Source organism: Centruroides vittatus, unplaced genomic scaffold, assembly GCF_030686945.1.
Source record: "Centruroides vittatus isolate TY-2023 unplaced genomic scaffold, ASM3068694v2 contig_2604, whole genome shotgun sequence".
NCBI lineage: Eukaryota > Metazoa > Arthropoda > Arachnida > Scorpiones > Buthidae > Centruroides > Centruroides vittatus.
In genome coordinates, this window is record NW_027121655.1 from 429,021 (window position 1) to 501,109 (window position 72,089).

General features: G+C 30.3%; 2 protein-coding genes across 2 annotated transcripts in view; one reads left to right on the top strand and one right to left on the bottom strand.

Annotated features, from left to right (window-relative positions):
- Nucleotides 1-3,249: 3,249 nt before the first annotated feature.
- LOC136971575 (putative uncharacterized protein DDB_G0282499) lies at nt 3,250-40,701 on the bottom strand. The gene is made up of 9 exons (XM_067266040.1): nt 40,431-40,701; nt 22,371-22,434; nt 14,682-14,715; nt 14,510-14,599; nt 14,278-14,409; nt 12,340-12,495; nt 10,084-10,248; nt 3,724-5,211; nt 3,250-3,647 (listed from the first exon to the last, which is right to left on the bottom strand). Exons 1-9 carry the CDS (start codon nt 40,489-40,491, stop codon nt 3,582-3,584), a joined length of 2,256 nt encoding a protein of 751 aa, XP_067122141.1. The 5' UTR covers nt 40,492-40,701; the 3' UTR covers nt 3,250-3,581.
- Nucleotides 40,702-45,152: 4,451 nt separating this feature from the next.
- Rpt1 (26S proteasome regulatory subunit Rpt1) overlaps nt 45,153-72,089 on the top strand; it is a 32,604-nt gene continuing 5,667 nt past the window's right edge. The window contains exons 1-6 of the mRNA XM_067266037.1: nt 45,153-45,332; nt 55,397-55,434; nt 55,524-55,605; nt 63,581-63,812; nt 64,256-64,424; nt 64,499-64,663. Coding sequence (XP_067122138.1) covers nt 45,254-45,332; nt 55,397-55,434; nt 55,524-55,605; nt 63,581-63,812; nt 64,256-64,424; nt 64,499-64,663 — 765 coding nt within the window. The 5' untranslated portion in view covers nt 45,153-45,253. The remainder of the gene's footprint in view (nt 45,333-55,396; nt 55,435-55,523; nt 55,606-63,580; nt 63,813-64,255; nt 64,425-64,498; nt 64,664-72,089) is intronic.

Below are 72,089 nucleotides of genomic sequence, written 5' to 3' on the forward strand. Positions count from 1 at the left end.
TTAAAAAGATAATGTACTTCTGAGCCAAAATTACTGGGAAAACTTCATAATAAAAAAATATTTAAAAAATACACAACAGAGGAGGATGCTATTCTGTTGTAAATAGCCATATCCCGAGACTAGCAAACAATACATCGGTTCTACTTATCAAATGTAAGTTTACTTTATTGATTAAACCGAATTTACTTGTCATCCATTTATTGCTGATAAAATACAAAACCGCCACCAACATTTTTCAGTTCAAATTTTATAATTTAAATAAAAAGTGAACTAGAAAATAATATGAACCTATTTATCATTTTTATTTTACATTGTCTATTCTAAAACTTTTCCAATTAAGAAACTTTTGATGGTTCAATTTATGCCACAGTTTACAGAACAAAGTTTTTATACTTTAAGTTAAAAAAAATCAGTTGTTGCTTTTTTCTTTAATATAAAAATGCAACAAGAAATAACCTAAATATGGAAATGAGAAGGAAATACACATTTCAGTTAGTCATTGACATCCCCTGAAACTTGGGTGCTATAAGATGCCTACTTTGCCCTGTGCTTTGAAAACAGGACGCTCTATCAAATAGTGAACATCGCAAGATCAAGACAATATAATTCTAGAAGAATGTATTATTTCTAAGACATGAGCTAGTAGAAAACATTGCTTGTGATAAAGAATTTCAGTCTATGAATGCATCGATTACTTTGAGCGATAGCATTTGTGCACAAAGATTTAATGCATTCAGAGTTGTTCCCAAAATTGGAATAAAATTAAGAAAACAGCAAATGTTAACCCAAAATATGAATGCAAACACTAGTACTAATGAATAAAACCAGTAAGTGTACAGTGCAGATTTATTATACTTGAAAATATAAAAATTAATAGAATGGTACTCGAGTGATGACGCTGAAAATCAAAGAATCTTGAGAATACAAAGAATATAATTTGAAATGACAAAATACGTCTGAAAATAAATTAGAATGTATCCAAAGTACATGGAAAATTCTTGTATTTGAGATAAGATCTTTCATAATATTTGATGTAGTAATTTTAATATGGTAAAAACATACCCAGAAAAAATAAAAACTTCATCTTTTATTTGCAATTTATAAAATGCAATTAAATTATTTTTTAAATACCACTTTTATATTAAAGCACTGATACTTTAAAACTCAATTTGTATCTTAAAGTTGAATATCATTAAGATTACATTTAAAAGTAGACATGATTTTTTCCTTTTCTATTCTTAGTTTCCCAGAATAGAGGGGGGCCTTTATCCACACAGTGGGAAGAGACCAGATGGTGGGCCCACCACATCCAGGAGATTATCTAAGAAAAATTCTTCCGGTTTTTGCCCAATCTGTATTCAATTCTGGGTCTTCCGAGCCGTATGCTGACACCTTAACCATCTTGGCAGTCCGTGTTTTCATACTATACTCATTCATTTTAATTAAGTACTGAAATCCCAGTTTCAGATTAACTATTAGTGTTCCAAGATAAATGGTTAACATTCATAATCTCTTTCCATTATTAATAGTGTAAAAAAAAATGAAATTCTGTATTTTGAGAATTACTGTTAAGCATGTTCGTGACTTATCCATAAGAGCTAAGTAAAACTCAACTTTAAAAGGAGAACCAATTGTATGAGAGAATTCATAGTGAAAACTGCAGAAAAGACTTAACTAAAACGGAAAGGCTTCATACTTCGAGAACAAGATACGAAAAAGGAGAATTTCCTTTCTTCACACTTACACGAAACGAGTTTCAGAATGACAAGTTAATGGTTCAAAACTGTTATATAAAAACACTACAGGAAAATTTAATTACAATCTAATAACAATTTATCATTAAATACTACTGATATTTGAAACTAAACAGCTCTATTGATAATGAACAGAAATTAAATTATCAATTTTTATTTTTACATTAATACTATATGCAATGTAAATTTCTACAATAATTCATTAGCTGATCAGCCAAATAGATATTTAACAAAGTGAAATTTCGAATTAACAATTGGCAAAATCATTATTGTACGTACCATTAATTCAAAACACAAACTGAAAAAATATCATCATCAAAGATAAGTTGTTTTTTTGTATTTTAACCCATTATTTAATCTGTCAATTACAGAAGAAAGATATTTAATTTAAAATGTAAATTATAACAACATTGCTATTTGTTATTTCAATTAAAAATAGAATTTTCGGTTACTTAAGCACACGATTTATCAGAAAATGGAGAGATCTTTATAATTTAAAAAACCTTAATTATTCCAAAAGTATAAAAAGGGTTTGATATTTGTTAGTTGCATAATAAATAAAACACAATGTCATAATTTATCATTGTATATTGGTGATATTAAATATATCATTCTTTAAAAACTCATGCAATTTATTTGGACATTAGTTTTACAAAGTTTTTAATATTTCTTCTTTACAGTTGGTGTTTTTAATGAATAATTTCTTTTGTTTAATAAAAACTGATATTAATAAACTATCAAAAAACACTTAGCAGCAAATGAATCATTGATTAATTTTCCTTGTCATTTCACAAGTGATGTAATTATATAAAAGCTATAGCCTTATAAAATATTTTCTTCTCGAAGTTTAATTTTTATTATATATGTAAAGTTTTTCTAACAATTTTGCTAAGCAAAATTAATGTTTTCGACATAGAAAAACAGTAGACGGCTTATCTAGAGATTTCTACTAGAAAATTAACCTAAAATCTTTTGTCTAGGATATATGTTACCTATGGTTCCAAGATGGCAACTCGTCTCCAATCCCAGCAATCAGAAGACAGGGAACAGTGGGGACACATGTTCTAACCTAACCTATTCTAAATATTTTGTTGGTAATAATTATGGTAATCTATTAGAATAGGTTAGGTTAGAATGTGCGTCCCCACTGTTCCGTCTTCTGATTGTTGGGATCGGAGACGAGTCGCCATCTTGGAACCATAGGTAACATTAACCGATCTTAGAAACTAACATGGCAATAACTTTTCATTTCTCAATTTAGAGCTTCAATTAGATTCAAAAATTCAACTGAATAAAAACTACTCTAACAGAATATTAAGCGATTCTATATAAACTTATGTAAAAATCAGTTAATGTATAATAAAATTTCAAATAATTTTCTTTGAGCATTTTTTTTCTTTTTATTAAATCACTTACTTTAAACAAATCCAGTTTTTTTTTCTGTACAAATACATGAAACAAATATATATATAATATATATATAATGTTATTCAAATTTGTATTTTTGTTTTTTTTTGTTTTATTTATGACAAAAATAAGTTAAAGAGATATAAATAAATAGACTGTTCTCAAAACAGCCATTCTTAGCTGTTAAAAATTAAAAAATAACAGTTGAACTATATGCAGAATGTTTCTTTCCTCATGAGTTTTATATAGCGGAAAGAATTATTTTTTTTGTTTTGTTTTTGTATTGAAAAAAAGCAAACAGCATATTATAAATTTAAATTCTACAGTAACTGACCTTTATACAACTATATATATATATATATGTATATATACATATATATATAAAATTTTTTAAACAAAGTTTAAATTACATGCAACAATTCATGCTAATACTGTTGCTTCAGATGGAGTGTCACTGGCACCAACATCTTCACACGAAGTAACAGCCTAAACAAAAGAAAATAAACAAGTCAATGATCCAGTTTAACAAAGTATAAAAAAATTATATAATTTCAATTCCAACCTTTTCTCCAAAGGAATTAACTGTGGAAATAACTGGTTTATGAACTGATAAAGGAGGAGTAGTAGTATTTGGATCTCCACTAGCACAAGCATTTGTTTGATTTTCTTCTACTGTGCTTTTTTCAGAGAGTTCGTCGGTTAGTGTTTCTGGACTGTCAGAGGCAGTTACTCCATCTCCAGAAGCAGGAGATACACATTCGGAAACACTGCTTGAAACGAGTTCTTTATCAGATGGACAAATACTTGTGTCACTTGCTCCATTGTTTGCTTCAGAAATAGGAAGTTCATTAGTGGATGCACTTTGTAATGTATCACCTGCTCCATTATTCTCTTCAGAAATACTAAGTTCTTTATCAGATAGATTTACAGATTTATCCTCTGTTTTAGCAGTTTCTTTGGAAATGCATACTTCTTGAGGAGATGCACACACGGGCGTGTCAATTGGTTCACTGGAAACAGATGTTTCTTGACTATCTGAATTTACAATAGTATCTTTACTTTCATTATCAACAACATTATCAAGCACCGCTGCTGAAATTTTTTCTTCACAGTTTTCATCTTTTTCTAATTTATTTTCAGTCTGCTTTTGAGATACGTCATTTATTAAAACATTTGTATCTTCAGTAGATTCATTTGAAGGACCATTTTCATTACTTGTTACTTTCGGAATTTCTTCTGAGGAAGTTTTGTTTTCCTTTTCTTCAATGTTACATTTAACAACTTCCGAATTTATTAATTCCGATTCTGTGTGGCACTTTTCAACTACTTCATTTTGAACTAAATCTTCATTTTCAGATTTAGTGCTTTCAACAGCCTTCAAACCATTACTTTCTACTTCAACTTGATAGAATTCTTTCGATGCAATTTCTTTTTCAGAATTATCATCTTGGATTTCTATTTTATTGTTTGAACATTCATAATTCTGCATTTCTTCAGAATTGACTGTAATAGGAGAAACAGAGTCATTGGAATTTTCTGTTTTCATTTGCTGTGAATTAAAAGCTTCATTCTCTCTTGAAGAATTATTGATTGTAATATCACTTAGGGCAGATGTAACATATTCTTTATGTGATAACGATTCTATCATCATATCTGATTTATTATACGAATTTCCTTGAATAAAAATATCGTTATCGTCGTTTGTAACATCATCTTTTGCTTCTTCAGATGATTCTTTGGATGAAGATTTTAAGTTTGGATTATTGGATCGCTTGCTGTAATATTTTTTCTTTGCTATCTTGTTTTTATACGATGGTCTACGAGGTTTAGAAATTCTTGAATTCAAATCTCTTTCTGAATGCTGAGATGAAAAATTCATCCCATAATTATCACTTAGATCTTTAGATTTTGGATCTACAGAATTCATATTTTCTTTAGAGAATCTTCGAATTCTACCTCCTCTATCTAAAGTCAAATTTCTGCGTGTGCGTCGAGGACGAGAATTTCCAGACAAATGGTTCTGATGACTTTGAGATTTTTCTTTAATTTCCTAATAAAATTACATTAAAAAGGGTTATTATAATAATACAAATTTAATAATACTAATAATGATGATAACATTTGCAAATAAATTATCATCACTTGAAAAATAAGTAAGATAAAAATGTTCATAGAAAACCAAGTCAGTGAATCAAGTTCTCTTCTGAAAATACTGATTTCCAGAAATGCAAACACATTTTATCAATAAAATTTATAGCTTAGTAGCAATATATGACAGCAAATTAAATCAAGAATTTCAGTAATATTTATGCTTTCTATCATAAAGAACCATTAGAATTAAGAACTTATCAACTATCTTGTATCTTATAGAATGCACACATGCAAGTTGAAAAATTGAAAAGGATCCTGCAATCAATTTAGTTGCCATTGCTGTCAGATCTAGGGGCTGTTTACAGGAAAGACAATGCTTGGACACAGACAGATGAACAGTAAATACATATCCTGGAAGTATCTACAGTAGAGCATCGATTATCCGACTCAATTGGGAACTGGGGTTGGTCGGATAACTGAAAAAACGGATAACCGAAAAGTATGAAAAAAATACATTATTAGTATCAGTCGTAAAGAAACTGTGTTGTGCCTGATTGCTTATTCGAAAATTCTATTTAAAGAAAAAGACATGTAATAGAAAATTCAAAGAAAGCTTAGCAATAATAAACTCAAAAAAATTGCATAAACAAAAATTAAGTATAAATATAAATAAAAACTAGTTGAATATATTATAGTTTAATTTTTCTATCAAAATACCACCAGAGGGCTTTGATTCATCTCAAAACCACTCTACATGATTATGCAAATGTTGAGTATAACAAACAATAAGAAATATCAATTTATTCCGCAATGTCCAATTATACCAAACAGATGAGAAGAAATTTACCCGGAAGAACTTTATAGTGAACTGAACGAGCCTAGAAAATACACATTCATTGTCTCTGATAAGAGAATAGAATACAACCAACTGTAAGTTTTTGTTCTGCTTTGTGTATTTTGATACCTCGTTTTACCGTTTTAAACAGATATAAAAGAATTTTATAATAGTTCTATAACCACCTTATTCTTCAGGTTTGTGATGTACAGACTTAAGCGTGTACAAGTGCCATATCGGGGGGCAAAAAACCTGGTATGTGTAACATATATATGTGTATTTTAAATTATTTATGCAATTTATTTGTAAAAGTAATTTTAATGTTGTATATCCTATTCTTGTTTTTAGTTGACTGATGAGGGGCAAAAGCCCGAAACGTGTAAAATTAGTTACCGTATCAACTAAACAAAGGTGGAGTCAAAAGCCAAGTGATTGAGTTAATAACACGATCTTGTGTTTAACAATTCGAATAAACATTATTAGTATAGTATATTAGTATATACCATGTAATTAGTATATTGCTATTAACCTATTTCGCATTGAATTTTCATCGATGCTAAGCCTAACAAAATTTTTTTTTTAAATAATAATCATCGCTATTGTATTGTTAAAAATTATTTCTTTATTTTGCACAAAATAAACACAGTACAAAACAAAAAAAATATAAATAAATAAATAAATATATATATTTTCGGGTTACATAAAATAGGCCTATACATTAGAAAAAGAAGTCCAAAATTTTCTTTTGCTTCAAAGCTGACTCTTGTTTTTTTGCCGCTAAATCTCGCACACATTTTAAAAACAGCAATTGGATAGAGTCATTAAATAAAATTAAGCCCCGTTTAAATACTGGCCTCTCTTTCATGGTCAAGCCAGTGTTGCCAGCTAAAAGATGCAAAAATTTAATGAAAATAATATTAAAGTAGCCAAGATATAGCCAAATATTGTAGCGCCACATCACTAGCAGACATTTAAATTTGCTGACTAGAACCAAGGTCCTAGAATATATTCTAGGACCTTGGACTAGAACGCGGTCATTAACCAATGTGACAGTTGATTGGGGTTCTGATAATCGATGCTCTATTGTATATGGTGTGGCCATTCTCTTATGACCAGTCACATCTCCAGACTTCTGGCATTGAGCAGTTACCAATCAAGTATGCTAGGATGTCAATAAACTAGCCCAGAAATTACAAAAAAATGCTATACAAAACCTCTCCCAGAATAACATCTGACTGTTGTTTGACTCAATGTCATGCTTATTTTTTGCCTGCACTACAACTAGAGATTGTTTAATTATATACTGGGAAGTGCCACTTCCTATAGAGGATGCTTAGACTTCAGTGAAAAAGTGATAGATGTTTGTGTTGGCTGTATGCACTTTACTTTTCCCACCTGTAAACTGTATTAGTATTCAATATCCTTCTATGTTATTATGCAATTACCATTAAACAATGTATTAGAATACCTTAAATTAGAAGAATTAGGCAGAAAACAATGCTTGGTTGAAGAAGAGCTTTTAAAAGTGGGATTTTACCTTATTTCTTGCAGGGTAAATGAAAACATTATTGGCAACTGGAGCATGCATTGTGTGAAAAACTATGACACCACATAAGCATGTGGTGTCATAGTTTTTCAAACAGATTTCAAGAAGGAAAGTTATGATAAAAGCCTGGTGCTACTGCAAATATGGTTCAGGTTGCTGAAAGAGTATTATTGCTGTACTTCTAGTTTTTAACAGGTAAAACTTCATTTGAGTTATATGAACTTAAGAGTAAATATTAATATTGTTGTTACTAACAAGTGCAAACAATCTGGACAATTACTTTTAACAACTTACATAAACAACTATAAATTACCAATGGAAAATCATTGATTTTACTACAAACTTAGTTCTCTACACCAAATCTTGCAAAGTCTATCAATGGCATAACTAATCCTAATGTTCACATACAAAACTAAACCAAGTCCACAGATAGTTCTTAATATTTACCAAAAAATTGTGTCATGAGAAGAAAAAAAAATAGTCTTTTTCTTATAAACCAATATTGTTTTACATGCCATAAGTAAACAACAATTGTTTGTATTTTTAGGTATCCTTTGGAACAGATGAAATGACTCCAATTATACTGATATGCAAAAGCAATAGAGTAAGGCAGGGGTGTCAAACTAACAGCCCTGATGTGATTTTTCGTGGCCCACTGCCACGATGCTCTGAAATTAAATAAAACAGCTTACAGATCAAGATTAACTGATAAACATATATATGCCATAATGAAGATTGTTCTCAGTCTTTGAATCCAGATATTGGAAAACTAGGAGGACTGGCAAGTTTCCGGTGAAAACAATTAATTTTAGTTTTATAAAATATGTACATTAAATAAAATAAATGTTTAAATAAAAGCAATACTATAGCAATTATATCTTGTTGAGTTGAATTCACCGAACTACATAATGTGTTTTAATTGCCCTAAATATATTCCTGCATTCTCACTTCAAATTATAATATTAAGAAAATTTGTAAATGTGACGTGGCCCACGTGAATCTTACCAGTCGCATTAATGACCCTTTGTTTAAATGAGTTTGACACACCTGGAGTAAGGTAACATCCTCAATTTCTACAAATGGGGCTACACCAGTATCCAAAGTGAATACTTCAGCTTTAAGCAGCCACATGCAACAGAAACTTCAGAAAATGCTGGTACAAAGCTGTGAAGTTAGTTAGCATTTGCAAAGTATATTAAAGACAGACATCAAACTTTATTAGGAAGAAATGTACCCATCATAAAGTTTAATAAAACATGATAATTTTAATGAATTGTATACATTCTAAACTTAAAAATGTAAGCCTGTTTACACATACTGCAAAAACAATAATCTGACTGAGAGCAAATTTGTTACATTTGGTTCTACTGATATGCAAAAGCAATAGAGTAAGGCAGGGGGTGTCAAACTGGCAGCCCTGATGTGATTTTTCATGGCAAAAAAAGCAAGAAAATGAAGTTTCTTGTGGCTTACTCATACTGCTTACAACCAAAAGCTTTTGCTTTATCACAGTTTCAAGTTTCACTTGATCATCCACCATCGGGTGGATCGAGCCGTGGTGCTTATCGATTAAATGATCAAATAAAGTGAGCTCTTGTAAAGTAGCACAATGAATTTGGAAACACTGAAGCAGTGCAACAAGCACAGCCAGTTATGTGTTGCAAGAAACATTTCAATTGAACATTTATTCAGAATTTCAATATTTCAAAAATAATCCTTATTTTATAAGCCAAAACCTGATTCTTTTCTTAGCTGTATGAACAGAACACTAAGATAATCTGAATGTCTTGAAGTTTTCTCACAGATAATTCTTTTACTCATGACAACTCTTGTTAGACCTTGCTACACAAAAAGCCACTTATTAAAAAGTTTGTAAAAATCAGACCTTTATAGGCACAGATGATTCAGAATATTTTTGCGTAAACCATATTACCATATTTTCAGTAAATTTTCCTCTTTATATAACTATCCACTATGAAAAAATTGTTCAATAGTGTAAGGCATCTATTTATCACAAAAAAATTTTAAACAACAATGAACTGACACAACACTTAGGAATCAGTTATTTAAGAAATTACATTAAACTTTTATAAGATTTTTTGAAGCAACAACAAATTTTTTATATAATTCATTTGAATCCTAATACCAGAAATTTTTAAATTGTTTAGTATTAAATTAGTTTATTTTATAGTGTAATGTGTTAATTCACAAGTTTGCAAGTAAACTTTCACTATCGGGCTACAATGCTAGAAAAAATTTTTTTGCATTTCTGAAAAAAGAACCCATTCAATTTTAAGCAAATTTAATAAAAAAATAACTACTGGAAACTATCAGACACAAAATAACTTTCTAGATTGTTCTCTATAAATAGAGATAGTTCATTTAAATAAAATTTCATAAATATTAAACATGTTAATATAACAAATCTGGTTAAAGAAAATAAAATTTACCATGTCTTTTCCATCATTATCCATTCCACTTTGACTTCCTTCTGTATCACTACGTGGCCTGCGAGTAGCACGCCTAAAGTAACGGCGGAAAAATCGTCTAGGTGGACCTTGGCGTCTGTTATAATCAGAACGCTGATTATCATCTACCCGTGAGATATATTTGTTCTATGGAACAGGGGGGGAAAAAAACTTGTAATTTTTATATTTTATACACTTTTTAAAAAGTTTTAACAAGAGATTTTAGGAAAATTTTTCAATAAAGAAAAAAAATTTCATATTTATATTTAAAAGGATTTTACTAAGTATTAATAAGAATAAATAGAGCTTAAAATTCAAACACAACAAAACAAAACTGCATTTTCATACGTCATAATCTATATAATTTATTGAGAAAATAAACAATACCTTAAAAACCTATTACTACATTTTTATTTTTATTCAAATTTCTGTTAGTCAATAAACTAAAGAAACCAGGATCTACATTTGAAATAAAACACAGTCAAATCTCTGGTTTTGAACTTAATTCATTCCTAAAAGTTGTTCTCAAACCAAAACAAATTTTCCCCATAAACAATATAAAATGAGTTAATCCGTTCCAACTCCCAAAAGAAAACTTTTTTTTTACCTTTTTAGCTGTTTTCATGCATAAAATGTCTATAAAGGCAATATAATATAGTACATATAATATTATTTTATCTATATTATATATATAGTAAAAGCAAAATGTTCTGTCATTGCCAACAAAATCAAAAACACTTTACAAAGAAGTGCTATAAATAGAGACAACTAACAGCCAGCATGAAATATAACCAAATAAATCAAGTCTGATAACAAGTACTTTATCCACACTTTCTGAAATATTATGTTTCAATTAATTTGATTTCAATTTTTAAATGAAATTTTTAATTTTAGTTTCACTGTAAAGGCCAGTTTTAATTATTATTTTTAGTTTTAATTAACTGTCTAGTATTAAATATTAATATTATAATATATAATGTCTCAGCACCACAAATTTCCGAATTGGTAGTCCTGTCATTGATTGGTTGGGCCATTGACTTTCTTTAGCATAGGAAGTTGACCATCAATGGCCAGTCTGCCGAATAGCTTGTTCGGCAACTGAGTTATAGTACAGCAACTGGGATAAAAATAAATTCAAAAGTTTGTTTGAAAAGTGAGGCGTTCGAAATCAGAGGATTGACTGTATTTATAAAAGAAATTATTTATTTTCAATAAATGAAGTTTAATAAAAAGTGTTAAATTATAATTTTTCTATTGGAAAATGGAAACTTGCTTTATAAAAAAAAAGTATATATATTTTGGATTTTTTTAAATAATAAAACAAACTGTTAAAGTCTTAGATTTTTCTCATACCAGTCAGCTTTGACTTCTATCAGTTTTAAGAAATAAAATCTGAAATTATGCATAATCATTTGAAATATGACAGAAATTGTAAATCAAATGAAAATTAAGACTATAAAAAGTCTTTTGTCCTTTCTCACACCTCAGGAAAGTAATAGTCTTAGACCTTTTATTAGAGGTTGCTCGTCCTCCTCACTATGCAAAATATTGTAAAAATTTCCCTCTGCTAATGGCACAAGTAAAAATATAATATACATTTAATAAAAATGGCCAGGAGAGTAATTGTAAATTAAGACTATACAGTCTTTGACTAAAAGGTCAACTCTACCATAAGACTACAAAAGACTTCTTGTATAGGCTTAATTTTTGTTTAATAAAACAAATTTTGATTAGAAAGTAACTATTTCTAAATCTATTTTTCTACAGAAATATTACATCTCTTTTCAAGAGTGCAAGAATATTAATTCAGCATACTGCATAATTTCTGGTAATGCCAATAATTAGTTTGATAGTTATATACTGGAACTTAACTGAAAAAAAAATTTTAGGCTCATTTACGATAATATATCTGTCAGAAAATGAAGCAAATAAACGAGTCTAATGATGCACAGAAATATACAGTTAGATGTAACACAGAGAAAGCTGAATGAGAGGGAGACATGCCATATTGAGATGTAGCAGACCAAACAATATCGTGACCAAAAAAATGTAAAGTGCGCCAACATAGTACACAGATTACATTTTTACTTTCTTTCACTGAAAATTATTGAATATCTAGTTCCATTTGCTTATTTTTGAGCATGTCTTTCAATGCAAAAAGAATTTGCTAACTTTACATATAACAATAGTTTTACATAGTCATAAATCATTAATTTATTTAAAACTACATTGGCTTACCTCATTATCCCCTCTTTCTCTTGAATATGAGTTTTTTGAACCAGGTGGTCTTTGAAAAAATTTTCTAAAAAATGGTCTTTGAGAACTTCTACGCGGTGCATAATTTTTACCCTCATCTTCATTGTAGCGTTGAGAAATATTATCTATATTAGGACTCTGAAAATAAGCAGTTACAACACATTATACAAAAATAACTGCTTGTTATATGATGAAATCAGATGAACTTTTAATTAATGACATTTAAAATCTATTATATATGAAAAGTCAATGTTTCCTATATGCAGTTAATCTAATTCTTAAAATTTTAAAAATGTAATTTGCTTTATTGCAGAAGTAAATACAGTGGAAACTGGCTTTGCAGTCAGTCATTGCTACATAATGACCAGTTTTTGAAACTGCCGATTTTTTTCTCCATCGACTTCAATGAAAATGTTTGGCAATTAAATGGTCAACTGTTTGACACTGCAAATGGTCAGTAACTTGTTGCACCTTTATTAAGTTATGATGATGATTTAACAGTCAATTAACAATGATATCAAAAATATTTCTAAAATATTGGATAGATAATTCAGCATATTTCGTAAAAACAAACAATTACAACCTGAAATACTTATTTCATGTACATAAAAATTTAATAATAGTCAATACAAATTATTGCAGTGTATTTTAATCATAAATTATAATAATCAGTACATTGGAATATTTCTTTAAATTAATTATATTAAAGAAATATTCCAATGTAGTGATTATTATAATTTATGATTAAAATTACACTGTAATAATTTGTATTGACTATTTCAATTTGTTTTTAGTTTTGATTTTGTAAGCATCAAAAATATTCTGCAATGATAAATTACAGTTAAGGTTAAGCTTAATACCAAACTAAGTTGTGTTGTTATCCCTAGTGAATAACTATCATATAATTAAGAATATACTGTATTTCTTTTATAGTATTGGAAGAATTTTTATTTTTAATATTGGCTACCACAGAGATATCACTGAATAGTTACTATATCTATACATTTACATTTAATTTACATTGAACAGATACAGTGGCTTTATAAAACAGAGCAAACATATCCTATTTTATTTATAAGAGAGAGCTCTTATAAATAAAACAGGATATGTTTGAAAAATGCAAAAGCAAGCTATTTTCTCTTAAAACATGCTATAATTTGCACAAATATATAGTATAAATTCCTTAAGGCAGTGGTTCTCAATCTTTTTGAAGTTGGGGAACACTAAAGTTTGACATTTTTTTTTCCGCAGAGCAGTTACATCAGCTTTAAAGCAGGGGTGACAAACCTTTTTGAAATCAAGCGCATTCTGTCTAGTACATGATGACACTGGCGTTTGCTAATTACATTCCCATACAAAAATTATTTTACATTGTATTGATTTTTCTTTTGCAACAATTTTTAATTGTATATTTGTTTTTTTGTGAAACACTTGAAGTGACTTCACGGAGCACTCGTGTTCCGCAGAACCACGGATTGAGAACCACTGCCTTAAGGAATGTCAAATAAGCTTTTTATTTGGAAATTTTTAGATAATTATTTTCTATAAAGAATATACTTATTCTTCATTTATATTAACAGTTATTAATTATAAAAAAACATTGTATAAATTAATATTTGTACAATAAAACTTTAAATAGTGAACTATATTGAATTCTATTATTTCAAAGTGCAAACAGATCTATTTATCTTAAAGTTTATAAAAATTTAAGCAAGATGATAATTTAAATAAATAACTTTTTATAAAGTTTAAGTGAGAAAAGAAAAATTAATTGCTCTCATAATTAAAAAGGTCATCTTTATTTAGAGGCCTTTTTTTGTGTCCCAAAGGTGACCTTTTAAAGCAGTTTCCACTGATACGAATTTGTATAGACAGGGTAATTTCTTAAACAGAGAAATATTAAAATTTTAACATTCTTACTTTCCGCATTTGCCTAAAAGGAGGAAAATTATTTCTTGCAGACCAACGACCACGATAATTCCAATTAGCAGCATATTTGCTGCCTTGCACAGTACTGCCATTTGGTCCAGTGACATTTGCTGCTTCATTTCCCTATTGAATCATAAAACAATAATATATATATGAAAAGTAATTGGTAAATTTATAAAATTTATTTTTGAGTTTTATTAGTTTTGAGTGTTATAAAACTAACCTTTGCACTAATTACAACATCAAATTCAACTACTTCTCCATCTCCTACACTTCGTATCATTTTTCTCGGATTATTCTTTTTTATAGCAGACTAAAAGCAATTATAATAAACAGTTTATTATTATATATTGTAAAATTAAATAAATGTTATTAATTTTATTTAAGATAGTTACCTGATGAATAAACACATCCTCATTTGTATCATGACTGTAATAAACAGTTTTAATTAGAATTTACAAAATAAACATAGAAGTTATGTATTTACATATATTAACAACTATTTCATAAATTGTTAAATAAGAAAATAGTATCAATATATAAATTTAAAATCTAATTGTCATCTGAAATTAAATAATCAGAATACTAAAATTAAAATAGCAATTAAATTTTAATAAATTTAACTTTTTTCTTTAGCAGATCAATACAAAAAACTTCATGAATTAAATGGAACTACTATTAAATGAATGAAATGTAAACACCATAGTTTGAACTTATCACAGCAACCCTTCCCTATGCATTTGTGCACATTAGCACATCCAGTACATAGTAACGTTCATCTATATCAGTGTGCGCGTGTGCATGCACCATGTATGAGATGTTCACTAAAAATAGCAAAATTTGAGCATAGTGAAAATGTGAAATTTTGTTTCAAGCTTTGTAAAAAACACATTAAAACATATGTTTGAGAGAATCAATTAGATAGAAAAGAACTCAAATGGCTTGAGTAGCGTGTTCTGTCATGACAAATGTGCCCTTCACACATTACATCCAATAACTTTTAGCACATTACAACCAGCATTCCAACCAAACTGTCACTGTGTACATTCTGGTTTTATGCAAAATTGAAAATAATGAGAAGGAAGCAATTTGACATCATTAAAGAAATCAAATCTAATACAACAGATTGTCAAACAGGCTATTGAAAAAAAGAATTCTAGAAACGTTTCCATCAGTAGCATTATGGCTGGAACAAGCGTGTATGTGCATATGGAAATTACGAAGAAAATTAATTATGTAATCATTATTTTTGTGATTTGAAAAATTTGTTACTGTCTGTCTTTCCTTAATCTCAAGAATGGAATTAGATAGACAAAATCCTAGACCAGATATGGAAATCTTAGGGAGCAGGTGGCCCCGATTAACTATATATGAATTCCTGATAAACTGAAAGTCGTGTTATTTCAATTCAGAAAACTTTTCCCCTGAAAGCAGTTAATAGATGACTGGCATGACTATTGTAAAAGGAAGAGTATGATATATAGGGGCAAGCCACTACTAATTTGAGATGGAGAGCATATATTTTAAATAAATTAAAAATATGATTAAAAGTTGCAGCCCGGCATTGTGACAATGTCACAATAAATAATTGCTTATTGTAATTGAATATACTAAAAAGTTAGTTCAATTATTATTTTTGGATGAAATTCAAGAATCAAAAATAAGCAAGAAAAGTTGGGCCAACTTATTTAAAATGTCAACTTTGTATTCTATACATTCTAAACTCATTATATATCTAATGATACATATTGAAACATAATGAATTAAAAAAATAAATTTGAACTTAACTCCTTGAATTATCTCACTTAATTACAACTAAAATGAAATAAACTGAAAACATTAAACTGAAATAAAATTTTAATTTCAGTTTAATGTAAAAATTTCTTAATTATGTTTCAAAATAAATTTTCAATTTTAGATTAAAATCTGCTATTGCAAATCAATGTCTACAATTACTAAATCATATCAGATTTTAATATATTGCATAATTATATAGTTAATATAACTCAAATCAACCTAAATGAATTAATACAGGTTAATAACACTAAGTTAATTCATTTGCTAATGGAATATGTTTAACAGTTACAGTGTCTTCTCATTACTGTAAACTCATTATTATACAAGAACATTTTCATTAGTGAAAGGTTCAGAACATTGACTTGTACATAAAAAAATGAGAGGAAAAATTATCCAAATACACGCAGTATAAAAATTTTAATATTTGATGCATGTTAAAATATGCAGTATTTATTAATTTCACAAATTTTGTGTTTTTAAAAAGTAATCTATAACAACTTTAATTCTTGGCAAGGACAGTTTGCTTAACTGAATAAATTTATTCATTTTTTGAGTTTAATTGGCTTAGGTTTGTATTAGAGTGCAAAAGGTTTACAATATTTGTCTAAAAACACATTACAATAAATAAATATTCGTGGTTGGTAGATTATACCAGCATAATAAAAGTTCTAGAAGACAACAATTCAACCATGTTTACAACGGAAAGTTTAAATGAGCTTGAATACTGCATCCTTCATAATAATTTCAGCAAACTTAATCCTTATTTTTTAATATTTACTATCATTTACTTTCAAACTATAAAATAAAGTTAATACATGTAATAAGCAATGATATATAAACATATTTAGATTACAATTCTAATGAAATACAAATTTATATCTGTAAATAATCATTTTCGAAATGAGATGGCACAATTACAGCATTTCTGGTTTTACTTCATATGAATCTCCAATCGGAAACACAGACTATCCAATAACAAGGTTACATGTTTTATTTGACTACGTTTAGCTTAAATTTATGATGTATTGAATTAGTTCATCTTAACTAGTTTTATTCATACGTCAACAGTCAAACTAGTTAAACAACTTTAATGAGTAAGTTTTCCAGTGTAAACATAAGACACCTTGCCACATTTTATCATGTCAAGACAACCTCTTACTGTAACTAAAAGTAAAATATTTTATCACATATACGCAGCTGCCTATTATCCACACTATCAAACTCTAATGATGATTTAACATAGTTTGCAGATTATGTCAGAAAATGAAGCAAATAAATGAATCTAACGATGCACAGAAATATACAGTTATATGTAACACAAATAAAAGCTGGATGAGGGTAGACACCTGCCACACAGACGTAGCAGACCAAACAAGACAGTCACCTATGACCAAAAACATGTGAAGCTTGCTAACATAGCACCATCTAATACAAAACATGTCTTAATGACTTAGCAAACAAGGATTTCATTTTTGCTTCCTTTCACACTCCCTCTATCGCTGTGTGCCACATACATAACAATTATCAATTATTTCAATTTAATTTTAACATTTTCACGAATCTATCATAACTTAGTTCCTGTTAGCGGTTTCGTTAGGACATCTGTGATCATTAGGTCCGTCCTCAAATGATAAATCACAATTTCCCCCCTTTTGACTAATTCTCAAGTGACATGATAGCTTACGTCAATATATTTACTACACTTGTGAAAAACTGCATATACAGTTATATGTAACACAAATAAAAGCTGGATGAGGGGAGACACCTGCCACACAGACGTAGCAGACCAAACAAGACAACTGTATTGCACTTTGGTTATCACAGTAAACACAAGTGGGGTTTTTTACACATCTTTTAAAACCCATATGTACTAACAGTCTTTTTATGTATGTTATTTCTCACAAAGCTTCAGCTAGAGTGAATGCTCTGTTTCCATGGTCGACATTGCAACAGATATCTGCTTCTTTGACTTCCAACTAATTGGACCTCCGGCTAACATCAGAATGTTACCTGTACACGACTTTCTGTCGTCTATGTCTCCAGCCTAATCCGAATCTGTGTAGGCTTTAAGCTCTCTATAAGACCAATTTCTCATGTCTTGTCTCTCGTTTTCTGAGATTGGACCCATTTCCTTTGAAATTTTCATATTTAACTCTATTGGTGTAGCGACAGTTTTTGCATCCACTAGGTTGAATCTCTTACCCAATTCATTAATATATTTTGTTTGCATCAGATGGATGCTGCCTGTTGGTCCTCTCTTTATTTCAACGCTTAGAATGTTACTTATAAGGCCTAGGTCTACTATTTTGAATGCTGACTTTAGTTTCGATTTAATGGTCTCAAGATTTTCAATCTTCTTTGATGCCAATATTAAATTGTCTACATAAACGATGAGTATCTCTCGATCGTCTTCCTTCCCAAATACGCATGGATCAGCTGCTGTGCACCCACCTCCAATACTTGTGATAATGCCATGTATAACTTCTTGTACCATTCTCTTCCAGACTGTTTTAATCTGTATAAAGGTTTCAATAGTTTGCAAAGTTTATCTTCTTGTTTGGCCATGACAAACATCTTGGGTTCCTCCATGTATATTTCATCAGATAAATCACCTTGCATGTAAGCAGAAGTTACATCTATTTGGTGTACGTGCATTTCTTCATTTACAGAGGCAGCTAATAATGTTATTATTTTGTATCTAGCAACTGGAGCAAAAACTTCATCATAGTCTATACCTCTTTCTTGGGTAGGACCTTGAGCTACAAGTCGTGCTTTATACTTTTCTATGTCACCTTGTTGGTTGGTTTTTGTTTTAAACACCCAACGATTTGTTAACACTTTCCTGTTGTTTGGCCTCGGTACTAAGATCCACGTGTTCTCCTCATGTAGGCTCTTGTATTCCTTTTTCATGACGGTTAGTCATGCCTCTCTATTGTCCTAATTTAACGCTTCAGATACATGTTCGGGGTCTGGAATTTTGCCTTGAACAACTTGATAAGCTTTTCTTGGTCTTCTGTGTTCTCCCGTTCTTTGAATTTTTGGACGACCTTGTTTTCATTGGCCCATGCGACTCTCCTCTTGAATTTCTTGTTGTTGTTCTTGAAGATATTTGTCCACGTTATATTCATTATCAGACTCTTCATCTAGTTTTGTATCGTCTTCACTGTTTATCTCTGTTGTCTGATTTAGCGGCATTATACACATGTCATTTGGTGTTTCAGCAGCAAGATCTGGCTCAGCAGAGATACTCTTCAGAGAAGTGTTACTTGTATGGATTATTTCAAGAAATCTCACGTCACGTGCTATGATGACAGTCTTAGTGCATGGTTTCTAGAGTCGATATGCTTTTGACTCATTCGAGTATCCGACTAACACGTACTCGTCACCTTTTGGATAAAATTTTCCTTGTTTTCGAGTCTTGTACAGCATTATAGCTTTACTTCCAATAATTTTAAAAAAACCAACATAAGGTTTATGCTTAAACCATAGCTCATTCGATGTTTTTGCATCGAGGGCTTTTGTCGCATTTCTATTTCGTAGAAATGTGGCCGTATTGATTGCTTCTGCTCATAGTGACTGAGGTAGACCTGCCTGCAGCATTATGCACCTCACCACTTTGACAAGTGTCCGATTTGCACGTTCTGCTACACCATTTTGCTGTGGGGTGTATTCGACACTTAGTTGTCATACGATTCCTTCTTCTTCGAGGAATTTGTTAAATTTGTTCGATAAATATTTTCTACCGTTATCTGTATGTAGCTTTTTGATTCGATGACCTGTTTGTTTTTCGACTCTTCATTTATAAACTTTGAATGCTTGGAGAATATCTGAGTGACTTTTTAGCATTATAGTTTCCATATAGCATGTACAGTCATCAATAAACGTTGCAAAGTATTTCACAGTTTAATTCTCTTGCATTCGTTGAAAGGTCCATACCTTCGACCAGTTGTTCAATTTTCATTTTTCTTAAATCATTAATATTTATATACCCATATCTTTGGTGCCACTTTAATAGGTTTTTGTCAGTAGTTTCTGCTAAAAAAATCGTTTGGCTTCCACTTCATTGACAACATATAGGTGGTTACATTTCGTAGCTGTTAGCATCATAGTACCATCTTTTCGTTTGATGATAGCATAATTCTCCTTAAATACAACAATGTATCCTTTGTCAGTGAAACTTGCTACCAATAAAAGGTAGTGGTGCAATTCCAGTACATGTAATACGTTTTGTAGTTTTATGGAACTTATTGCTCGTTGATTTACTTTCAAATTGAGATTCACATCATCTATACCAACTGCTTGCACATAATTCTCTGTGGCAGTATATACTTTAGACTGTTCAATTTGATCCAGAGTTAAGAATTTGTATTTATTGTTGCACATATGTCTTGTCACACCATTATCTAAATACCACTTTTTTGATCTGTTTGTGAATTCCACATTGCATGCGATTGTAGTAAGGGCACCACTAGTAACTTTTATGTCTGTTTTGTTTTCGATTTACAGGTTCTACTAATATGTCCAGTTTTACCACAGTTGTAACATCTTCCATCAAATCTTTGGCCTCTGAATTTTGTATTATTTTCTCTAGAGTTTGTTCGTGACTGCTTTATACAGTTGGACTTTCCCTCTGAAAACAATGCGTGACTTCTCAGTTAGCTTTGTAATGCACTCCCTCTGTCTTGCTTCATCCTCTTTTAATTTCACTTTGAGGTTTTCGAGCGATGGTATGGCATCACGTGACTTTATGGCTACATTAAAATTTTCATATTCATCCGGTAGTGATCTGAGGTGCATAATCGATAGTAATTCTTCCAGGATTTCGATTCCTGCTTCCTTCAGTTGATCAGCTTTACTCATGAACTCATTTATGTACTGCAGAATTGTCATATTCTGCCCTTTTTCCATTTGTAGTAACTGTTTGTACAACGTTGCCTTTCTAACGGGACCTCATGACTGGAATATTGCCTTAAATCCGTCCCATGCTTTTTTAGATGTTTCAGCGTTTTTCATGTGGTTCAACTGCCCAAGACTAAGACTTAGATTTATTAGTGCCAATGCCTTTGCGTCTTGCTTGATCCATTCCTCTGGGCTTCTTTCTGGTTTAAATTTCAGTGTCGTCAATGTATTTCCACAGGTCATGTATATGAGGACACTTCTCATCTGCATTTTCCAAAGTTTGTAATTGCTCTTGTTCAACTTCTCAATATTTGAGAATCTGCTAGGACCTGCCATACCGTATTAGCTAATAAATCCATTTACTTACTTCTTATAATGGATATTCTTTGCTTGTAAGCAATCCTGGGCCCATAACCTGTCAGAAACTGAAGCAAATAAATGAATCTAATGATGCACAGAAATATACAGTTATATGTAACACGAATAAAAGCTGGACGAGGGGAGACACCATGCCATACAGATGTAGCAGACCAAACAAGACGGTGACCTGTGACCAAAAAAATATGAAGCTCGCCAACATAGTGCCGTCTAATACAAAATATGTCTTAGTGACTTAGCGCACAGGGATTGCATTTTTACTTTTTTTCACCAGATTACAAGCAGGAAATTACAGTAAATCTGAAATTCTGACAACACGACTTGTTACAGGCCTTTATTCATTAGAATATGTATTCTTGTGTTTAAAATCTTGATAAAATATTTATAAATTATATGTACATAATTCAAAAATCTTAAATTGTTCAACTTTATCAATATTTCAAACAATTATAAAATTCGCTATATAATTTAAAGTGTGTTTTGAGATATTAATCTCAAAGTTTTTTAGATGCTATATTAGCAGAATGTTGCATTAATTGCTTCATTTGGCATTACTAATCTTAGTACTTCTAGAGTTTTAAAAATAAATAATTCTAAATAAAAATTCTATATAAAAAAATGTAAGTGCTAAATATTTTGCACTGCAAGTGACATTATGTAATTTATTCGTTTTAAAACAAAAATTAATGTAAAAATTATTCTCCATGGATCAATTTTAAAATTCAATTTATATATTAATAATTTAAGTCTTATAATTTGTATCAAATTATCTGCTGTAAAAAATTTAAAATTTCTTTATTAAATAATTCTTTTTATTACACTAAGTATAATAAGTATTATATGAACATTTCATTAAAATAATTATTCATATTTAAAAAAGAAATTTGTTTTTTTTTTTAAACTAAGTAAAAATTTTACGACATTTAATAATCTATCGGTTATGAAAATCAAGTACAAAAATTAATTTTATTTCTAGTAGATATTTTGAAATTTTAATTTAAAAACCTTACCGATTAATAAAACCATATCCATTTTTCACATTAAACCATTTCACTGTCCCAAGGACTCTTGATGCTAAGAAAAAAGAAAACTCATTATTATATCAATTTATGAAAAATGGAATAGCTTATAAAAACCTTAATTATAATTTATTTAATGTGTTTTAAATTACAATTCTTATTTACTTTTTAATAGTAAAATCTAAATATCTGCAGAACAATATCTAAAATGAATCAAGGAAGCTACTAATATTGAAAAAAAATGCATAATGATCTGTTATTAAATGGTGCATTTGTTTGATTAATATTCAAAAATATATTGTTAGAATAAGAAGTCATTCATAAAAATTTTTCTCTACCAAACATAGTAGAATCACAGTAAAATTATAATCATGGATGTTATCATCACTTGTTTAACGTTACGTTTTAACTTTAAAAAAACCTAAATTTGATTGTATCACCTAATAAACAGGCCATCTTTTTATGCCGTTGCCTAAGCATATAGACAATAATGGGCAATCATAATCAGTTATCAGTTTTTGCCAGTGCTTTAAATGATTAAAAAATATTAATATTTTTTAATCATTTAAAGCACTGGCAAAGACATCATTTAATAAATAACTTGATTTAATTATTATTAACACCTTGCTTTCTACCATCGGTATCTTCTTTAACAACAGATGAGAGTTTATAACTGAAGTAAGAAGTGTCATCTGTTGTTAAAGATAATACCGATGGTAGAAAGCAAGGTGTTAATAATAATTAAATCAAGTTATTCATTTTCAAATTGTTTTACCATTGTTTTAATATGAGAGTCAATCATTCCAGAATTGTTCTGCTTAATGTTATCAGTACAAGCTAACCATAATATAATTTAGCTTGAGAATAAACCACCACCTTAAACAGTAATATATTTTCAAACTAGTTCATAGGCAATCGTCAGGAGTTCTTTAATAATGAATCTTTAGAACATTAAACCAAAACATTTTCCAATTAATTATTATGCCTTTGTGTCCTTTCTATCTTAATTTAAAATTTTGTATACTAGTACTTTTTATATATTAACAGGACTTATTATACTGGAAAATATGGATGCAGATATTTAGTCTTATCGATCAAAAATAATGTTCTTTTTTCAGTTCACCCGAACACATACACTTAAAACTTGTGTTTCAGACTTGTTCATCCCTCCTCAGCAGGCCTTTAAACGACACTTTCTACAATTAACAATAAAAAACATTTCTTGGTACAATTATAACTAAAATTAATTAAAACATTGTCGGAAATTTAATTTATTGTTGGAAAATGATTGTGTTTTAATTAATTTTAGTTATAATTGTATCAAGAAATGTTTTTTATTGTTAATTGTAGAAAGTGTCGTTTAAAGGCCTGCTGAGGAGACGAACAAGTCCAAAACACAAGTTTAAAGTGTATGTGTTCGGGTGAACTAAATAAAGAACATTATTTTTGATCTGTAAAACTAAATATCTGCATCCGTATTTTCCAGTATAATAAGTCCTGTTAATATATAAAAAGTACTAGTATACAAACTAAATTTTAAATCAAAACCTTTTCCATTTATTACAAATTTTTAATAATTACATTGACCCAATTATCAAAATGTTACAGATCAAGACAGACAAAAACAAAGGACTTGACCATATAATAATACTAAGACAAAACTTATACATAAGACATCTAAAGATTTTAAATATAGCATATTTCCATACCAGGATTAGACATTCTATATCCTTAGTGTTCAAGTACAACATGGGTTATCAGTAAAAGCAAGTCCCAAACTGATTACAATGAGCAGATACTATATATCTGTACTAGAACTAATACCTACTTTAAACAAATTAATATTTTAATTGTTTTGATGATGAGGTAAAAATTACAGCATTTGTCATCAGAAGGATTATAGTAAGTTATTTGTAAGTTTTTTATCGTTGCATTCTGATATAACAATTATTTCCTTCATTTTCAGATTATCTAGATTGATTATAATACAGAAAATATGCAGTCCATAAAGTGGGGTAGTAAGTAGTACTAAAGCTGGCAGCAAACTAAGCAACTTGGGTCACTGACAATATGTCGTCATAGACCAACCTCATGTCTTCAGTATGTTGCTAGTTGTGGAAAGCTCTATTTCTAGAGAAATGGGCAAATTAACTTCCATGATGTTATTTATTTAATCAATTAGAATACATAAGCCTCATAATAGCTGAACAACACATGGCTTGGCTCCAAATTGTTGGTGAACATGGCAGAAGCATTAGAATCTAGTTTATGATGAACTTATTAGCTGCAGTTGAAGACAAATCTGTGCATAGATGAACAGGATTGAACTGAAAAAGGATTCAGCACCAAGAGAAGTGAGAAAGTATAAATACTTTAACAGAAGAACTATTTCTTGAATACATCTACCAGAAAATTTATCATGTAAAGTCCATTTTTCTCAACTGTAAACAGCTTCAGCCATGTTTTTGTGTGTTGTGTTTTTCAACAAGATTATCCCAAAATTTTTTGCAATAAATTTAACTACTCATACCTGTCATCCCTTGGTTGATCCAGAAACTTAACTAGACAGCTCTCTTTTGTAATTAGCCATACCTTCTTCTATGCAGTGCAGACAGTTTCCAATGACATGTGAACATAATGAATCCTACCTAAAACCTAATGCAGGGGTGGTGAACTTATGGCAAACACCTCAAAGGAGCATGTTGGAGAAATCATCTGGCACATAACATCTCATAATTTTCGTTTCTCGCTTGTCATCCTTTTGGTTTATCACACAATCATCCTTTTTTTTCAATCAGCTTCTTTGCATTTAAAATAAATATGCTTTATTTAGAGTAAACAGTTATTTGAAGTCCAGAACCTTGGCAAGCATAAACATTTTTAAAGATAAGTATGTTTACTATGTAACAGACTCAAAGTTTCACCAGCTGATTTAGTGGATATAGCCAACTGGGTCTTGCTGAAATCACCTTGTTTACTCCAGTCCCGAGAATGAAAAACTACACATTTTTATTGTAAAAATTAGCTAACCTGTAACCTGAAAAGAAAATCTTCATTTCTTATCTGACTTCTTCAGGGAATTAATAACAGCAGCGAGAACAAAATCCATGAGCAGCACTGAGAAAAGACCACAAACTTTTAGGAGGAGAAATATTTATGGAGGTACTGATAATTCTGAGTGATTAAAACAATGAAATATTAAAGGATAAATAAAAAACCTAGGAATTGTTAAAAATTCTACAACTGTATTAAACCCAGTTATTCAAACAAGCATTAACGTGACAAGAAATAATGTTCAAATACTTAAGTTTAAAATTTTTTGTTATTTTCAAAATGGAAAAAATCTTTTTCACTAAAAATGACATTTATTTTAATGTTCAAGTCCATCCCAAATAAATCTAATTTGTAAATATGCACTTTATAATTACAAAAACTTACCTTTAGGAACTCACTGAACAACACATTTTTAATATACATATTTACACAAATAGAAATACAGTAAACCCACTTCTGACTAATAAGGGAGTGAAGAATGTACAAGTTTAGCAAGTCAAGGTTACTGGGGTGGATTCTCTAATGACATGAAAAATGAGAATGTGGATATATAGTACAGTAATTTATTACAATCAGCTTTAAACAGTTTTACTGAGCTGAGATTATATTGCTGAATTTATTAATATAGGAAATGAGTTCAAAAATTTTATGACAGTACAATATACAGCAATTTAGTCTTTATTTATCAACTACAGTAATATAAAACACTGTATTGCAAAGAGTTCTGGATGTTGAAAACACTAATTATAAATTTTATATTGTCAAGAAATTTTAAATTATTGTTTTGAAAAAACTGTCCAAGTTAGCAGTAGTTTATTGAAAAAAAGCATTTATTTACAGTAATCATTGAAAACATTCCTTTTAGTCTTGCATACTTTGAATCAAAGAACAGTGTAATATTATTTATATAACATTTTGTACATATATAAAAGCAGTGATCTTCATATTTAATTTATAAACTTATGATTTGTACAGAATTTTGTACAAGGTCTGTTCAAAAAATAACTTTTTTTTTAAATTTTATTTTTCAAGTTTGAAGGTGACAAGGATCAATAATCTAAGTATGCCCCTCCCCTATTCACACACTCATCCCAGCAGTGTTTCCACTTTGCAAAACAGTCCTGGTAAGCTTGTTTCAGACTGTCCTTCAATGCTTTTGATGAATTTGTTAATGTCATCAATTGTGTCAAAGCGGCATCCTTTCAGAACCAATTTTAATTTTGGAAATAAGAAAATATTGTAAGGAGCCAGGTCTGGTGAGTAGAGAGGCTAGAGACAACAGTCATTTGATTTTTGGCACAAAATTGACAAGGCTGAGTGAGCAGGCACATTGTGTCATGGTGAAAGAACCATGAGTTGTCTTAGTTCACTGTTTGACCTTGAGGCAAAAATTCAAAGTGCAAAACTCCATTGAAGTAGGAAAAAAAAAAAAAGAAAACAGCAATCACCACCTTGCCATTGGATCAAGACTGTCATGCTTCTTTTGAGTGTGGAGAATCCTTGCCAACCCACTGTGATGATTGAACTTTTGTCTCAATGTTGTAGCCATAAAACACTCATCATTTGTTATGGTCTTTTGCATGAATGTTTTGTCATTGTTGGCTTCTTGGAGTTCCAGGCAAATGTCCACTCAATTTTCCTTCTGCAGTTCGATCATCAAACAAGAAAAATTTTGCTGCAACTTACTGCACGTTCAAATTTTCTGTTAAAATGTCATGGAACAACCCTATTGAGATCCCAACATTTGCAAGTTCTCCAACATCAGATGAATATTTGCATATACCAGATCCTAGATTTTCTGAACATGAGTGTCATCAGTTGAGGTCAAAGGCTTTTCTGGTTAACTAATTGACAATCACTTTTGAAATGGATAAACCATTCGTAACACTGCATATGAGCATTATGAGCATTTGTAACACTAGAGCATTGCCTCCATAAGCTTGATTCAAAAGTTGAAATGTTTCCATAAAAGTTTTCCCCAGTTTCACGCAAAACTTTACATTGCATCATTGCTCCCATAAATTGCACAGTGCAAAACTCACCATGAACACAAACACCTTTCACTTAAAAAACAATAATACAGGAACAAAACAAGATAACAATTCGAAGAAAGCAGCTTACTCAGTAGGTTATGACAAATGTAGTGTTATCAACTTTATGACACTAGGAAACTACAGGTACTCCTCACTTTACGACCGAGTTCCGTTCCGACGACTACGTTGTTAAGCGAATTGGTCGATAAGTGAGGAGTTTGTGCCAGAAATATAGAATCATTGTAAAATTATACAAATTATGCACAAACTTCAAATTTATTCATAAAAGGACATGCATATGTACATATTTATTTATTTGGTTATCTGGAGCTATAGAGGGTCCAGGTAAGGGAGATGACGACGATAAAAAGTTGTACCTTCAAGGGCGGAAGTTCTGGATGTAACAGTCGGAAAGAAACTCGTGTGGTTTGCTTTGTAATCTCTTTTTCTTGATAAATTTCTCTAAAAATCGCACTTCAAAAGTTCACTCATCCCCACATTCAACTTTACTAAAACGTTCAGTATTTCGATCCATAGCCTCAAGTTCCAACATAGGTGCATCAATTTCAGAGAACACACCAGCTAACCTATGTACCATGAATTTCTTTTCACTTCAGTTCTTTCCCATTCTTCCTCTTCCAAATGCTGCATCGCTTCTAACTCTATTAAATCCTCATTTGTTAGCTCTCCATCAGTGTAATGCACTAATTCAACAATGTCTTCCACTTCAACATCTAACTTAAGCGCATTGGCAAGGCCCGCAATTGTTTGAATTACATCAAACTGACTAAAAAGTGTATAGTAAGCCTATAGTATGCTCAGTTTGCATGTTACCAATCGCCACTGATCGACACCCATGCTGAGAAAGGAGATTCCCCGAATTGCAAGTCGAAACTTGATTGGTCGTAAGTGCGAGTGGTCATTAAGCAGATAGGTCGTAAAGTGAGGAGGACCTGTACATTTTTTGCCCAATTCAAAAAGTTGAACATACCCATATGAACATACTTGTAATTACTCTACAGAATAGACCATAAGTCTAGTTGCTTTTAATTTCAGGAGTAATTGAAACATTTTAATATAAGATTGATTAGATATAATTTTTATCACACTTTGTTTATGTAGTTACTTAGAAATATCTCTGACATGATGATGCTATTATATACCACTCACCAAACCATCACCAGTTCATGTCACAAAAAAGAAAAATTCTTACGAAAGTTTCCACCTGTGAAATCGATACTGTTGAGACCTGAAGATGTCTATTTAACATAGACGAAAACTTTTGTAAGAATTTTTCTTTTTTCGTGACATGAACTGGTAATGGTTTAGTGAGTGGTATTTTTACAAATTACCCAATTTTTGAGATATATCTATTATATACAATGAATAAATAGCTTTTAAAATTTTAAAAAATGCACAGAATAATAAGAGAATAATCAGAGACCAATAGATATGAAATACATTTATTCAATTAACCCACTGTTACTCAAGAGTGAGCACTGCACCCCATCTTTTGTTTTTAAACACTGACTCTGGCTTCTTGGAAGTTTTGTGGCCAAACTCTCGTCTGCTTCCCTACCCGATTATCTCCTTCAACAAAATACTGGAATTAAAAATAATAGTCATCACTAATGCTTTCAATCTGCCTTTGTTTCAGTTGTGTTGGATAAGTTAGCATGGTGCTCACTTGCAAGTAATCCAACATCTTTTTTTTGCACTTAAAATTGTACAATTCTAATTGCACTAAAGTGATATTTTATATATGTACTATCATAAAATTTAGGCTCCGCTCTCACAGACAACAAGAGTGAGGATCTCTGTTTGAAAATCCTGGAAGTGTTGAGAAAAAACCAGATCTTTCAAAAGCAACATCGGTATCAAGAGAAAAGTGTGCAAATTACCCAAACCAGAATAAAGAAAAAGCATCTAAGAGTAACATGTATCTGAAGATTGGTGCAATAGGCTACCACATAACAATCTGCAAACAATGCAATTTTAAAAATCCAGAATGAACAGATTCAAACTTGATTAGAAATTATAATTAAGTTTAACAATAATTTCAGATACCATATTTCTGTTTTTATTGATCTGATCAGATAAAATTTTTGTTTCTATATCAAAATTGTTTTTAATGTATTCTAACTGAAGTAATGTAAAAAACATTAAAATATGTATTATTCATAACAAAACTTCCTTATCTTAGTAAAATTTCTCAAGACAAATTATTACGAATACGAAAATATGTAGGGTGAGCACAGTGCTATCTCTTGAGTAACGGCGTTACAAATCTAACCACGAGAAGCACTGGGTTAACAAATTTCCTGAAAGTGAAGGTTTTCAAATAAATTTGAAGCTTTAAGTAAAAACTAATAGTTAAATAAAAATTTTTGAAACAATAATTGCTTAGTTAATGCAAGATATTATCACATTAAAATTGTATAGCTGATCACACATTACAGAACAGCCTGCCCAACAACAGGTTGTCCAGTAGAGGTTAAAGTTGCAAAGTGATATTCCATCCTATATTATCTATGATCAATTTAGGGAAAAATCAGATTCCCATAGGTGTGTGTCAACATTTTACTAGCTACATGGCGACCCTTATTTCTCATTCTTAAAATCATACTATAAACATCAATATTAAGTTACATTTAATTACCATTATCAAAATCATACACAGATTTAATAAAAAACATTATATCTCTAATTTTGTTTCAATAAACCAATGAAAACTTTACAAGAGAGTGCATTTTTTTTTGTGTCTGTTATAAAGCTTATACTAATAAGTAGGAGTAGACACAGTCTGTGACTTTGAAATATGATGTATTCCTAAAGATGCAAAATTGTTAAAATTAAAGTTCCTCTACTTAGAGGACTCTGGAGCACATTCTAAGGCCCCAAATGGAAAGAAATTTGAATAACAGGTACTTCAAATGATGAACTCTGATAATTGAAAAAAAGTACAAAAACTGCTAACTGGTATTGCAGCAATAGCTTTTTTCACATTGACTACTTAGCTCTATAAAAAGGAAAGCATTAGATGCTTACCACCACTTTATGAGCAATGTAAATGTTGCAGGAAAAAGTGCTATTAGTAAATTGTTCTATCTGAACAATAACAATGCAACTGCAGTCGTTAGAGAATTTCAGCACCAAAAGCATATTAGGTGTAGATCCACAAAATTATTGCTAAATTTAAAGCAGCAGGACATCTTGGAGTTCTACCAGGTAAAGGTTAAAAACAAGTAGATTCTTTTCACACTGAAAATGTGGCTATGGCTCTCATGAATTTATCAAATCATTCTTCATGTAGTAGTGTAAGTGTAGCAGCTGTTGCCTGGACATGCCACATGCCACTAAGGTTAGTGATACATCAGATGTGATACTATCCATACCAGATACTCTACAGCAGCTACAGTACAGTGATGCAGAAATTCACATAACTTTGCATTTCAGTTCCTGGAGTAAATGACAGTTGATATCACTTGGCCATGGAACATTCTTTGGAGTGACAAAGTCCACATCTATTTAGATGGGAAGTCAATATTCACAACTGTCACATTTGGATAGGATAAACCCTCAAAAGTTATCCAAAAGATCTCATTGTATTCTTCAAAGGTAGAAGGTAGTTGTAAATTCATACCAAACAGTTAATTTAATTTCAGCACTGGACTATATATTTTTTGAAAAAGTTAACTCCAACTGGGCCCACACTTGTTTTGTAATTGGACAACAGTATTATGACATGTTGGTGAATTCATGAAACTCAAGTTTCAACAATGCAGGTACCTTCAGGAAATTATTCAGGCAAGATTCAAGTGGTACACCATCCCACATCATCCATTCTGTTCAAAATTTATTAAAGCAGCAATTTAAAAATGAAGAAATTATCAGCAGTTGTTTTGAGACAACTTGGCCTCCCCAATCACCTGATTTGACTTCTAGCTACAGAGTTTTTTAAGAACCAGGTGTATCGTGAAAGATATCAGTGTCACAGAGGAACAGCATTAGACTTGTTCTAGTAATTCCAGTACACACTATTTTTTTGATAGAAAAAGCCATTTTGCAAAAGGAAAAACATTGACAACAATGGAGGATAAATTGAACATTTATAACACTGCAAGTGATTTGTGCTACAGTGACATGAAATTATTTGCAATTGATTCTTTTTCAATAAATGGCAAACTTAACATTTGAAGTACCCGCTGTTCAAATTTATTTCCATTTGGAGCCTTAGAACATGCTGTAGAGCCCTCTAAGCAAATGGTTTGAATATTAGTATTTTCTAATATCGGTTCATTAGATTTATGAGAATTTAACAGATCTGAAGACAACTATAGATTTCAAAAATGTTAACCTGATATAAAATCTCTAACTTCTTATAAAGTGTAAAGTATTATTTTTAGCTAGAAGATAAATTACAGTAAAACCTCAACAATTGCACTCTTGATAATTACACACACACTATGAGATGAGAAAAAGCATTTCCCCATCCTTGTGAAGCATATTTTCATGATGAAATTTTCAATAATTGCATCACCTTGCTATTTGCATGCTAGATGACAGTCCTTGCAAGAAAAATTACTTAATATTTGCAAGCCCACCGGATGGCAGTCTACACAGGAAATATTAGTCACTACTTCTATATTGCTAAACTGCAAAATTGAAAAGTTTTCCCACTTGCTGTAAGCAAATATTTTTTGGCTATAATTGTACATGATAGGAAGACCTGTTTCAAGAACAAAAGCAAATGGCAATTTGCTGTAAAGCAAATTTAAGTGAATTATGTATGTATATACATTTTTACTATGCTTTCACTGTTATCTTGCACACTTCTCTCTTTTCTCTCCCATATAAGAGGACTTCCCCAGTACAGAAAAGGATATGACCATTGATGAAAAAGTAATAGTTCTGAAAAGATTTGATAAAGTTAAAAACAAAAACATCATTGTCCAAGAATTTGGAATTGACCATACTACAGTTTCATGAATTTCTACAAAAAGAAGCAAATTGCTAAAGTTACATATTGTTCTATATCTAGTTGAAAGCACGTGGAAAATGTGGTTATCCTCAGCTAGATAAAGATTTATACAACTAGTTTCAGAATGTACATAGATTAAATCTTCCTGTTCCTGATATATTGCTATGTGCTATAGAAATAGCTAAAGCAAAAAAGGATAGATGATTTCAAGGCTTCAAATGGGTGATTGAGTAATTTCAAAACTAGATTTAACAAATGCCTAAATGAAAGCTTTAGTAGATGTTGAAAGATAAGTGATTTAAATGGAAAGTATCATTGAAAGACACCACAGATGACTATCAACCATGGTATTTACAATATTGATGAGCATGTTCTAATTTTTAAATCTTCTGCCATCTCAAACACTAGCAGTGAAAGGAATAACTTACCACAGAAGGAAAAGAAGTAAAGAGTGATGGTATGCTCTAACTTGGAAAGAGCCAACAAGAGACTTCTCTTGATAATACACTTAAAGGATCTCGTCTTTTCAAATTTATCTTTCTCCATTATGCTTGAATTAACATACTGTAAAAATACTTGGCATCAAGTATTTTCTATGACTGGCTAAAAACATTTAATGCAGAAATGACTTTTTGCAATAGAAATGTTCTGCTCTTTTTGGATAATTTGCTAGCCACAAAGGTCAAACTGAACTGTCTAATGTCAGGTTAGTGTTTTACCCCATTAAATAGAAACTTCTTGATCTGGGTATAATTTCATGTTTGATACATACATATAGAAAGATTCTACTTCATCTTACAAGAGAATTGAAAACAGGATAAGAATGTAGAAGAGTGGACAGCCTAGGGGCTTATGATATAATCAAGAAAACTTGGGATCTTATGTATACAGTGGGTGATTGGTTAACGAACATAATCCGTTCCAAGACTTTGTTCGCTATCCGAATTGTTCGTTAACCAATTATTGATTTACCATAGGTTTTTATGGGAATTTGATTAATTTGTTCTGGAGACACCCAAAAATAAAAATATATAAATAAACATAGTAAGAAAGTATATATGTAATATAAAAATACATATACACACAGTCTTGCATTTTTTATTAGTCGTGTTTTTTTTCATTTGTGGTTGTTAAAGAATCTGTCTAATGTCAATTGCTTCTCTCTCTCTTCTTCAGGATTTTTCAGTAGTAGTTAATAGCATTGTAATGGTAGAGGTTCTTAAGCCTATTAAAACCTCAACCTGGTTTGGACGCCATTCTAAGACTGTTGTTCTGACATCCTCACATTTCTTCAAAAAAATGTTTAATAGTAGATATCAACATTAATTCTCTTTTTCAGAAGAAAAGACATAACTTGCAGACTTTCTTGGTGTTCTTCTGTCATCAGATCAGTTTCAGGTTCCATTATGAGCTCTTCAATGTTCTTTATTTCTCAGATGTGATTTTTGTTACTCCTTAAGCTGCTTGAGTCTTCTTGATAATACAGAATCTTTCTTAGATAAGATTGAACTGCTGCCTACTGTAGACCTGTTCAAGCCATACTGCCCGCCCACTCTCTACCTTTGCTATTACACTCTCATCTTTTGAAAATAAAAACTAATGCAAAAGTTAATGAGTGCCTGTCCGACAGTCTTGTGAATACTACAAAAAAAATTGTCAGAAAAATAAAGGCTGGACTTACAAGGGAGAGTTTCAAAGTTCGGAGGAATACTATCCGATCAGTATATACCAGGTTGAGCGTCGATGTCAACATCTCCCACACACTGAAAAGTTTTGAATTGTTGCCTGAAGACAAGGGAAGACCAATCGGTATTCATTATTTTACATCGCTTCTTGTGTTTGTTCTGTGGGGTGCTTGTTTTCCGAACATGTGTTCCTTGTCTGAACATAAAAATCTTTTGCAAAAGTGTTCGTTATCTGATTTGTTCGTCAACCAATCATCCACTGTATGTATATAGGCTGAAAGTCATGATGTAAAATATTTGATTACTTTGCCAATGCAGAGGTTTGCATTAGCTTCGAAGATAACCAGAACCAGCTGAAAATGTATCTGACACTATGAAAATGAGGAAATCAATGATATTGTCAGACATACAACAAAAAGACTATTTCTATATTTAAAAAATTATCAAATTTAACCATTTCCTCCAAGCAGTAGTGAAAATATCCATTGTATTCTAGCAGATGTAACAGAATTTATACAATAGGAATTAACAGTATGATGAAATAAAAATTTATTTCCGATTATTTAATAATGTCATTTGACTTTTTTTGGTACAATTACCTTCTTGGATCAAAGAATACAAAGGCATGACAGAAGTATTCAGTTAGTCTATTTATGGCCATGATCTGTAGCATAGAGTAAAGATATGAGTAGGTTATGCTTTATAGGTAAGATGGAAACCTGTTGTATTTGCTCATAGTGTTGTGTATGCTGCTACTAAATAACAATCTTCATCTGGAAAGCTTTGTTGCTTTAGGTCAGGCCTGGCCAACCCAAATTGTTTCGCGGGCCACTTTGTTTACGCGTAATATTACAGTGGGCCACAATTTAGGCAAACATGCTTTTAAAAAAGTAAAACAAATACAAAATGAATAAGATTTTATTGTTATACCAAGAGTTCGTACTCGCACTTGTGCATTATAACAATGATACATGCAAATTTTCATTTATTTAATTGTTTTGGTATACACATAACAGGAAACAAAAGTTTTAATAGATATATAATATCGCTTAGTGGGCCACACAATTTAACGTGACGGGCCACATGCGGCCCGCGGGCTGGCCAGGCCTGCTTTAGATGGTATACTCTGATTATTTAAAGAAAGAGAATATGATACAACAATAAAAATGTACAGTATGCTTCTTTCTTCTCTTTCTTACATCAATAAATGCACATCCCAAAAATTTTGGTCCCTTGCATTTGAAATTATCAAGATTTTACAGTATTTACACTTAATTCTACCTTTGAACTGTTTGAATCATCTTAAGAATTAGATAAGGAAGCAGTTTCTTTATGAAATACAAAGTAGTGAAAGTAAAATAGTGGAATGTGAAGAATGTATATAAAGGAACATTTTGTAACTGCAAATATGACAACACAACTGTGTGCATCTTCATTCAACTTAAGAAGGCAAAGTCATATCCTGCCCTTTTTATTTGTACTTGAAGAAATTATCATTATCAGCCTAGAATTTTATCTATTTTATAAAATTTCAATAACTTAACTACATTATTATTTAAAAATATCTTTGTTTTGTAATTTTCAAATACCATAATCAAAATATAACAGTTATAATTACTGCTTCAGTTTTATCAAAGTATGTAAAAAAATATTTATTGTAAACTGATTAGAAATTATTATTTGTGATATCATCAGCTGTGATGAAGATGAGTAGAATTCACACACAGAAATCATACAAAGAAATAGCTATAATATAGTAAATATCTGATCATCAATTATTCGACAACAAATTCAAAAACAGACAAAATTATTATATCAGTAAGATTGTCTTCACTAATTTAGAAGACATCTGATTAATTTCAGCTTAAGCTTTATAATTTCAGAAATATTTGTAACTGAAAATATTAAAGTTTAGCAAAGACTATGCCAATGTTATAACTTAAAATCTATACAGTAGATACATAAGCTAAAATTACTTTTTTTGTACACATTTTGAATCAAAGCTTTTGCAGTAAATGTTAATTATTAATATACCGTATATTTCCAAGATAAGACAAGGTATAAATTTTCATCAAAGTTTTATAGTTTTAGCATATATCTGTCCTATAAGACGACCCCCAAACTATCAATGGCCTATGAATTTAGTTTAGATCAGCAATCATCATCTGGATAATAATACTGTAGGCTAAAGCATATATGGAATTATGTCCTATTCATAATTTTTTGAATGAACAAATTTTATTTTCTGCCTTGCTATTGTTGCAAACGTTCGCACTGATTTGGGTATTTGGGTAATGGCCTTGACTATTCACAAAAACGTTGTATGGGCTATTCTATTGTGGACGTGCCCTACTCTCTACTAGTAAATAATTACAGTTTGTCCATTTTTTAAGTAATGGTTTTAATTTATATAAATTTGAATCTAATTTTTTTGTATCTGTCCTATAAGACGACCCCGGATTTTGGGTTTTTTTTATGATTCAACTATCGTCTTATCTGTGGAAATATACGGTATATTGAAACAATACAGTACTTTTTATACAGCATGTATTTTAAAAATTCTTATTTCAACATAAACACCAAAATCAAAAATTGTGTACATATTGCTAATAATTTTAAAACATTTTTAAAAAGTTAAAGATAAAATTTGTTTTTACAACTATTAAAAATGTATAAAAGTTAATTATTATTATTATTATTTTTATATAACTACAAATTTTTAGTAGTACGAGAAAATAATTGTGATAACATATCCTGGCAATAATTCTTATTTTAATCTATATTACTTTACAATTGCTATCTAATAGAAAATGTCCTTGAAGGATCTAGTTAATGTAATAATACCGATATACTAAAATGTTTTATTTCAATTTTTCATTGTCACTTATACAAATCTGACACATTTAAGCATTTTTATCGTTTGCTATTAAAGATTTTCCTGGCCACAAAACATTCAATTATTGTGTTTTGTTTAATATTACCATATTTTTGTGCTTTTCAATACAACCAGTAAGTTAAAAGATAATCTGAAAGGGGTACAAGTTATACATATGAAAATATAACAGTTTTATCTTCCTCTTAAAATGTATACTGTGTGTGTTTATCTTCTTATTATCATTTTAGTTGTTGTTTTTGTTTGTTTTTTAATCAAGCTGTAGTAACAAATATGGTATAATTGGAAAGGTAAGATTCCTTGAATAGAGCTTAGATCTTTTATTATTATTACTAATCTTCTGTAAGGAATACTATTTATATAACAACGTCCCACCTCATATTACCACAAATTTCTAAAAACACGTCTTAAAAAAGACTAAACATGACTATTTGAACAACTCATGCCAAGTATCCTAGTTACTATGTAAATTCTGTACTCACAAACAAAAAGCTTACATAATTACATAAGCTTTTTGTTTGTGATAAATTTGTCTAAGACTTTTAAGAAATATTTTATCTTTTAAGCATTGAGATTGGTCAATTTATCATATCAAGTGTCAGACATGTTAATAATATATCAGCATGAAATAAATATTAAACATACAAAATACTTTATATATTAGATTTTTAGAATGTGACCAATAAGTATATACAGCTAACAACCAATGAACATTTTATTGTTTATTACATAAATTGTTAGAGAGTTAAAAAAAACAATAAAATTTGATTTACCACTACTCAAATATTTTCAACCTTTAATATGCATGAAAATGATTTATTAAAACTATAAATTAATGTTAAAAACAACTTGTAAAAAAGGTACTTTGAAAATTGTTTCTAATCTTGCACAACATACATATTTTATTAAAACCTATAATAAATCATACTTGAAGTACTAAAACAAGTTTAGTAAGTCAAAAATGTTGATTTGTTAAAAAAGTTCTAAAGTTTGAAAATTGCTCCCAACATTTTTTTTATAACTTCTCTTATCAAACATATACTGGTACTGTACATGAAAAACACTATTTGAAAAATGAATATTTAATATAATTTTCAGTTAAATTTGTTAATAAACTGATAGAAAAATTAATTATATTATTCATTAAAAACCTGTGTAAATGTAATTATTGCATTAAATATATATAAATCATTAGGTTTTTTAACAGTTAAATCATTTAACTCAAAGATAAGCTTCTTATATAAAAATTTTAGCCAGAACACCATTGGTGTAGATATGAATAAATATTGGAGTGACATGCCAATGAAACGACAAGTAAGAAAGATTTCTCATTGTCATGTTTTGAATGGATATGCAAAATGAAGTGTATTTATTAAGTAGAAATGAGTACTATACACATAGTATAAAATATTCTGAAGAGAGGACAATTTGCTGGTACAAAGATATTGGGGAGATCTGTCCCATATGTATAGACATCCATAAAGAATACATTCAAATTATATCTTTGTATGGTAATAATTTAAAAATTCCAGCAAGTATGAAGTAAAACTATTGACATATACACCTAGACATTCTATTTTCACTTTAGCATATGCATAAAATATTGAAGATTCAATATCATCACAAAATTTAAATTTATCCATTCGTGATTATATAACAAACTTTTAAGAACTATCAACTTTTCCATAGCGTATCAAATAACTACTACATAAAATTATACTACTCTACTAATATAGGAACATATTAGATTTATTATTCAATTTCAAAAAAAAAAATATATTTAATTTCTAGAGCAAATGAGTTTTTCCTCCTCAAATAAATTCTCATATTATATTGAAACAGTTTATTAATGCTGAGAATATACTGCCAGCAATCATATTTTTACATTATTACTTATTACTTTTCACTACACACACACAAAAAGAAAGAAAATTAACGATAAAAACAGTCAGCAAACAGTTAATTCACAAAAATCTTAGTTTCAAAATTCGAAACTGACTTAAAACAGTACAAGGTCAGCCAAACCTCTTAACCAATAAATGAATTGGTGGCTTAAAATCACATCCTTAGTCAACAACCCATAAATAAACTTTATTGTTAAAATATTGAACTGATTCTATCTTTTAAAAAATTTTGAATTGAATTTGAAACTATTTCTCAATTATATAACAAAGCTCAAAATCTTAAAATGAGATATTTTGTTTAAAATATCTAATAGAATTCATTGGCACTTTACAAATAGATTAAATTGCAAGCAAAAATTAAATTTGTATTCTTAGTTATTTTAGAAATTTTAATTAATACTACTGAAAGTAATCTTTTAGTAATGTAAATTTATCCATATGATTTATCAATAAAAAGAACATTAAAGCTAGATAAATGAAAGTAAAAGTACATTTATGTAAATTCTTAACTAAATACCATCAATTTATATATATATATCATTAATATCTAAAAATATTTATTTTTAAATCGAACTAGTACTCGAAGAAATCCATTACTTATTTGCATTTATAAAAAATTTATTTTCTATACTAATTATCATTAAAGTATAAATTTTCATATCTAACAAATGTTCACTAGACAACGAGCTTTTTTGGATTTACAAGGAACAAAAGTTTTTGAACATTTCAAATACAAAATTTCTCTCAGAATGATTTGTATTTGAATTATTTTTTAATTTTGTATTGTTTTAGAATTAGTTTCATTTGTTATAAAACATGAAACATTATAAAATTCCTCATAAATCCAAACAAACAACAGAATTCGCAAGTTAAAACATTTTCTATTCTGTTAAAGCATCCGTGGAAGTATTTAAAACACAGTCTACTGTACTTCGGAGTTTATACTTCAGAAAATGTTGAAAATCACCTAATTATGTAATCGAAGACAAGATTATAACTACGTAAACTGCATTCGTCGCTGGGAAACAATAATTACTTGTTTCGGATCCATTAATTTTTCAAAAACAGCCAAGAGTTATTGAAAAGAGGATTGATATAATAAAATTTCGAGACTTATAAGTCTTAATAAACAAGAAAAAGTTGAAAATTTCAAGAATATGAAAGAATTTTTTAACTTCAATCAGCTGTTTATAATGGAAGCCACTTTTAAATGTGATAAATGCATATTTTATATACAACGAAACACGTGTAAGAAGATCAGTGAAATGCACATATAAAAGAGCAATTAATCGATTTTGATTGGATAATTTAAAATTTTTAAAATTTGAATTTAAATTTAAAAAAAAAAATCAGGAATTCGAATATCTCGAGTAAACTGGAACGAATGGCAAACTTCGTATAAAATGTTAACATATTTAGTGATAATAGTAATTAAAAAGTAAATATAATTTAAATTTAAAGGATATTTTTTTTCCCCTTTTTGCAAAATACAAACATTTACCGATCACTTTCTTCGGTGGATTATCCGAAGATGTTTCTCCTTTCTTAATTATTTCTGACATTCTCACTCGACAATTCTGAATTTACAGAATTACAATAAAGTTTAAACGGCAGCCTTCTTATAACTAATAACTTCCTTATAATTTTTTTTCTATTAAATAAATAAATAAAAACTATTCGATTCGATTCTTCTTCCAACGCATTTAAAGAGGATCGTTCCAAGTTCCCCGATGAACGCCACAGTTGTAAATAACGATTGGTTAATTTTTCGCATGACGTCATCAATTAATCAACTGATTAATATATTATTTTAACTTAAATATAAAATCATTATTAATATTTTATAGGGAAATATTAATTATATACAATTTTTAATTTAAAATTACGTAGTTTTTGTGTCAATGTTCTCCGTTGAGTTATGTATCTATTTTATTTCGTTGCCATGACGACGTTTATGACGTAAAATACTATAGAGTCACGTGATCGTTTTTAAAATGGCAGCACGTGGTTTAGAAAATTAATAAACGGGGGAGGGAAAATTGTTATATAATAATGAAGTAGGAGTTATTTATTATTTTTTTTTTAAAATGAAGTTTATTGAATAAAATGGAAACGATAAACATTTTAAATTCAATTTTATTTTAAAATTTAAATGAAAATTTTAATGTGGTAATTATTTTAATAAAATCGTTATTATGTCAAGGTTACAAAATTAGTTTTATTTAATAAAGATATAAATAAAATAGATTTTTAATATTTAATCTATTTAATCAAATTGTTTTAAAATACATAACTTTTATTTAAGATGAAGTATTAATACAAGGTTCTATATACAGTATGAGATCCTTGTACTGTACATTATAAGCGTTTTTCTTTTTTATTTTTTTAAATGAATAATAATAATAATAATTAAAAGATAAGTCAACAAGGAAGAATTTCAAAATAATAAATTTCAAGAAATAAATAAATAAAACTTTAATTTTCGAGTCCAAGTTGTTGACAGTTTTGCCTTTAATCTACTTTCATGAGAGAAAATTTAATTTTACACGAATAAGAAACTTCTAAAAATAACTTATAAATTTTATTTTCGTATCTAATCTCAACGTATTAAATGAAAATATTCTTTTTTCCCTCCTATTCTTTCATCCTTGTGGGTAGTAAGAGGGCCTTTTAATCAGAATACGGCCAGGCCGAAAATGAGGAAGCCCGACATACCCTGACAGTCCACTCTAAAATTTATGGCCTTTTAGTACTCTCTGAGCGGAAAAAGGCCTAAAATCACCAAAAAAGTACACTCTGAAAAATTCCCGAGGTTGTGTATCTGGATTCGATCCCGGATCCCCCATAACCGCTTCAGACTCCGGCCGATACTAATAAAGTGAATTGGATTACGTTAAAAGTATACGAAATACGATATCAAGTATACAAAAGTTATAATACAGTATTTTGAAACGTTAAAGCTGGATAGAGGATAATCTCGATATATTATTTTCAAAATTATACGATATTTAGTGTTATCACTATACTAAAACACAACTGATTATATGCAACAGAGAAGTGTTCTAAGATTGTAAAAATTTGTATATAATTAGGTTGTTATATTTTGATTAACAGAGTCATATTTGGTTCCTTATCAAAATATACACATCTGGTTGTATTTCCGAGAATATCAGTACTATAAATCATAGATATTTAAACATTTTAAGATATTTGTGATGTTTTTCCGTGCTGATTTCGTATCAAAATAAAAACATCCTGTTATACTCCGTATTCTTGAAAAATATATATAGCATACTACATAAATATTAAGAAAAACTTCTAAATTCTTTCTTTTACTTAACTGATGATTTAGTTTCAATTTTAATTTATTTGAATGTTTGAACTTGTGAGAAACTTCAGTCTAAAGAATACATGATTAATGATGATGAGACCTACACTTTACTTAAAAATAATAATCTAGAAGCATTAATTTTAATGTAGCGTATCACATCAGAAAGTTTCCTGTATATAATCAATTTTCATTTTTTAAAACTCTTTCTGTCTTGTGGATACTAAAAAAGCCCCCCCTTTTTTTAGCAAGCCCATTATGGATTTAGCAAAGACACAATGGCGGAGACTGAGCGGTGAGGTTAAGCCCCATCTCTTACCATTTAATGAGTATGATTAAGATTAAGAGAGAATTAAGATTATGAAAATGATCAGCCCGCCATGCAGCTCCATGTTCAAATGAGGATCGAAGACAGAAATTTTCATGGACAGTTTAAGAGGATATATTGTATATCCATATGTATCTACAATTACTTTTCTAGCTTGTTTCACTTTATCATACGCCTGTTTTTTCTATTGTCTTCATTTACAATTAGAATAGAAATGATGTAGTTAAGGAAATGATGCATTAAACTTGATTAAAGGAAAGACAGACGTACGGACAGACGAGAATGGGCATTTATAGGTCTATAATTTTTCAAATTGCACCTCGATAATTAGAGGATTTTTTTCTGTAAGTATGGATGTTAGAGTGTGTGGGGGTGTAATAATTAAAAATATAAAAGGTTTATAAATAAAATATCATAACAGATAACTCCAAACACGAAATTTTAAATATTGCCGGAAAGTTAAGAAACTTGTTGCTAGATTTTTTAATCATCACCGTCTTGAGTTCGGCCGGGTTCACAAAGAAATGCAAAGTAATTTAATTATATACAGGTATATACTATGCGAAGTAGTTATTAACTAACAAATAAATTATAAGTAGTAATATACGCAGTATTTCTTAAAAATGAAATAATCATCTAGTAAGTAATTTTTATAAATTGATTATGTACAGTATAATAGACCCTGGATTTAACAGAAAAAGTTTAAAGTCTTATAAGTTTAAAACCTTTTTTTATTCGCGAATACAGAATGCTAAAAAGTTAGATCAATGAGTATAAATTACTCAATGTACTGTATAGTACATTGTAATACAGTATTATTTTATTCATATATATAATTTTTTTTTTTTTTTGCTTTTTTCTCTCTATAGGAACTAAGAGGGCCTCTTATAGCAAGCCCATTATGTGTTCGGCCAGACCCACAATGGGGTAATCGGATGATGAAGGACGGCGGCCGATATATCTGGCAGGATCACTCTCCAACGAATTCCTAGGGATTTTTCAACCTCGTTCAGATTGGATTTCGAGTTCCCCAGGTTCCCAGAGTTCTACAGAGACCGCTCGGCCATCCGACTCACACATTATAAATTAATAACATTTTAACACGTCTTGTATACTAAGTTCGTTATTAACTTAATTAATAAAGTAGACCGTCTATAATCCGTCACTCACCAGCCGACACATCCAGTAATCCGACACTGTGCGGAGCGACACATGAAATTTTTGTTATTATTTGTCAATGTATGTGACAGAGAGAGACTGATGTACTGTACAGTACGTATATACTGTCAGTGGCTATTCGTTTGTTGCCCCTGCGGTCGGCAAAAGTCACAATCGTGATTAATCGACGTCTAAAAAGCATAGAGTAACAGCAGTAAATGTTATTCGAGTTGAACGCAATTTCTCCGAAATTGCGTTCAAGGAAAAACGATCCGCCTCTTAGCAACGAAGTTTAATTTAGAGAACGGGATTTAGAGAAAATTTCGTCTGTGTCAAAAGTGTACTTACATGGCAAGTACACATTGAACCGAAGATGGAAACCGGGTTTTAGTGTCCACGCAAGGTAGAATGAAAAAGTAAAGGAAAATAGAATATCTGGCATATATTTAAATTATTTAAGAAAATTATTTTGTATGTTTCATAAATTTATAAAGTTACCTATTCTTAACTTCCTATCTTAATACAATATACACGTACTTTCTACAGACACGTAATGCATAATTTTATTGAAAGGTTAAGCTAGATTTAAGTTCTTGCGTAAAGTGGCTAGCGTACATCACAATGTTATCAATTTGACGTCAGTCTGCTCTAAGCAAGAACTTATTTCCTATTTTTTGTATTGAGATTAATATGGAAGTTATTGCAAAGTCACTCATTCTCCGAAGAGCCAAATGAAATGCCTTTCGGGATGTCTTTTACCGATGTCCGGATGGCCTACCGCTCTGGAGATCCGGACGGATTCGATCCAGGGTTCCGAAAAATTCCCGGGTTTCCGAATTCATCCCGGGTTCATCCGAAAAATTCCCGGGGATCGAAAATTTCCAGGAATTTTTCGGGGAGTGATCCGACCGGATATATCGGCCTCCGTCCTTCACCATCTGGCCGCCCTATTGTGGGCCTGGCCGAACCCGTAATGGGCTTGCTAAAAGAAACCCTCTTAGTGCCCACAGGGCGAAAAGAATTTTAAAAAAAAGGGGTAGCTAGCCCTCATTTAGGCGTTAGAAACGCGGAGAAAACAAGGAAAACGCCACGTTGGCTCGTCCTGGCGAGGCGGAACCGCTCGATCACTGGTGGGCCACACAAGAATTTGAACTGAGCTTTACTTATATAACTTAACTAAAAAAATATATATTTATACTTATGTCTATGGCAAATTTACTTGCTATAGACATAAGTGTTTTTAAAAATAATTTTATTAATTAGTTCGATTCTACAAAATAAAAGTTATTAAAGCAAAAACAAAAAAAAAATGAAAACAAAATATTTAAAAATAACACGTTATTTGTAATAAATTATAAAAGATTTTTTGGTAAATAAAGTGTTGCCAGTTGTGATTGCATCCGAACTACCGCAGCGCCGATAAGAATAAGTGACGCCTGTGTTAACTTTGGTTAGACTAAATTTGTTTTGTCATTCTGTAGTTTTACGTATTGTTCCAAATAATTTGAAAATGTCTGATTATTTGGGTAAAGATATGAGAAAAACTAAAAAAGAAGACAAAGACGAAGAAAAAGAAGAGAATATTAAAGGTGATTTCAGGGTTTAATTAATTAGGCATAATACCCATAAATGGTATACACCAACAAACTAAACATGGAAATGATTTAAAATTAAGCAATAATACCTTTAAATTTAAATTCAATTGCTTTACAAATTCACACCATCAACAAAATTTAATTAAAATCTCCTGAAATGCTTAACTTTATATTGTAATTAATATATATATATATATATATATATATATATATATATTATATTATATATAATTATATATAATTATATATATATATATATATATATAATTCAAGTAAAAGTAGATATTGATTTGTTTTATTTTTTGACTGTCTTGTGGGAAATAAGAGGGTCTCTTAATCATACCTATCATGGGTTTGCCAGGCCCACAATGAGGGCAGCCAAATAGTGAGGGATTGGACCTGACATGATCAATCCTGAAAAATACCTGGGATATTTTGACCACACAAATTTGATCCGAGTCCCTAGAAAGATGGACTGATGTCTTAACCATCTCTGTCATCCAGCTGTTCAAGCGGTAGTAAACAGTTCAATGTTATGCTATGGGTAAAACTGTCAATTGCTCGGAGTCCCCATCAATAGGGGCCTCAAACCAACCAATATTTCATAAGAAAATATTCCTTCAAAAAAATTCCCTATAAGTCTCTGAAGTCAATACTGTACAGGGGCTAATAAATCGAACTTCACTAGGCCCCATGAAGCCATAATCAGGGCCGGTTCTAGGGTTTGGAGCGCCCCGGGCAAAACAAAATTTGGCGCCCTTTCATACAAGAATATACAAATTTACTGCAAATTAAAAAAAAGTAAAAAAAGGCAAAAAATCAAAATTACACAATAAAGAACTGTGTAAAAAATTTATTTATTTAAAGCACAGCAGGTGTTGTTAATGCAAAGTTTACAGAAAGACAAAGTTATTTAACCATTAAGGTGTATGACAGGCGCCAGTATCACTTTGACTATTCATAATTTTGTTGATATTTCTAATTTATAAATTTGATCTCGTCCATTTTTTGAGTAGATTGTTGTGATACGTGATACTGATTACAAATTATCCTTTCAAAATAAATAAAAATAAACTTTTTAGAGATTAAAAAGCATTTGTCCGCATCAATGTTGTGTGATAAAAGCCATAAAAATTCTTAGGTTTCATTATTTTAATTAGTAAATTTTTGTTTTTGTCTATTAATTTTTTTTTGAGTTATTATGAATTCTGACTTTACAAATAGTTTTCTTTGAATAATTGTAATATTATTTATATCTGTTGACAATAATAAAATAATGAGCGTTGTGACCTTTATTTGGTATTATTAAAGAAAAAACAATTTATTGCTTGCTAAAAAAGTCAATGTCTCATGAAAAATGATCAATTTTAATTTATAAAATCTAAAAAAATAATAAATGTAAAAAAATATTTTATTTTTATATCGGCGCCCCGGGCACTCGCCCGGCTTGCCCGCCCCTTTATCCGGCGCTGGCCATAATGCACCACTAATGGTAAATATTTGTTGTAATATGTTCTACATTTCTTAATAGCGAGGTTGCAGCCAAAGTTTTCAACGCGAAAATGTGAACGTTGGATGTTTGGCGCCGACCTACCAAACACCACTGTCAAACTTCTAGGCTTTACAGCACCAAATGTCTGACATTCTTGTTTTTGCATTGAAAACTTCAGCTGCAACCTTGCTATTATATCTACTTAATATTATCAGGGTCAAATGTATAATCAACTGAAAACTTGAAATTTGCATCTCAATTGATTCAATTGTTGTTCCCAAAAAATACAATCAAATTTCCATTTTTGGTTATGCTGCACAATAAATTTTATACTGATTAAGGTTCAATCTTCCAACTTAATAGAAAAGCATCAACATAAAGGCATTATTACACTAATGAATGGTTAAGTAAATAGAAAATACAATTCATTCTTTTAAAAGCTGAATATTGTTTTTTTAAAATAAAATAGTAACCTTTTTCAATTCAATTTTGTTAAAATCAATTAAAATCTAATTAAAAAAATGATACAAAAAAATTTTGTTGGGTTCCTTTAATAAAATAAAATAAAAGGATGCGAATAGTAAGTTTTAGTTTGAAATGAATAGACATTTGGATTGAAATTGATAATGAAATTGGTTTTTGATGATTGTATTACACTGATGAATGTTGTACTTAGGTTTCTGTTGTTATCTTGAATTTTACAAGTTATTTTGCTATGGTTTATTATGGTTTTATTAAGTTGTTTTAATTGAAATATGCTGATTGTGAAAGAGGGAAGAAGAAAAATTTTTTTGAATATAAAAATGCAAGTATTGTGCAATTATACAATTGAAAGTAGCACAAAAATTGTTATTTTGTACATTTGGCGAATATAAAATTATTTTTAGTGTATAAAAAAATTGGATATACAGGTAGGCCTCCTACAACGCAGTACCTTTACAACGTGTTTTTGCTCCAACGCAGTTGTAAAAATGCGGAAATTTTCTTACAACGTGGTACTTTTACAACGCGGTTTGGGGTATTTAGAAACAAATTATCTTTCACATAACAGAAAAATTGCAACAGATCACATGACATGCTCTGCATTTCGGTGTACAGAGCTAAATGTCCTTGAGAACAGCTGTTTGTCGACGTTGGCATGTTATTCCCATGGAAGTTTCAGGGGAAGATTGGTTTTTAGACAGATGTGCATCATTTACCGTAAACACTCAAATATATCACTAAATTTTTGATTATTTATACTCTTTCAATAGGTGGGGACTGCAAAAATGGTCCAAAATACAGTATAAACTTCTACTGGGTGTATATTTTTAACAACGTAGTGAAGGGAGGTTATTTTTTGCAATTTTTACTGTCCACAAAACCGATTGAAAAAAATGTTAGCCATAACAATGCAGAATGAAAAGAAAAGACCGTCGTTAAAAAGGAAATTTATATCTCTTCAAATAAAGATAGAAATTTTGGATCAAATTAAAAATCAAGAGCGGATAGCTGATATTGGTAGGCATTTTAATTTAAATGAGTCAACTATTCGGTCGATTAAGCAATCGGAAGAAAAGATTAGGAATTCGGTCACATCCAGATCATCTATTCTTGCAAAAAATGTTTCTCATCCGAGAGCACCTATAATGGAAAAAATGGAACAAGCACTAATATTATGGATAGAAGATATGAACAAGAAACAGTTGCCTTTTAATAAAAGTGCACTTAAACACAAAGCCTTAAAAATATTTGATTATTTAAAACAAATGGGACAGTCAGCTGATGAAACCGGTGTTAAATTCGTGGCTAGCAATGGCTGGTTTGAAAAATTCAAAAAACGCCATTCGTTGCACAACTTACACATACAAGGGGAAAAGGCCTCTGTGGATGAGGATGCAGCAAAAAAATATCCAGCAGAACTAGCAGATATTATTCAAACAAAGGGTTATTTGGCTGACCAAGTGTTTAATGCTGATGAAACAGGATTATCATGGAAAAAAATGCCTAACAGGGACCTATATCTCAAAAAATGAAAAACCGCTCCTGGCTTTAAAATTTCCGAAGATTGCATAACTCTACTTCTATGTTGTAATGCGTCTGGTGATTTTATTACCAAGCCAATGCTCATTCATCGAGCACTAAATCCACGCTCGATGAAGCAGTGCAACAAAAACGACCTTCTTGTGTATTGGAGAGCCAACAAAAAGGCATGGATGACTGGCCATTTATTTAAGGATTGGTTCCATAATTGTTTTGTTCCAGATGTAGAAAATTATTTAAAAAAGAACTTAGCATTCAAAGTCCTACTAATCTTAGATAATGTGCCCTCGCATCCAATTGATTTAAATCATTCCAATGTTGAGATTGCATTTTTACCACGCAACACCACTTCGCTATTGCAATCCTTGGATCAAGGAATCATAGCGACTTTTAAATCATACTATATCTGTAAATTGTTTGAATTAATTTTGGAAAAAATAGATTCTACAGATATTACAGTCAGTGAAGTTTGGAAACAATTTTCAATTTCAAACTTCATTGTGTAGAAATTATCGGCTTGTCCCTAAAAGAAATGCACCAATTGACTCTAAAATTCTGAAGATTTTTTCAATGAAGAAACCAAAAACTTCACTCTGAAAGGTATAGAAAAATGTTTGGACATGGCAAAACAGATGGAATCTTACTTTTTAGAGAATGATCCTCTGCTGGAGAGAGCGGAAATATTTAAAAGAAATCTTCAAAATTGCTTTTCTGCCTATCAAGAAATTTATAAAGATTTGCAAAGCAAGAGCAAACAATCTCTAATGACAGCTTTTTTAAAACCTAAACCTACTGGAAGTGCAGTGGAATTTGATGATGAAACAAGCTCAGATCTTGAAATAAGGCCAGTCAAACATTCTCGTACAACTATAATAAGTGACGATGAGGACTGAATTTGTGAGTATAACATTATGTTACTTTTTGATTTTGACTTGAAATCATAATCTTTTTAGTTTTTATATGATGATGAATTTTATTTAAGCTTTTTATGAAATGTTTTTATGTACATAAATTTAAAAAATGATGAAAATGTTACACCATAAAAGGCAGTTTTTCTCTTTTTAGAACCGAATCCCAGTTTTTGTATTAAGTTGGTGTCTCCTATAACGCGATTTCCCACAACAAAGTATTTTCAAGGAACGTATCTACCGCGTTGTGGGAGGCCTACCTGTATTTCATATTTTTGATCTAAAAAATGTTGTGGATACTCTGAAATTAACAACTAGAATCTCTAATAAAAACAGCTTTTTTGACTTGCTCAAATTAACATATACTAAGGAAAAACATTAATAAAACTGTGATAATCGCAATGAATTACTATTATATTAACATTTATTTAATTGCATTTCATTTAAATTTTGTTATATTAGTATTAACAATAGCATAATGTATGTTATAACTTAATTTATGATCTTGTGCATGAGAATGCACAGGAGTAATAAAAACATTTATTTATTGGAATCCTTGCTGCTAATAATCATTCTAGTTAATTAACTAACAGAACTTTGAATTTAATCAAAAATTAACTTTACAAGAAAATTCTTTAATATAAGTTTCTTTTGTTCAAATTATGCATTAAAAGTTTTAAAAAATTTACCTTAGCAAGGAAAATTATAACATCTGCAGTCAAATTAAAAATTGACTCTCAAAAATTGCCACATTTTGTTTTTAATATAGTAATAAAATACTTTAGCAATTGTACTACTGGACAAGAAAGACTGGAGATTAAAATTATAAGTTTTTTAATTGAAATAAAAAATGTATAAGTATTGATAAGATTGTAAGAATTATTAAAAGAAAAAAATTGTATATAAATGTCAAATCATTCTGTAATCATTGCATTTTATCTAAAATTAGACCGATAGACTTTGTGGATCATAAATCATATATTTTATTGATAAACTTTTAAAAAATAGTATGTGCTTTAAGTGTTTTCTTGAAGTTACTCATTTTTAAATAGACTTTTATTATTTTGTAAAATTTCAATAAAGTAAGTTTATCATCAATGACTATTGGACATATAGTGATTTTTATAATGTGGTAGAATCTTGTTTTAATAGATTGTTCAGGCCTCCAAAATTCATCCAGAGAATCCATTACATCAGGAACAATGGATTTTCTTCACACCCAGGAAAATATCTGTTGTACAAAAAAATTTCATTTTTTTAATCCCCTACATATAAGAAATACCTGTATTTGAAATTATTCAGTCTTTTGAGATCTCTCTCATTTATAGAAACACATGTTACAAGATTATACATTATGCCATATGTGTTTACGACAAAACTGGTGGAAACTGCTGGCTATATAACACAGAGGCAAAGTACAGTACAGTACAGTACATGCTTGTTAGTACTTCACTTGAATTCAGGATTTGTTAAAAAATCTCATCCATCTTTGTTTTGATGCTGCTATTCTGTCATTTGAGTACAATAACACGTAGCTTCCTGGCACTAATCACTGCACTGTAGGAGGCTTGGATGCACAGCTGCAAAGTTAACAATATACACTAAAGATTATGTACATATTTGTTCCACATTGATAATAGTCTAAGTTGGAACTGAAAAGTAAACAGAGACACTTAAAACACCTTATGTACTTTACCAGCAGTTAATATTGATTAATAAGCTTTCATTAAGTTTTGAACATATATTCTGTTTGGAACAGTATTAAAATTATGTTATTTTAGAACAATGTAAAATAAGACTGACGAAGGAACATTTTTGACGAATTAATCAAGTCAAAAATGTTAGTTTTATTAAAAAAATTAATGCTGGAAAAGTATATAAGGTGTTTAATTGTCTGTTTGTTCCAGTGTATTTTTTTTTAATTCAGTACCCAGAAACACCCAAACATTAATTAAAAATTGAAAAAATTTGATGTTTGTAGTAGATGGGGATAGAAAAAGAAATCTTATTTTGAGTTATGGATCTGCTAAAATGAGGTAAAATTACATTGATTTGGAAGGACCTGGGGAAGAATCTGTTGTTTCGTGATTCGTTAAAATGAGATTTTAGTGTAAATTTGTGTGAGGACACAATAATGGGATATATGTTGAGTGATAAAAAAGACTGCTAAGAAAGCACTTTTGAGTGTAATATAAGTATTAGTTGTTAGTAATGATCTAGATTGACAACATGAACTGTTAGAATGATGCATGAGTAGCAATGTAGAATTTCCAAATTACAACAAAATTAGAATGGTCTTGTAAAGAAGTTTAGTCAATTTTTGAGCCAATAGGTTCCACCTTCTGAAATTTATTGTAAGTTTGAAAGAGGCTATTCTTGTCTATGGCAACTCCAGACTTTGTATATAGCATAGCACATTAGAATATGGATTTGCTGCAGGCATTTCAATGGGAAGATATTCATCCTTCATACAGCCCAAATCTGGCCTCTTCTGACTTTAATATTTTCTTGTGTTTGAAGAAACATGTTACTGCAATTGCTGTTTTGCAACTGATGATGAATGCAAAGCTGTTATTGGATGGCTGCTACAACAGAGGAATGAAGTTCTGAGGATGGGATGAAAAAGTTTATTATACAAAGCAATAAATATGTGAACTGGTTGACTGATTTTGTCGAGAAATAGCATATTGCTTGCAGATAAATGCTGTATATATTCATTTCTGCAAGAAAAGAGTAGTAAAACTGTGTAAACTGGAATTGCACAGTACTGAATATTTTTTCCAATTTGATAACAAGTTGTCCTATTAGTTTTCATTAAACCTAATGAAAAGCACAATAATTTCAATATTCTAAAATCCATGAGACACAGGAATAAAAAGAATATCAAATAATGAAGTTTACACTTAAAATTTGTGAAATTTTTTTATGGAGGATTTCCAAAACTGTGTTAGAGTGAAACCAGAAGTCATATTGTATGGGGATATCCTTAATTTTCAAACTGTGTTAGAACAAAACCATGTTGTATACTTGGATACTTGATAGTAGAAGAGGGATACTTGTGTATAATCTGCACTCTACGGATAATTCTAGATAAATTCTCCATACAGAAAAATTTGTCTTCACACGCCATACTCTTCTAACTTGGCATTTTGTGACTGGCTATTTCTTAAATCTTAAATCTTCTCTGGCCATTAACAAAGATAAAACCATACCTTGAATCAGTTTCATAAAACTTAGACAGAAATACTGTAATCAAAATTATATCACATTAAACAAGGTACTATGATAATTTTCTAATAAGTTACTTGAATAAAATTGCTCAATATTTGGTTTGACTTCTCAATTGGATACTGGACAAGATCTGTAAATCTTGATAGCTTGGTTTATAACAGGACATTGGCAACTCTAGTAATATCATGGTCTATTTGATATGGATGATGGTTAGGTTAGTTGTATTGGTCACCAAGAGTAAGAGGCAACTGCTAGAGATGTAAAGGAAACAGAGAAAGAAAGAGTGTATAGAACTCAAGAATTTTTAATTTAAGAATTCTGTTTAGCTGATTAACATAATTGTTATTTCTGTGTCAGTTGCATCAGTTTTAAGTTGATTATATAACCAATCATGCAGTTATCCTTCTTAGCATCTTGCATATCATGCAACCAAACCCACTAGAATGCAATGGTGATAGGATGCTAAGCAAGAGAGACTTCGATTTTCTTTATTATGTGAATGTGAAAACATAGGAATTCCATTTTATTACAATGATGCAATTGTGCTGTGCACCTGCTAGTATACTGAATAAACCAATAGGGAATGTGGTCTTTCTTACTGACCAATGGTGGCAAAGAAAAAAATAACAAAACAATCAAAATCTTTTTCTCCTTTCTAACAAATTGAATCTCTGACTATTAAATTTCCAGTTATTTTAATAGTTCCAATCTGATTGAGGATAGTTTGTGTAATTTATTTTCAATATTTTCATACAACTTTAAACTGTTAATAAAATAAATATTTATATATTTAATTTGTAGATACTAAGCAAAACTAAAATAAAAAGAAAAAAAAATTGAAATTTTATAAGCTATTTAAAAAATACCTGACAACAATTAGTTAATGATTAATTATATGATTAAATGATTATACAATCCCAATTAATCATTTATTGTTAATTGGCTAACTTGATGATAATCTCATCCTTAAAAAACTTCTTATCCATCAAGTTATTTCCAACAATCAAGAAACGATTTTGTGACATGAAATACTACATTTTCCAGGAAAACTCTGTATCTGTGCCAAGATGGTGAGTAAAGTATAAGTGATTCTTTCTTTACAGTTTATTTTCTCTACATTATTTTCACTGAAACTGTCACGTGTTTAGATTTAGAAAAAAAAAATTTAACAAGAGTGGTCAGAAGTGTAAGCTGATTGGATTTCAGACTTGATCCCAACACTGTCGAGAACTGCTGGCATATTATGGGAACAAAAATTGCAGAGAAGAAACCTGGAAATAAACAGCAATTGCAAGAGTGCATTAGTAGTGTAATATCATGTGCTTGATATAGAATAGTTTAGGAAACTTATCCACTCTGCTGGGATGCTATAAAGCTGTTATTAAGGCTCATGGTGTCTTTATGAAGTATTAGGATACCATGCCTACCGTGCAACAAGAAATAACTGTTTATGTTATGTTTTTCAGACGTACTTAAGCTATGAACTTTTTTTTTCCCCTATAACTTTGAATGGCAAGTTCTTGCATCAATACTCATTAATAGTGTTGGTGAGACTATGGTGTAACAAACTGTTCTTCTCACAATTCTTCAGACTGGAGTATAAGTGTATAATTGTAATTCTTACAGTTTTTATTTACGAATGTTCTGTAAAGTGTTTTAGCACTGTGGTGAGTTATACTGTGGTGTAAAATAACACTTAAGTTCAATGTAACATTATATGTAATAAATTGCATTTTTTTGGTTTATTCCTCTTGATTTCTTTTCTGTATTATATATGTTATCATTACAAATACCAGTTATAGTTTAAATAACACTTTGCACATCTGTTGAACACTTTCTGTTGAACACAAATACCATTGGTGATGCAATTTCCATGGTCATTACTGTATATCTATTATTTCCTAATCTTTTAAATGATTAAAAATAAATTTTCTATACAGAAAAATTTGTCCTCACATGCCATACTCTTCTAACTTGGCATCTTGTGACTGGCTATTTCTTAAAATGAAATATTGAAAATGAATCCATTTTGAGTCAGTTTGAAGAGAGCCAAGCAATATGACAGAGTGCTTAGGAGTGCTAATGATAATTTTATAACTATTTCTGACAGTTGGCACGATCACTAGACTAAATCAAGAAAACTGTTTTGTATAGTAACTCAGTTTTAATCATATTTAGTAAATATTTTGTTTTAATCATACATTTTTATACCTTTAAGATTAGTTAAAAGTAATTATTTTATTTTAATGTTTAATTAAAATTTGAAGTATTAAAATAAAGTTATTTGTGTTTGTAAATATTTATTTTAAACATAATTTATGATAGATAATTTCATTTTAAATACTTGAAAATAATAAATTGATGTATGTTTAATAATTATATGTTATATGTATGTTTTTAAATAGCATTGGATGAAGCAGACATTGCCCTGCTTAAAACTTATGTAAGTGCAATAATTGATTTTTTTAAAAATTAGCATTAAAAGATTTTAAATTATTCAAATTTTTAAAATTCTATAATTTGTTTTTGTAGGGTGTTGGGCAGTACAGCAAAGCAATAAAACAAGCAGATGATGACATTCAATCAATTTTAAAGAAAGTAAATGAATTAACTGGTAAGTATACTTGAAATTTAAATACATGAACTTTATTTTTTTTAATCATTATTTCATTAGTTTTTTCACATTTGAAAATTTAATATATTTATTTTTCTTAACCTGGGCAATGCCAAGTCTTTCTGCTAGTTGTTAACAAAAAATAAAGTTCAACTTTGGGAAAACTCAACAGTAGTATGTCTGAGAAGCCTGTGTGAATTATAAATTTCATTAAAAATTTACTTTTTCTCATGTAATAGTTCTTTTTTCTTTAGTCCCACCAGTGGCCAAGCAGTTCCATTCCCTGAATACTAGGAGTTTAGTTGTGGGTTCATGCCTCGCCAGGACAGGTTAGCTGGCCACGTGGAGTTTTCCGGGTTTTCTTGCACGTCTGTAATGCCTGAATAGGGGCCAGTTACCCTTAAAAAGACTTCCCAGAAGGCATTCCCCAGGCAGTTTGCCCAAGTGTTGTGTTGCCGTAACTTAACTAAAAAACAAACATCTTTTTTCTTTATTAACCAACTTGTACTGATTTATAGGTTGTTTTAAAGGTAGAATGAGGTAGTTAGCTGTTGAGTCAACTGTACATGATGATTTATCAAGTTCACTCATTGACAATCCCCATAACTCCTAACAGTGCCAGATTAGTGATGATTGACTTGTAATTCATCTTATTTATTCTATCATTAAGACATGTTTTCTAAGATTCCTATTAGCATCTAAGGTTTCTTGATGATGTCCAGAATTATTTGTTTTTCTCATTTCTTTTTCATGTAATAATTTTTGATAAGAAATAGAACATTCTAACATCTTTCTCCTAACTCTGAAGCTTTTTTTACATTTGAATAGTTTCTTTAAAGATCAAAAAGTAGAATTCAAGAGGATATAAAGTTCCTTTATGTATAAATTAGTGGCTTAGCAACAAGTTGATTACTGCTGGTACTTGATGCTGTTTTTGTTGTTGTTTTCATCTTCCAGTTGCAACAATACTTCATTATTGATTTCAATTAAAGGTTCAGTTACATTTTTTTTAATCAACTTTATCCAGATCAGATGTTGGACCATCCTAATGCTATTTTTAACAGCTTTTATAATAGTGTTAATGGGAATAGTCTTTCCATATTTATTGCAGAACTGAGGCTTAACTTTTATGCATTGCTATAAAATTTCATTTCACACAAGTCTTGATATAGTCAAGGAAAATAAATAATTTAGTTGTACAACTTAAAATAGTTTATAAATAAAAGGTAAATTTTAAAGTGTGGAGTCATGTAACTTTAAAATTGCGTATAAAAAAATAAATAAAAAAACTAACAAAATAAGAATTTATTTTAATCTAAGTACATACAAGTATATTCCTTGATTTTAAGTTCTCTCATCAAATAATTATTTGCAGTCTAATTCTAAAAGTTATTATAATAACAATAGTGAAGAATACAGTCTAACTCATTTATAATGTCATCCATGGGACCGGAAATTTTTTGACGTTATAACCGAGTGTCGTTATCTGTGAGGTCTATTATTATCATAATAAATTTATTATCATATGTATAAAAATGCAAACTACATGTCTAAATCAACTTTATTTACATTATTTTGTCTAAGTTTACATCAATGTAATTAAAAATTTCAAAAATTACCTTTTATAAGAAATTTCTATTTGTCTTAAGTTTCAATAATGGCGGAACTTCCAGTTTTGAAAATAATGTCGAAACAAAAGACAACAAAAGGTTAAACTAATGTGTGCCAATTAAAAATAATTCAATTATTTCTTTATAAACTATTTGATGTAATATGTTATATTAAAAATAATAGAATATTTAACAATTTAGCATAAAGTAATTTAAAAATGAGTACATAATAACCGATCGTCACGTCGTTAAAAGTGTGGCGAACCTCACCCCACCGAAGTCAGGTGGTGAGAGTACCACTTACAGTTGTTCTAGGAAGTGGACTCTGACTCTAGGACTAAACACAGTATTTTCTTTGGGTGCGTTTACTTTTGAGGTAATAGTGCTACTTCTGAACACTGGAAGTGACGTCATTAACATGTGTATTCGTGGTTACGTGTCCAGTTCGAAAGTAAACGCGAACACTAACAAGAAATATGGAGATTTCCTGCAAATAATAATGTCAAAGCTGCTATTTTAAATGTTGCCTTACAGATAGAACTACTTGATTCTGAATCAGACAAGGAAGATCTTATTGTGGATATAATTGTAGAAAAAATGAAAGAAGAAAAAAGAAAAGTAAGGTCAAATAAAAAAGATAGAAACTTTTATTGAAGAGACTGTACCTTTTTATATATAATCCAACTGATTTTAAACAGCACTTAGACTTACAAGAGAATCTTTTGAAAGTCTCCTTTATACGAACTTTAGTTTTGGATTATTATTAATGCTGTTCATTTCTTTACGATTTATTTAATGCTCTGGACATAACATTTCTGAAGATTACAAACGCGTATAAGGTAAACTTCACTTTTAATCATAAACAATGAGTAAAATTTAATTTTTTTTACATCTGTTTATGAAAAAAGTCTTCTAAAGCTGTTGAACCTTACACAATAAAAAAAGATCATTGTAAACATTTTATACAACAAATAATTGAAATTTACCAATAAAAATACTTTCTGCTATTTATTTTTCCAAAAATAATTCCATTTTCATTACTTTGTACAGAAAGTAATTTTTTCATGGGAGCAGCCATATTGAATTAGCGCAAAGCTTGACAATGAACTAGCTAGTACTCCGAGCTTACCAATTTCACTAAACTTGATGTCACATAGCTCTAAAGTAAACGCCAATGAGTGTGGCACTCAGACAAAAGTATACAGTCTGAGTGTGCTGACAGTAAAATTAGCTCAGAAGTAAATGCACCCTTTGTGAAATAAAATTTGTAATCTAATTTTGTAAATTTGGGAGTGCTTCAAATATGACGTTAAAACAGGGTTTTATGTCGTTACAAGTGGGTTTTTTAACACTATCTAGTATAGTAAACTCGTGGGACTGATAAAAATTTGACGTTACATTAGGGTTGTCTTTACATACGATGATGTTATAACCGAGTTAGATTGTACTATTTTTCAATGTAATCCTTTTCCTTTTAATGCACTTGACCCATTATTATACAAGTTTCTTAAGTCCCTACAAAAGAAGAAAATGATTTTGATTGATAGATGTGCTAAGCTTGCATTGCTTTCTTCAGTTCTTAGTCTGTGACAAATTGATAGATTCTTATGTAAACTTCGACTGTTCCAAACAGACACTAATTTGAAGGGAATATTAGGACTATAATCTGTCCATTTTGAGATCTTTGAGGAGGTTCCTAAACCTTAGGTGGAGGTTTCTGAAAGGTTTCAACAATTTGTGTAGCATATGAAGACTGTCATATTGTGCACAGCATATCTTTCAATAGTTGTTCTTCCATTTACTTCAACTTGCAGGCTTCATATTGTTAACAGCATTTCACTGTAATAGTTATGTTTATTGTTTTCTTGATATTGATGTTATGACAAAATATTGTTCACATATTGCTCTGAAAGTTTTTGAGAAATTTCTGTCCCATACACCTACAGTCCACACGAAAAACGAAGACTTCACTTCATTGTATTAAAACAATGAAGTGAAAAGTATTTAACATTTATTTCTATTTATATACAGTCAAACCTTGGTTTACAGACTTAATTTGTTCCTGAAAGTTGTTCGGAAACCAAAACGAATTTTCTCATAAGTAACAATGTAAAATGGATTAATCTGTTTCTGACTTCCAAAACAAAACTTTTTTTTTAATACTTTTTTTTGGCTGTATTTCATCCATAAAAATGTCTACAAATGCTATTATATTATAACATGTCAACTGAATAAAGTTTATAAATAAGGCAAGACTCCACTTGCATAAAAATGAGCATAAAAACTTTTGTTGTAATTATCTTTAGTTGCGTGACTATGATATGTTATGCTAGAGCAGGGTGTAAAACGAGCATAAAGTGAGTCAAGCAGTGTTTGACTTTCAACACAAATATGTCTGTAAAACATACCACCAATAAGAAGCCAGTGGAATCTACATCATGGTGAGAAAATTGGTGGGACATGAGCTTTTATGTACTGTACATTCTCTCATGGTTACTTCTTAAAGACACAGAATAGATCTGGAAAGATTTGAAAACATTTGAAAGTATTCATGTATCTTTAACAAGAGGCATCCCAATTATAAGAATGGATGCCTAGAACAAGCAATATGGATGGCCATAGGAAAATTTTTCAATTTAGGTGATTATATAATAAATAAGCTAAGCATAATATTATAGTATAGTGCAATATAGTATCTTAATAATTTGATGATAAAAGTTAATATATGAAAGTAAAGATGATATTTTTACTACAATTGTAATTATATTATCAAAAAAGTCATAAAATATAAACATTGTCTTTATGTCGATATATCATGCATACAACTATACTGTCATTGTAAAAGTTTCACTAGTGGAGCTGGACCTCTTCCACAATCCAAGTGCAAATGCAAATAAGTGATGTGATTAAAAGTAATTATGGCAAGGGTTTTTATGCTTGTTTTTATGCAAGTGCAGTCTTGGCCTAAGAAAGACACTTTCATTCATTCTTATCTGTGTTGAGAAGTTTTGATGGCTTAAGTGGAGGGTGGAGAAGAAGTGGAAGGAAAGGGATGTTATTTCTTGGAAAAGGAGTTCTTCATAATAACATTAGGTAACTACACTTTGGGAGTTTTTTCTCTTACTGTTTAGATTTTCACTAGCAGATTCTGCATGGAACTCATTAGGCCTCTTTTTCACTAAAAATTTATCTAATAAAATTTGCTTTTTTACATTTCACATTGTTATGGAAGTGAGACATAGCATTGTCATTCAAAAAGTTAATGACACAGCTTGCTACTGTCTTATCAGGGTGATACCTTTCAACAAAACTGTACTTTACCCCATTTTGCACACATTGATAAGAGTACTAGGTGCATCCTCCCTTTCCTCCTTTTCCTGCAAGGGCATCTCCTCAAGCATGTCTTTCTTCTGCTCCTTTTGAAACAGTTAGAGTTCATAGGTAGATAACTCGGTACAATGTTTCCTCACCAGTTCTTCGATGTCAGCATTGTCGACTTCCAAGCCCATGCTTTTGCCCAGAGATACAATGTCATTGACAACTCTAGTAGACTCTGTCTCAAATTCCTCAAAGTGTCTCTCTCTGCAACACAATCAGGCTAGAGGTTCCACCAGGCTGAGTTCAAGGTCCTACAAGTCGCTGGCAGGCCTTGTCAATAAGACCTAAGCAATGAAAGATATTGAACTGGTTCTTCCAAAAGTTAGAGTTAACTCTGTGTCAGAGGTAACTATTGAAAAAATGCTTTGGTATAATATTTTTTAAAGTTAGAAATGATTGATCCATCAGTTTAATCAGTGGAATTGTATTAGGAGGCAGAAACTTCATGATGATGAAATTGAACTTTTCCAGTAACTCAGCCTCCATGCCTGAGGGGTGGGCAGGAGCATTGTCCATCAAAAGCAAGTAGTTCAGTGGAAAGTTATTTTCATTAAGTTATTTCCTCACACTAGGAGCAAAATCTTTATGAACCCATTCTAGGAAAAACTGGTTATCCAGACCTTACTGTTAGCCCTTCACATGACAGACAATTTGCTTTTCATAACGTTATTTCTCTTAAACACACAGGGGTTTTTCAAATGATACACAAGCAATGGTTTCACTTTAAAATTGCCACTAGCATTGCCCAAAGCAAAAGAGTTATCCTGCCCTTCATTGGTTTGTGTCCAGGCAAAACCTTTTCTTTCTGGGTTATGTATGTTCTGTTTGACATCTTTTTCCAAAACAATCTGGTTTCATCATAATTAAATACTTGCTGGGGATAAAACCCTCAGCAGTCACATATGCACCAAATTATTTCACAAACTTTTTCACATTTTTTTTTTGTTTGCACTTGAAGTGTATCCATGCTGAACCACACTGTGTATGTCATTTCGCTTCTTAAACTTTTCAAACCTGCAAAATTTGCTCAAGTAAATCTCAGACTTTGACTAGTCTTTAACACATCAGTTTCAGAACTTGAACCTGAGGTTTACTTGAGCAAATTTTGGTGCAAAAAGCCTTGCTTTCTTGCTAGTGATAGTCTCCGAAATACTCTCTTGCCAACTGCTTTTCGTTGATCCAAATCAAGAGCAACTTTTCCACTTCTTTTAAGGTCTGCAATCTTTGCTTGGTAATTATAGCCACTTCTTTGGCAACATTAGCATCTTTTATTGCTTCCTTGTTCTTGAGAATGGTATAGGTCGATGACTTTCCTAACTCAAACTGCAAAGCCGGATCTGAGATGCCAATACAGTTTTCATGCTTCTGTATGATCTCTTTCTTCACTTCTGTTGTTATTCTTACTCTTTTTCTTTTTGCCTTTATGCTTACACTAGCTTTTTTAGGTGTCATGGAGGCTTATGGAATTAAAAAAAAAAAGAAATGGAAGAAATATTTACAATATAAGAAAAATCACTAAAGTTAAAGAACAGTTTGCTGCATAGTGATGCCATGTTACTGGCTCCACAGATTAGACACACATAGATGGACAACTTTGAGAAAATCATGTGACTAAAGATATGCAGTGCATCATTGGCTGAAACATGATACAATGATAATCACACAATTTATATTTTCCATTTAATACAAGTGATGTCATTAGTTTTGATTTCAATTTACCATGATGTAAGATTTTCTTTGTTTCTAGTGTTGCAGTTTATAACTTCATTTAAAAATGAAAAGTGAAGTTAAATGCATAATTTATGGAAGCAGTAATTTACTATTGTTCACTTTTCCTGAAAATTCAGAAAAGTAATTAATAATATTTTTGCATGATGATTAAATTTTTTTTTCTAGCTTTCAGATACCCATGTTTTTCTAAAAGATGTTGATTAAAAGTTCTTGCATTTAATTAATACTGTTAAATATAATGCCAAACGTCGATTATGTACTAATGAGAAATAATTTAAAAAATATATATTTAATAATAAATTTGTATTATTTAATTTGAATTAAGCAACTTTTTTAAATATGAATTATTGGATGCCATTTATTTTAAGCAAATGTCAATTAACTCTGTTTTTGCTAACTAATATGAGTTAAATTGAATCACTCTTTTTCACCTTGCGTGTCGCTATGTGTTGAATTTTTGTTGATGTTAAACCTAACATAAATTTTTAAAAATAATAATCATGGCTATTGTATTATTAAAAATTATTTCTTTATTTTGTACAAACAAAAAACATATATTGAAAAAATATAAAAACAAAAAAAATTATATTTTGGAAGTTAATCTAATATCAAAAATGTTCGATTCAGCACGACACAGTCTGACTGGAACGCTTTCGGTTAACCGACGTTTCGGTTGATTGGCTTACAGATAAATGACGCTCTTCTGTAAAGTTTAATAATCTTCTTGTGTGCACTTGCTGATATTTTTTAAAAATTGTTTTGTATTTTGCAATAATTTTGCTGCTGTTTTAAGTTTAATAAACTGTTTTATCTTTCAAAAAGTCATCTATCTACATTTGCTCCATAACAGTAATGTTGTTTAAAAATGTTTATTTAATCTAATTAAATACAAGCATACCTGGTATTTTTTAAATCCTTCTAATGTATACATATTAGATTTACATATATTATTTAATTGAATATAGGTAGAAGTTTATTGTTTGAATTAGTTTTGAGTCAAGTTTGATTTTAATTTTATTATTTATTTTATTATTTATTACAGTTCATTTTCAGCATTACCATTATTAGCAATACTGATAATGCTGAAAATGATAAAACTTTGAATAAAAAGAAAAATCAGTTTATTATAAGTTTTAATTTGATATTCTGAATTAAACAGTTTTTATTTAATGATAAAGTTCAAGTAATTATGATTAAAATAATTAGCACAAGGAATTATTAAAGTAATAATACAAAGAAATTATATGTATTTTTAGGTATAAAAGAATCAGATACTGGATTAGCTCCTCCAGCACTTTGGGATTTAGCAGCAGACAAACAAACATTACAAAATGAACAACCTCTTCAAGTGGCACGATGCACAAAAATAATAAATGCTGATACAGATGAACCAAAATATATAATTAATGTAAAGCAGTTTGCTAAGTTTGTTGTTGATTTAGCTGATTCAGTTGCACCAACTGATATAGAAGAAGGAATGAGAGTTGGGTAAATATAATTTAATATTATACAATCACAAACTTATACATGGAACGATACACTTGATTATGATGAAATTTACAAAACAAAGCTTTAAATATCTATTATCTATCAGAATTAAAATGAAAATGTTTTGATTAAATATTAAATTTAATCAAAAAGAATGAAAAATTATCACCATAAAAATATAGAACTTTAGATGATTAAAATTTATTAATATTCAGTTTGAGGAGTTTATGGAGTTCTGCATGTTTAATTCTTAGTTTCTTCTTTTACAGATAGTTTATTCCTGAAAATAAAATAATTTTAAATATAAAATGAAAGACTACAATCTCATAATTTCAGTTCATTGTATTATATTTGTATAATTTGATTTAAACATAATAAAACCTACAGAATAATATAGATTATATAGAAATTTACCTTCTAATTATTTGAATTTTATTTTGCAGTGTTGACAGAAATAAATATCAAATACATATTCCACTACCTCCTAAAATTGATCCCACAGTTACAATGATGCAGGTGGAGGAAAAACCAGATGTGACATACAGTGATGTTGGAGGATGCAAAGAACAAATTGATAAACTTAGGGAAGTTGTTGAAACACCATTATTACATGTAAGTAAAAATTTTTTAAATACTAATTAGAACTATAAAAAATATTTTGAAAATTAATATTTTAAATTTTATAGCCAGAGAAATTTGTAAATCTTGGAATTGAACCTCCTAAAGGAGTTTTGTTATTTGGACCACCTGGAACAGGAAAAACTTTGTGTGCCAGAGCAGTTGCCAATCGAACTGATGCTTGTTTTATAAGAGTTATTGGATCAGAATTAGTTCAGAAATATGTAGGAGAGGTAAGAAATTTTATAATTCATGTACAGTTTAAATATAATTATTGTATAAAATTATTACAAAGTATAGAACAATTTTTTAAAAAATTTGGATCTTTATGGATGAACTTTACAAGGAAAATAACTGTTAGGGAATACTAAACTAAAGTACACATGCAAGCACTTATACTTTGTGAAAGAAAGATGGGCAGAATCTAAACTCTATCAAATAAATGTTAATGAAATGAAAAGGTGGCACGAACGTTTTGGTCACTTAAATGAAAGGGACGTATGGCACGTGGCCAACAACCTAAAGGTCACAGGACTAAATATAAGAAGAAAAGAACTCAGCCCCTGTGAGATCTGCATAAGAGGGAAACAAACCAGATCATAATTTTCAAAATGAAAAGAGATGCAGAGAAATATTAGAACTGATCCATACTGACATTTGCGTACCAATGAAAACCAAATCATTGATTGGATCAAAATATTTCATCACGTTTATTGATGATTATTCTAGATGGTGTGAAATGTATTTCATGAAAAACAAAAGTGAAGCCCTTGAGAAATTCAAAACATACCTAGCTTTTGTAGAAAATAAAACAGGAAGAAAGATAAAGGTGATAAGAAGTGACAATGGAACCAAGTATACTAATAGAGAATTTCAGAACTTCCTGAAACATAAAGGGATTAGGCATGAGAAAACAGCCTGCTACACACCACAGCAAAATGGCATCACAGAGAGAAGAAACAGAATAGTAGTGGAAATGGGAAGATGCATGCTACTCCAAGCAGGATTGAAAGAATGCTTTTGGGCAGAGGCTGTATATACTGCATCATATATTAGAAATAGATGTCCATCAAAGAGCCTGGAAGGCAACATATCCTTCAAATTATGGACTGGTACAATTCCAACATTAAAATATTTTAGGACATTCGGTCAGATGGCATTTGCACTAGAAAAGAAACTAGGAAAACGAAAATTCCATGAAAAATCCACCAAATGCATATTTATAGACTACTATAGCAAAACAAAAGCATATCGTCTATGGAACACAAAGACAAAAAGAGTTATAACAAGCAGAGATGTCAAATTTATCAACAAATTCCCAAATAGTTCAAGGGGCAATATCAAAATGACTGAAGATGACAGATCCCATGGAAGAGAAAAACTCAATAATAAAGAAGTGGAATTAGATATCCTTGAACCTGCTAAGGAATGATTACAACCCGAAGAAAACATCTTATCCGAAAATGAAGAAAAGACGAAAACGAAGAAAAGTGAGAACGAGCAGAATAATGAACTGGTAAGGGCGAGTGGGAGGCCACAAATTGCTTGAACAGGACGGGGAGACCCAGAAAGGAGTATAGAGTGAAAATCATAGAAGAATCTACCACAATTGGTGAAAAGATAGTCAAAGACAATGTAGTGCCTTTGACATATAAAGAAGCCATGGAATTGAATGACTCATCCAGATGGCGGGCTGCCATGGAAGAAGAAATGGAATCCCTAAGAAAACATAAAGTATGGAACTTAACAAAACTGCCAGAAGGGGCGACAACTATCAAATGCAAGTGGGTCTACAAAGTTAAGGAAAATAACACCACAGGGACAAAGAAATACAAAGCAGAATTAGTGGCAAAGGGGTTTGCACAACAAAGATTCTTAGATTATGACAAAATTTATTCCCTTGTATCGGATTTTGACATGATAAGATTGCTAACAGCTCTAGCGATAAACAAAGATTGGTTCTTACACCAATATGATGTAAACTCAGCATACCTACATAGTGAATTGAATGAAGAAATATATCTGGAACAGCCAGAGGGATTTCGAAGAAAGGGCGAAGAACATCTATACTGTAAACTTAACAAAGCAATCTATGGTCTTAAACAAAGTGGACGGTGATGGACCAATCATTTGGAAAAATCCTTGAGAGAATCTGACTTTAAAAGAAGCATGATCGATCTCTGTGTATATAAACTGACAAGAAAGAAAGGGATGATAGTTCTAGCAGTATATGTAGATGACATCCTGGTAATTTTGCAAAATAGACGCATGAGAAAATTTGCACAGGAACTTCTAAATAAACATTTTGATATCAAGTTCCTAGGACCTGTTTCTGAAATTCTTGGAGTAAGATTCACATGTCAGAAAAACAGTATCATCCTAGACCAGGAAAGATATGTTGAGAAACTGCTAGAAAGATTTAATATGCTAGAGGCAAAGGAAATTGCTACCCCAATGGAGTATAGACCAGACTTAAAAACAGAAGCTAATAACTCAGATGAGAACTTACTCTACATAGAGCTTATAGCTGGATTGATGTATATATTGTAGAAAACAAGGCCAGATATCACATTTGCAGTTAACAAACTTGCACAATAGTGCAACAAATACTCAAGAAAAATTGGAACAAAAGAATATTACCTTATTTGAAATTAACAAGACGACTAGGAATAAAATACATAAAATCTGAAGGAAACTTTTTCACATACTCGGATACAGACTGGGTGATGGATGAAGAAAACTGTAAAAGCACAACCGAATACATTGTATTTATGGCAGGAGGACCTGTAGCCTGGAAGAGCACCAAACAATCTGTAATGGCCCTCAGTACGATGGAAGTTGAATATATATTTGTATCAACGTGTTCAAGAGATATAACCTGGATGAGAGAGATGCTTAAACAGTTGGACCAGTATGAATTACTTGAAGAATCCACTGTCATCAAATGCGACAACCAAGCAGTGATAGGATATGCCAAAAGTTATGTGATAAACGATAGGACCAAACACACAGCTGTAAAGTATCATTTTATTTGAGATAAGGTCATCAATGGAACAATATAAATAGAATATACGGATACTAAGAGCAACACTGCTGATATACTCACAAAACACTTGGGACTGAACCTTTCCTGATCCACCGTAAACACATACAGTAGAGAGTCGTTAATCCGAATCAATTGGGGACTGGGGTTGTTCCGATTAGTCATTTGTTCCGATTACCCATTATGTATGAAAAAATACATTAACCTGTCCAATGTTCAAATTTTTCTCTGTTGCGTGTCGCTTCGTGTTGAATTTTTCTCCGTTGCGTGTCGCTTCGTGTTGAATTTTCGTCGATTTTAAGCCTAATGTGAAATCGGGGGGGGGGGTGCCGAATAAGTCGAACCCCTCTCGATTGTCACCAATGTGTGAGATCCCGGAGGGGTAAGAGTTTGTCGTACCTCTTTTTCCGGCGTCTCACTTGTCAAGGATGGCTGTTACGTTGTCGGCGCGTTACGCGAGTGGATGAGGAGGAAGATTGGGGCCGACGATAAGGCGAAGCCGACAGTCAAGAAAGACACCATTTTATAACAAAACAAGATTTATTAAACTCGAAACGAACAAAACTATACGTCTACACGTCTACCCTCATAAACAAAAAGGGGGTCCGGAGAGAGAGAGTTTACAAATATATGCTCATACCTCTTAACGAGTCCGTAATAGACAGAGTCCGGTGAAAGTCCCGGTAGGTTGATATTCACTCAGAAGTGACGATAAAGTTTGGCTGATGGAGAGTCAGTTAATGGGCCGATGGCACGTAGAGCTTTAGAATTCGTAGACAGGGCAATGGCACTTAAAGAACTTAGAAACTTTTTGAGAGTCCGGCGGATGGCGTAGTGCACGTCGCAAAAGCGAGACGAAGGAGAGCCCTTTAGGGGGGGAAGGAAGCGTCTTTTATAAGTTTTGGATGGGAAAATTTGTCACGTGATCGAAAACGAATCACTATTAGGGCCATAGGTGTTCCCGGGATATTAAATAAACGACTAGTTCGGACGCTAACTATAAACCATCGTGCAAGATGATCTACCTGCTCCGAAGGAATAACGGTTTGTTGATAGTTAGGGGACAATCGTTGCCATTCGAGGGTCAATAATTTCCCGGGTATGGAATGTTGTTGATTAAGTTGTTTATAACTGGAGTGAACAAATTCAGAAATTTCTAGGTTTTTAACTTCCAGATTTCACACTAATGAAAATTTTTATAATAATAATCGAGGCTATCGTATCGTTAAAAATTATTTCTGCATTTTGTACAAACAAAATAAATATATTGAAGAATATAAAAACATGAAAATTATACTTTTAGAAGTAAATTTAGTATCAAAAACGTTCGATTCAGCACGACACAGTCTGACTGAAAATCGTGCCGATTACCGGCGATTCCAATTACCAGTGTTCCGATTAATGACTCTCTACTGTAACTAGTGAAGAGATCACTAAGTAAAGATAGAGTCTCTTCGAGAAGGGGGATTGATAGGGAATACTAAACTAAAGCAAGTGTCGATATTGCAAACTGTGTATGAACTTGCAACACGTGCAAGACGGCTCAAAACAAGAAGAGACTTGTTTTCAGTTGCTTGCCAAGTTATGGATATATACCAGGTATACCTCGACTTACGTCCCTCTTGAGTTATGTCGTTCCTGATTTTACGTCGTTTGTCAAAAAAGTATATGGAAAAATAAAAATCAAGTTTAAGTCAGTTTATTCGACTTTAAATTTGTCCGCCATAAACATTGAAGTCGTAATATCACTAGAAAAGCGTTGAAAGCACATAAAATCATATTAAAATATGTACATTTACAGTAAATGTTAATACAATTATCATAAATCCTAGGGAACGAACCATGAAAACATCTGTGTTTCTGTGTTGTCATCTTATTTAGCGGTCTTTAAGTGCTCATTATTGGCGTTTCCTCCATTTTTGGCATTTAGTTACGACGTAAGTCGAAACTACGATTTACGTCGTAACTACACAAGTAAATTTGACTTACGTCGCCTCTCCTGGAATCAATTACCGACGTAAGTCGAGGTATACCTGTATAGTGTTAGATTAGAATAAAGTTTAATTCTAAGTTAAAGGACTGCCTCATCATTGTTCTAACAATAACTCTCATCTTTTTATAAATTTCACAATCTGGAAGTTTTACACATTTAAAAGATGTGCTTATAGTAATAATATGGAAAGTTATTTTATTATTATAATGAATATTTGAATAGATAATTTATTATTTGTTAATAATTGAGCAGTTTAGCTGCCAAATCAATTAACTCCACAAAACAAAAAGTATGAAAATTGGGTTAAGGAAGAAAATTGTAATATAAATTATTTTTTAAAATTGCTTTTAAACTTTAAATTTAAATAAACATTGTAGAATGTATTTTTATATATCATTATATTAAAGCATAACTTTATGCTTTAATATAACTATATATAAAATTAGATATGATTTTGTCTGTGAATGGCTCAATTATAAAATAGTAAATTGCTAAATTTTTTCAGATTTTCATGCTAAAATTAATAATTAAAAAAAAAATTTGAAGTTAAAAGTCATTATTGAACAGATTTTCTGTATTTTAATGACTTAAATTAGTAAAACTTGCCAGTTTATTTTAAAAATGTATATTTAAAAAAAGATTATCATGACAGAGCTAGAATCTATAATTCCCACAAATTATGTCATTTGTTATGTTATTAAAACATGTTTCAATCCTTCAAATACATAAAGATTTAAAATATATAAAATAATTATAATAGATTGAGTTTTATATTATGCAGTTTTGAAACTGCCAATTTCATAGAAGTACAGGTTTATAGATTTAACTATTAATTTCTATTTTAACAAAAAATAGTCAATAAAAATTTGGCAATTTATAATTTTATTATTATTATAATTATAAATACAGTATAGTAATAATGATATACAGTGGAACCTCACTTAACGAGCATAATTCGTTCCAGAGCCTTACTCATAATGCGAAACCTTCTTTAAGTGAAACAATTTTTCCCATAGAAATTAATGTAAAATACAATAATGCGTTCCACGCTGAAAAAATGCTCAAATGTTTTATGTATAATGTTTATTCAAAAAAAATTGTACAGTATACACTGTTTAGGAGCATGAATCATCATAATTTTTATTCTAGCACGGAATGAACCATCCTGGAATGAGAATTCGAGTTGCAGAAACAAAAAAAAAAAAAAAATCGCAGCTAATATGTTTGATAAACACTCCAAACAATGTGCCAAATTCTTGGGTTATATAAATGTTATAATTAAATATTAGAAATTAATTAATTTGACTAGAGGTAGGCAGTTATGTTTCCATCTCGTATTAAATTTAATAATTATAAATAGTTAATTTTTAATTCAGACATTTCTAAAATTTAATTTGGAATCCGTCATTAAATTTAATGACCCAAGAATTTGGCATATCATATGTCATATTTATTATATAACGGGCTATGGTTGTTGATGTTTATAAGTAATGTGTGTGAACACAAGTTTGGAAAAATATGTGATCACAAGTGACACTAAGATACTAACAGAAGGAGTGCTAAACACAGAGTGATGGAGCATGTCGCATGTGCACAATTCAGGACTTCCCCCCTCCTCATCACTCGTTATGTGAAATATCGCTCGTTAAGCGAGGCAAATTTTTACAATTTGTTTTGCTCGTTATGTGAAATACTCGTTGTGCAAGGTGCTCGTTAAGTTAGGTTCCATTGTACTATATTTTCATAACACTATATGATTTAATAATGCCAACTATCAAAAAAAATTATAAATTATGTAAAGAATATAAAATTATTTTTAACAGAAAAATATTTTGTAATTGATTAAGTGCAATAATGAATGGTTCAAATAGCAAAACATCATCATATTCTAGATACTTGATATTTTGTTTATACTGTGTAAAATTCATTTTTAATTAAATTTTATTTTTATATGAAATTGAATTTAATTCTTACTTTAAAAACTTTATTTAGTTATTACAAATAAGATTTTATAAATGTTATACAGTAGAAGTTTATTAATCTGGCATCTGATAATCTGGAATGTCTGGTAATTTGGTTCTAGTATTTTACAAATCAGTTTGTTTGGATGTACAGCCAAGAGACAAAAGCTCTGCAACAGGCAATTTTTATGAGCCTCAGTAACATTATTGCCATATAAAAAATCTAATCAAATTTACATTAAAATTATTAATAAAAAATAGGATGAGATATTCTTTATCTTTTCAGAGACCAAAATTTTAGTATAAAATTATTTATTTTTACAGTGCAATACAAAAAAGTAAAAAAGCATAGCAACAATCCTGCAACATAAGAAAACTGAGACAAAAATTTGATTAAATTCATAAAATTATGTTATAACAATTTGATGTTTTATATAGAAAATAATTAATGTGTTTTAACTTGCAATAGCAGAAGTATTTTGCATATTGGACTTGTTAGAATTTAAATTCATTTAAATATAGCTATGGCTCCTAATTATAAATCAATTAGTAAAGATATGAAAGAGTTAATTATTAAAATGCATAGAAGCTGTTTCTAATTCAGAAGTAAGCAAGCTAATTGAATGTCGCAAATCTACTATGAGTAGAATCATTAAAAAATA

Bases quoted from the DNA above. Each gene is read 5' to 3' on its own strand.
- LOC136971575 (XM_067266040.1), bottom strand. From the start codon at position 40,491: ATGTCAGAAATAATTAAGAAAGGAGAAACATCTTCGGATAATCCACCG. The intron at 14,600-14,681 runs GTAACTATCTTA...AATTGCTTTTAG, and splicing joins AGGATGTGTTTATTCATCAG to TCTGCTATAAAAAAGAATAA. The intron at 14,410-14,509 runs GTTAGTTTTATA...ATGATTCAATAG, and splicing joins ATGTTGTAATTAGTGCAAAG to GGAAATGAAGCAGCAAATGT.